This window comes from Cuculus canorus, chromosome 26 (assembly GCF_017976375.1).
Source record: "Cuculus canorus isolate bCucCan1 chromosome 26, bCucCan1.pri, whole genome shotgun sequence".
Classification (NCBI taxonomy): Eukaryota; Metazoa; Chordata; class Aves; order Cuculiformes; family Cuculidae; genus Cuculus; species Cuculus canorus.
Window position 1 is genome coordinate 5,047,357 of NC_071426.1, and position 68,015 is coordinate 5,115,371.

The 68,015-nt window shown below is 48.0% G+C and overlaps 6 protein-coding genes across 6 annotated transcripts; 5 read left to right on the forward strand and 1 right to left on the reverse strand.

Annotated features, from left to right (window-relative positions):
- Positions 1 to 2,677: 2,677 nt before the first annotated feature.
- LOC128854673 (olfactory receptor 49-like) lies at positions 2,678 to 5,057 on the reverse strand. Its single transcript, XM_054088970.1, has one exon. It carries the CDS (start codon positions 3,932 to 3,934, stop codon positions 2,918 to 2,920), a length of 1,017 nt encoding a protein of 338 aa, XP_053944945.1. The 5' UTR covers positions 3,935 to 5,057; the 3' UTR covers positions 2,678 to 2,917.
- Positions 5,058 to 10,843: 5,786 nt separating this feature from the next.
- Positions 10,844 to 11,935, forward strand: LOC128854646 (olfactory receptor 49-like). The gene has a single exon (XM_054088778.1). The coding sequence runs from the start codon at positions 10,919 to 10,921 to the stop codon at positions 11,933 to 11,935; it is 1,017 nt and encodes a 338-aa protein (XP_053944753.1). The 5' UTR covers positions 10,844 to 10,918.
- Positions 11,936 to 22,481: 10,546 nt separating this feature from the next.
- Positions 22,482 to 23,462, forward strand: LOC128854647 (olfactory receptor 49-like). The gene has a single exon (XM_054088779.1). It carries the CDS (start codon positions 22,482 to 22,484, stop codon positions 23,460 to 23,462), a length of 981 nt encoding a protein of 326 aa, XP_053944754.1.
- Positions 23,463 to 32,348: 8,886 nt separating this feature from the next.
- Positions 32,349 to 35,830, forward strand: LOC128849217 (olfactory receptor 49-like). Its single transcript, XM_054049776.1, has one exon. The coding sequence runs from the start codon at positions 33,921 to 33,923 to the stop codon at positions 34,899 to 34,901; it is 981 nt and encodes a 326-aa protein (XP_053905751.1). The 5' UTR covers positions 32,349 to 33,920; the 3' UTR covers positions 34,902 to 35,830.
- Positions 35,831 to 48,850: 13,020 nt separating this feature from the next.
- On the forward strand, positions 48,851 to 50,051 carry LOC128854670 (olfactory receptor 49-like). The gene has a single exon (XM_054088965.1). It carries the CDS (start codon positions 48,851 to 48,853, stop codon positions 49,829 to 49,831), a length of 981 nt encoding a protein of 326 aa, XP_053944940.1. The 3' UTR covers positions 49,832 to 50,051.
- Positions 50,052 to 59,633: 9,582 nt separating this feature from the next.
- LOC128854676 (olfactory receptor 6X1-like) lies at positions 59,634 to 60,605 on the forward strand. The gene has a single exon (XM_054088989.1). The coding sequence runs from the start codon at positions 59,634 to 59,636 to the stop codon at positions 60,603 to 60,605; it is 972 nt and encodes a 323-aa protein (XP_053944964.1).
- Positions 60,606 to 68,015: the final 7,410 nt, after the last annotated feature.

Below are 68,015 nucleotides of genomic sequence, written 5' to 3' on the forward strand. Positions count from 1 at the left end.
GGACTTTTTGCGGATTAATTTGATAACGGCCATGAAAACCATGTTGTGCAAGAAACAGAGCTCAAAGTGCAGAAGGGAAGGTAAGGAAGAAGAAAAGGAAATCACCTTAAAAGGAACTAACAAACCTGAAAAGAGCTTAAACCTACTCTTGAGAAATTGCCACATCAACAATATCGACCTGCAGAAGAATATAAAAAGAACTAAGAGTTTAGACGTAGGTGTGTGTCATTGGTGGAGCGGAGACTCCCCGGCACACCCAGAGCTGTTTGCTTCTGTGCTTTCCCATAAAAAGATAATAAAGCAATCTTTTGCCAAAACTACGAATGATTGAGTATCTATAACAAAAATGGGGGCTCATCCAGGAGATCGGCTTGGGTTGCTGGAGACGTTCCTTTGTTCAGGGGGTGCCCCACTCACCGTGGCCTGGTGAAGGAACGATTCTGGTAGATACCTTGCCGATATCAACCCTGAATAGAGGAAAGCTGGAAGCAAAGTTTGAACTCCCTACAAAATCGCTGCAGCCAAATTTGTACCCATAATTCTTGTGCATGAATTCAGGACAGGAACGTCGGACTGTAAGTACCGTTGAGTTGGGTGAACAGCCAAAGTGTGCGTGCTTGAGACACAACAGGGTTATGAAGCGAGTGTGGACCTCTTCTAGGTGCATTTCCAGTCTCCCACGAGGGACCTGGTCACCGAAGGAAGGAAGTGAGTGAAAAAGGGTGAAAGGAGTCACACTTGGCAGAGATGGGGCAAAGGAAAGGTAAATTCCCTAGGCCTGGGAAGGGCCCACAGAGAGGTCCTCGGAAACAGATAGGGAGCAAGTTACCAGAAATACCCTCAGACAGTCCGCTGGGGTTAATGTTCAAACACTGGGATGAACGGCCATCCCGGAAGGAGAAGAGTGAGGAGAAAATGGTCCATTACTGTATGGAAGTTTGGACCAGGGAGGAAATAACACCTGACCAACTCCCCCGTATGCTTTTGCTCATCAATTCCCTCCTGTCTTTTCACATGGGCAAATTCATTTGCCAAATGCATCATCTGTCTCTTGAAGGGGAATTGGATGATATTTTGCTTGAAAATTACTTTTAGCACATTCTCATGGGCACTGGACATAGAAGCAGAAGTTGTTCGTCGTTGTAGCATTGTCCAATTCCAAACAAATAACATAGCAGAGAAAACAGAGCTAACAAAGCTAACTAAAACTAACATCAAAAGGACAATAACGGGGTGACACAACTTATTTAGAATGTCAGTAGTGGTAGGGGACCATCCAAACAGCACGTCCCACCAATGATGGTTCGCATCTTTTTTTACCCTTTTTAGGACCCTATTTCTTTCCTCCGTGTCATGGTGGACTGTTATCAGGGTCTTTCTCCCATTTTGTTGGACCTCCTTCCAAATTTCGATCAAATCCTGAAGTTGCATTAGTTGTTTCACCGATGTAAGATTCATTCCAATAGGTATAGGTGATAATTTCTGAAACATTGCTTAATTGGATTTTATCAGCTGATGGCATATGACTGGTGCTAAATAAGAAAAGTCACACCCAACGAAATTACGAATACAGAAATTAGAGTGATTCTTACTATCCATAATTATCTCATCTATTACTATAGAGGTACAAGCAGTTCTCAAACACACACAACCCTGGCCCATATATACCAGTACGGTCCTCTGATGAGCATCTGGATGGATCTCACAGTGACAAGTGCATTGCTCAGTGTCGAGGCAGATGTCTTGAGCATCGATTGCATTACTTTCGCAAATGAATCCTTGTTCTTGTCTAATGCAAGACTCTAAATTTACAGTTTACCATCTCTCGTTCACCATTCGTGCCCATGTTCTATGTTCAGAAGGACAGAGCGCAGTTTTATCCTGGTTTAATCCTAATGTAATAATGAGGTGGATTACATATATTGAAGCATTAGGTATGGTCAACATAAAGGCTGTGGCCGTATTAGTGATGGGGTCATAGGTAGAATTTACCAGAGTTCACCAGCATTGAAGCTCCCTCTCCCAGTCAGTGGCATTGTCCCAAATAATTTTCTGGATTTCGGTGGGGAAAGGACCTTCACCGCCTTCTCTTATAATCAAGGCGGCCGCTGATTGCATCCATAATTGTGCCTATAGACAACTGAGAGCCAAAGAAGTGTTATCTTGGATCACACCGAGTGAATTTACTACTTATTCATGGTCCCGTTCCTCCACCTTTTCCCACTTCAGTAACACTTTGATAACGTTCACTGATTAGTTCCTAAAGCGAATAGACAAGACTGCAAAGGGTGTCTTAATTTTGTTAAATCACTACTTGCAGTGGCCAATTTGTTCATTAGTATTTCTGAGTCAATTCCATGTAGGACCCCCAATCCTGTCTCTAACACTCCAGTTAGTTCCCTTTGTGTTCTGCCCCAAAGGGCATTTGTTTTCACAGCCAGGTTGTCCAACCCTCGAAGGATGTTTTTAGGAAATGAGAGCATGATGGTTGAATTTCAGAAATATTAGTTTGCATTAGCGGTTCAACACTTGTAAGAGACCATTCTGGGTTGAACAGCATTTGCTGTTGGCCTGTATATGTATTTTCATGCATAATCAGACTTAATAGATTTAAACCCTTTCGATGAGAATATTTCCCATGGCTCCAGTGTACCCAATAAAAGCTTGAGACCAAAGTCACTCCGTGTTGTCTCCCGACCAGACAAAATCCAGTCTCTACGTAGAGCTGTGCAGGGTGGATCCCTCCTGCAGCTGAGCTCAGGCACTCACTCTGCTCAGTAAGTGCCCCTCAATACCAGCCCCGTTCCGGACGAAGGTAGAGACCACCCCGGTGGACAGACAAGTGCATTGCTCAGTGTCGAGGCAGATTTGGAGGCCCATACACAGGCACTGATATTATTGGAAGTATGACAGCAGATCAGTGGAATCGCTGTCCAGAAATGCATCGCAATAAGTGGAAAAGCTGCATTGTTGCATGGGCGATGGCTTTGTTCAGGGCCTGTATCACAGTCTTGTTTCTAAGACTGTAGATGAAGGGATTTAAGAATGGGTACAGAACAGTGTTCAGCAAAGCTACAGTTCTGTTGGTCTCTAAGGGAACGTCTCCTGAAGGACATGCATAGAGAGCAATGCAGCTCCCATACGCGATAGCTAAGGTGGTGAGATGGGAAGAACATGTGGTAAAAGCTTTATTCCTCCCAGAGGCTGCTGGAAGATGCAGAATACAAAAAAGGATGCGCACGTAGAACGCCAGAGTTAAACATAAGGAACCCAGGATGACAAATGACAAGAAAACAGAGTCTGTTTTCCAAAGCAGACTGGTGTCAGAGCAGGACAGTTTGAATAAGGGGGAGTTGTCACAGAAGAAATGGTGGATCTTGTTTGAGCCACAGAAAGTCAACTGATAGAGGAGAACCAGGCGGTAACTGAAGAGTGTGAGGCTTATGACCCAAGCTGCAACAACTAAGTAGATGCAGAGCTGAGGCTTCATGATGGCAGCATAATGCAAAGGTTGGCAGATGGCAACATAGCGATCAAAGGACATGACAACAAGCAGAACAAACTCTGTACAGCCCAGGGCAAAATAGAAATAGGATTGAGCAAAGCAGGTGCCTAGTGAAATCGTTCTCCTTCCAAAACCCAGGATCACAAACAACTTGATACTTGTGGAGGATGTGAACCAGATTTCCAGGAAGGACAAATTGCTGATGAAAAAGTACATGGGGGTTTGCAGGTGGTGATCCACACACACAAGGAAGATGATGGTTGCATTCCCGATCACTGTTGTCAGGTACATGAGCAGAATGACCAGAGAGAGAAATAGCTGCAGTCTTTGGGTGAGCCCTGAGAAGCCGTCTAGGACGAACTCAGTAACTGCAGTTCCATTCCCTGGACCCATGCTGTACTTCAGTTCAACCTGCCGAGACAGGAACATGGCAAAACCACAAGTGTGACAATGTCACAGTCTGCATGAGAGGTTTGAGCCTTTCTTCTCTGCTACTTTCCTTTCTTTCAGTCTCCCTACGTAACACAGACAGAGATGGTCCTGCAGGCATTTCTCACTCCCTGTTTTTTTTCTGTTCCCCATTTCAGGTAGAGAATTTGTTGTCTTCATTCTACTTTTCTCAGACACCCGTAAAGGGTTCTTTCTCCAGAACAGAGGACTTTAAAGAGGCTGACAGCTATTCCACCTCATTCCTAGGAAATTCCAAATTCACTCAGACCTATTCCAAACATCTCTCGCACCCACGTGCCCAACTCATCTCTTCTACTGCACAAATGCTCACCTATCAAACAATCCCAATATGAACGCTGAAAGCATTCATCCCACTTTTCAGTACTTGCCTTTTTGGACCAGGAATCCCTGTGTATTTCAAACCCAGCAATACTAAGTGTCTCTTCCGTAATCCCCTGCTTTCTCCCACAGCTTCTTGCTCTCCGTTACTTCAGAAAGGGGGACAAGAAGGTGGAATAGGAACCAAGCACAAGTTGTCTTCTTCAGTACTGTAAATCATGACAGCAGTTTATGACTCCACGTGGTCTGTCTCTCAGTCTCAGCTGATATCTGTCTGCACGGCAACACAGCTCTTTCCAAACAGTTGCTCATTGCTCTCACTGTCGAGTGTCCCGACCTGAATGCAGAGAAGAAAACTGCACCTGGGAGGTATTTGTAACCTGTCTTTTGCTTTCCAATTACAGACTGGGAGGACCTCACCTCTGGAGTTTTCTCTTGCCCCTGCTGACTCTGAAGGGAGTCTGGGGAAAACAGGTTCTCAAAGGCGCCCGCAGTGAGGTAGATGAAACTCACCGTTCCAGCCCCAAATCTCTGCTTCATTAAGTCATTATGTTTATAGAACCAATACACATATCTCACAGAAGGAAGCACAAGAAAAATACGTGCAATAAAGACTGGTGTTTTCCCTTCATCTTTGCAGTCGGTTTTAGAGACAGAAAGGAAGAGAGCAGATGACTCCAAAGTCAGGACGATTCAAAATGCGAGGGGAGGAGAGGAGGAGGTGGTGGGTGGGAAGCAGTGAGACAGAGCACTTAATTCCTTAGTCCCCTGGGTGGTTCAGGGACTGTCCCATCCCATCATCCACAGAGAGGGAGGAGACCCATGGGTGATGGACACATCTGCATTCCCAGGGCTGGGTCAGGACTTTGCCTTTCTGTTTCACACAGCAAACCCCGGCTTTTCTCAGCACTACAGCTGCCTGCACAGCGCCTTTGTCTGCCTGCAGCCATGGCCTCCAGTCCCCTGCTCCGAGGAGTCCCTGCGCAACCTTTGTCAGTAATTGTCCTTCCTTGGGCCAATTAAGACTCCAAGACACGTTGGGGTTTGCTTCTGACGTATTGTCCTTGAGAGGTCTCTTCTCTCTCCTCTCAGCACTGAGGTTCACAGCGTTAAATACACCACGAGGCTCCCAAAAGCACAGAAAACCCCAATGAGCTTTGTCTCTACTGCAATTTTCTTCACATCTTCGGAACTTGTACAATTAATTAGAAAAGTTTGAAGAGTCCAGGTGAAAAAAGAGATTTGTGTCAACATTTAATATGAACCAATGAGGTTCACCTTCCAGAAGAGACAACTTACACGAAATGTTTTTGACAGACAAAGAGGAAATGATAAATATAAGCACAATTGAAGACGTGGTGTGTTTCCTCAGGCTGGGGGACATCACTGGAATGTGGGGAAGATCCAAGACGCAGAGTACAAGACAGGTGCAGCTGCTGTCCAGAGTCTGCTTTGAGGAAGGTGTATTTTCACAGGTCTCGCTTGTGGCCCATCCATCGTGGCACTGAACACCTCCAGGGATAGAGCGTCCACGACTTCTCTGGGCAACCTGTGCCAGTGCCACCCCACTCTCACAGGAAAACATTTCTTCCTCAGATCTCATTCCAATCTTCCCTCTTGTAGCTGAAAACCAGACGCCATCATCCTGCTTTGGATGCAGCCCAGGATATGTTTGGCTTTCTGGGCTGCAAGTGCACATTGTCAGCTCATGTTCATCTTTTCATTCACCAGCACCCTAAGTTCTTCTCCGTGGGGCTGCAGCCAATCACACAGAATCACAGAATCACCAGGTTGGAAAGGACCCACTGGATCATTGAGTCCAACCATTCCTAACACTCCCTAAACCATGTCCCTCAGCACTTCATCCACCCGTTCCTTAAACACCTCCAGGGAAGGCAACTAAACCCCCTCCCTGGGCAGCCTCTGCCAGTGCCCAATGACTCTTTCTGTGAAGAAATTTTTTCTGATATCCAACCTGAACCTCCCCTGGCGGAGCTTCAGGCCATTCCCTCTTGTCCTGTCCCTTGTCACTTGGGAGAAGAGCCCAGCTCCCTCCTCTCCACAACCTCCTTTCAGGTAGTTGTAGAGAGTAATAAGGTCTCCCCTCAGCCTCCTCTTCTCCAGGCTAAACAACCCCAGCTCTCTCAGCCGCTCCTCATAAGACTTGTTCTCCAGCCCCTCACCAGCTTCGTTGCTCTTCTCTGGACACGCTCCAGAGCCTCAACATCCTTCTTGTGGTGAGGGGCCCAGAACTGAACACAGTATTCAAGGTGCGGTCTCACCAGTGCTGAGTACAGAGGGAGAATCCCCTCCCTGGACCTGCTGGTGACCCTATTTCTGATCCAAGCCAAGATGTCGTTGGCCTTCTTGGCCCCCTGGGCACACTGCTGGCTCATGGTCAGTCGGCTGTCAACCATCACCCCCAGGTCCTTCTCCTCCGTGCAGCTCTCCAGCCACTCTTCCCCCAGTCTGTAGCTGCACAGGGTTGTTGTGCCCCAAGTGCAGGACCCGGCATTTGGCCTTGTTGAACCTCATCCCATTGATCTCAGCCCATCGATCCAGCCTGTTCAAATCCAGCCCTTTGCAGAGCCTCCCTACCCTCCAGCAGATCGACACTTCCTCCCAGCTTAGTGTCATCTGCAAACTTGCTGAGGGTGCACTCTATGCCTTCATCCAGGTCGTTGATAAAGACATTGAACAGAGCTGGACCCAGTACTGAGCCCTGAGGAACTCCACTTGTGACTGCCCTCCAGCTGGAGTTAACTCCATTGACCACCACTCTCTGGGCCATCCAACCAGTTTTCAACCCAGGAGAGTGTGCGCCTGTCCAGGCCAGAGGCTGACAGTTTCTGTCCACCAGCCTGCACTGTGCTTGGGATTGCCCCAACCCAGGGGTAGGACGTTGCAGTTGGTCTTGTTGAAGCTTATGAGATTCAGAGAGGCCCACTTCTCCAGCTTATCCAGGTACCTCTGGGTGACATCCCATCCTTCAGGTGTGTCAACTGCACCACTCAGCCCGGGATCATCTGCAAACTTGCTGTCTATCTTGATGAAAACAGCCCTGGCCCCAGTACAGACCCTTGAGAGACAATACTTGTCACCCATCTCCACGTGGACATTGAGCCATCGACCGCTACCCTCTCAATGTGACCAACCAAACAATTCCTTATCCACCGAACAGTCCACCCATCAGATTTGTATTTCTCCAGGCTGAGGTATCATGTGGGCAGAGGATGATGAGGAATTTAACCCGGCAGCCTTGTCATCCTGAGTAGAATATAGATTATTTCATTGTTGGACCATGGCCACAGCCCGAATTGCAGTGTGGTCAGAGCAGCCCAACCGCTGGGCAGGCACTAAAATCCCATCCGATACCAGGAATCATCTCTGCTGGGAATCTGTCCCCTTGGATTCTCAGTGGTGCAGGGACTGGCATCTATGTTGGGAATTTCCAGTGAAGAAAGGGAAAATTTAGATGAGATCTTAGGAAGCAATGTTTTCTCGTCAGGTGGTGAGGCCCTGGCCCAGGTTGCCCAGGGAAGGAAGTGGTGGCTGCCCCATCCCTGGAGGGGTTCAAGGACAGGTTGCGTGGGGCTTTGAGCAACCTCCAGTGGGAGGTGTCCCTGCCCATGGCCAGGAGTTGGAACTGGGTGGGCTTTGCTATCCCTTCTGACCCAAACTATTCTATGATTCTAAAGGATGGATACCACCCTCCTGCCAAGAAGGGGTGGTGACGGATCTGAAAGGAGACTGCTGGCTATGCCTTGAGAGGAAACCTATGGACAAGCTTCCTCATGCTGTAGGGGCTGGGAACGGGCAGTGCCAGCAGAGCCTGGAAATGGGCAACTCAAATCTGAAGAGCATCCAGGTGGAAAGGGGACTGTATGGAACATTCCACAGATCTATTCCCGGGCCTAAAGGCAATCAGCATTCCTCCAGATATTTCCAAACCTGCACCACATCCCCTCGCACAGCAGGGGGTTCCCCACAGCCCTGACGGACCCTGCTGCAATGAGCCATCACCCATGGATCAGCTCCCAGACTGATTTCTCCCGCCCTGTGGATCCCGGGATAGCATGGATATTCCCGAGTTAAGCCTGGAATTCTGGAGGATTTTGAGCACTGTCTTTGTTTGCCAATGGAATTGATCTCTAAACTGGGCTGGGATGCAGTCACAGGGACATGGGCACCTCTGTGCAAGCTCCATCTGCATCTCCCAAGGTTCTCTGGTCTCCAGCAGGTCCCTTGCACGTGGTTGGAGAGCAGACACATCTCACAATCTATGGGCAGTTTTAAATCAACTGAAAAAAAAGTCTTTCAATAAAATGACTGAGTTTTCATCCATGATTGCAAAATTACAATTTTTCAGCATGGGCATTAATAGCAGGAGAAAAAAATACAAATCTTCCTCAGTCCTTGCATTGCCAGTGCTGTCTTGTACTCTGCGTCTTTGATCTTCCCCACATTCCAGTGATGTCCCCCAGCCTGAGGAAACACACCACCTCTTCAATTGTGCTTATATTTATCATTTCCTCTGTCTCTGTCAAAAACATTTCGTGTATAGTTGTCTCTCCTGGAAGGTGAACCTCCTTGGAGCCCATGGACTGCTAACGGAGCCTGTTGGATCTTTTTGGGGAGTCTTATCATGTTTCACTTGTGTGTGTTCAAAACTAACAACACGCCATCCCCCCGCTGCTGTGTCTTTTGGCAGCCAGTTCTCTGAGGAAATCAGATGTGGATTTCTGGAGAAGGGCTTTAAATTCCAACGGAGATGTCTGATGGAAGGAAGAGGGATGCAAGTGCCAGGTGGCCAAAGTGGTGGGGTTGGAGGGGAGGAGCAAGGCTGTCCATGCAGGGTCAGACTCGAGGCACTGCTTTTCCACGCTGCCCAGACCTCCTACGGAGACATGCTGAGCCATTATCAATTAGAAAATGCTGCCATCATAATGCCCTTACCTGAACATAATGAAAAATAATCCTGAAAAATGAAAATAAACTTCCTTTTATTAAATGTTGACACAAATCTCTTCTTCACCTGGACTCTTCAAACTTTTCTAATTAATTGTACAAGTTCTGAAGATGTGAAGAAAATTGCAGTAGAGACAAAGCTCATTGGGGTTTTCTGTGCTTTTGGGAGCCTCGTGGTGTATTTAACGCTGTGAACCTCAGTGCTGAGAGGAGAGAGAAGAGACCTCTCAAGGACAATACGTCAGAAGCAAACCCCAACGTGTCTCGGAGTCTTAATTGGCCCAAGGAAGGACAATTACTGACAAAGGTTGCGCAGGGACTCCTCGGAGCAGGGGACTGGAGGCCATGGCTGCAGGCAGACAAAGGCGCTGTGCAGGCAGCTGTAGTGCTGAGAAAAGCCGGGGTTTGCTGTGTGAAACAGAAAGGCAAAGTCCTGACCCAGCCCTGGGAATGCAGATGTGTCCATCACCCATGGGTCTCCTCCCTCTCTGTGGATGATGGGATGGGACAGTCCCTGAACCACCCAGGGGACTAAGGAATTAAGTGCTCTGTCTCACTGCTTCCAACCCACCACCTCCTCCTCTCCTCCCCTCGCATTTTGAATCGTCCTGACTTTGGAGTCATCTGCTCTCTTCCTTTCTGTCTCTAAAACCGACTGCAAAGATGAAGGGAAAACACCAGTCTTTATTGCACGTATTTTTCTTGTGCTTCCTTCTGTGAGATATGTCTATTGGTTCTATAAACATAATGACTTAATGAAGCAGAGATTTGGGGCTGGAACGGTGAGTTTCATCTACCTCACTGCGGGCGCCTTTGAGAACCTGTTTTCCCCAGACTCCCTTCAGAGTCAGCAGGGGCAAGAGAAAACTCCAGAGGTGAGGTCCTCCCAGTCTGTAATTGGAAAGCAAAAGACAGGTTACAAATACCTCCCAGGTGCAGTTTTCTTCTCTGCATTCAGGTCGGGACACTCGACAGTGAGAGCAATGAGCAACTGTTTGGAAAGAGCTGTGTTGCAGTGCAGACAGATGTCAGCTAAGACTGAGAGACAGACCACGTGGAATCATAAACTGCTGTCATGATTTACAGTACTGAAGAAGACAACTTGTGCTTGGTTCCTATTCCACCTTCTTGTCCCCCTTTCTGAAGTGACGGAGAGCAAGAAGCTGTGGGAGAAAGCAGGGGATTACGGAAGAGACACTTAGTATTGCTGGGTTTGAAATACACAGGGATTCCTGGTCCAAAAAGGCAAGTACTGAAAAGTGGGATGAATGCTTTCAGCGTTCATATTGGGATTGTTTGATAGGTGAGCATTTGTGCAGTAGAAGAGATGAGTTGGGCACGTGGGTGCGACAGATGTTTGGAATAGGTCTGAGTGAATTTGGAATTTCCTAGGAATGAGGTGGAATAGCTGTCAGCCTCTTTAAAGTCCTCTGTTCTGGAGAAAGAACCCTTTACGGGTGTCTGAGAAAAGTAGAATGGAGACAACAAATTCTCTACCTGAAATGGGGAACAGAAAAAAAAACAGGGAGTGAGGAATGCCTGCAGGACCATCTCTGTCTGTGTTACGTAGGGAGACTGAAAGAAAGGAAAGTAGCAGAGAAGAAAGGCTCAAACCTCTCATGCAGACTGTGACATTGTCACACTTGTGGTTTTGCCATGTTCCTGTCTCGGCAGGTTGAACTGAAGTACAGCATGGGTCCAGGGAATGGAACTGCAGTTACTGAGTTCGTCCTAGACGGCTTCTCAGGGCTCACCCAAAGACTGCAGCTATTTCTCTCTCTGGTCATTCTGCTCATGTACCTGACAACAGTGATCGGGAATGCAACCATCATCTTCCTTGTGTGTGTGGATCACCACCTGCAAACCCCCATGTACTTTTTCATCAGCAATTTTGCCTTCCTGGAAATCTGGTTCACATCCTCCACAAGTATCAAGTTGTTTGTGATCCTGGGTTTTGGAAGGAGAACGATTTCACTAGGCACCTGCTTTGCTCAATCCTATTTCTATTTTGCCCTGGGCTGTACAGAGTTTGTTCTGCTTGTTGTCATGTCCTTTGATCGCTATGTTGCCATCTGCCAACCTTTGCATTATGCTGCCATCATGAAGCCTCAGCTCTGCATCTACTTAGTTGTTGCAGCTTGGGTCATAAGCCTCACACTCTTCAGTTACCGCCTGGTTCTCCTCTATCAGTTGACTTTCTGTGGCTCAAACAAGATCCACCATTTCTTCTGTGACAACTCCCCCTTATTCAAACTGTCCTGCTCTGACACCAGTCTGCTTTGGAAAACAGACTCTGTTTTCTTGTCATTTGTCATCCTGGGTTCCTTATGTTTAACTCTGGCGTTCTACATGCGCATCCTTTTTAGTATTCTGCATCTTCCAGCAGCCTCTGGGAGGAATAAAGCTTTTACCACATGTTCTTCCCATCTCACCACCTTAGCTATCGCCTATGGGAGCTGCATTGCTCTCTATGCATGTCCTTCAGGAGATGTTCACTTAGAGACCAACAGAACTGTAGCTTTGCTGAACACTGTTCTGTACCCATTCTTAAATCCCTTCATCTACAGTCTTAGAAACAAGACTGTGATACAGGCCCTGAACAAAGCCATCGCCCATGAAACAATGCAGCTTTTCCCCTCATTGCGATGCATTTCTGGACAGCGATTCCACTGATCTGCTGTCATACTTCCAATAATATCAGTGCCTCCAAATACAGCTGCCTCAGCTTTATGCTCTTGTCGGATCTGTGGTGAGGGCATACGATCTGGGGATTATGTGTATGTAAAGTCTTTTGCAGAGAGGACTCTGCGAAGGACCATTCCAGGTGCTCCTTATCTCCTTCACAGCAATCAAAATCAAGGAGCAGAGCCCATGGATCCATCGCACCCGACTGAAAAAGGCACATAAATCTCCATGAAGGATCACGCGAGTCCAACCAGGAAAATTATTTTGATGTTAATTTTAGTTAGTTTTGTTAGCTTTGTTCTCTCTGCTATGTTATTTGTTTGGAATTGGACAATGCTACAACAACGAACAACTTTGACTTCTATGTCATTCATGAGAATGTGTTAAAAGTAATTTTCAAGCAAAATATCCTCCAATTCCCCTTCAAGAGACAGATGATGCATTTGGCAAATGAATTTGCCCATGTTAAAAGACAGGAGGGAATTGATGAGCAAAAGCAGATGGGGGAGTTGGGAATGCTCACTGGAACTCGTGCTGTTCGTTGGTAAAGGCCTTGAAAGCAGATCAGGGGAGCTGGCTTGCAGAAGTTCACTGGTAACAGGGCATGGGAATGTGGGCCCCAGCAGAACGCTGACTGCATCTTCTTCAGTGGTCTCAGAAGGGGACTGCACCTGCGCACACTTCGAGGAGAAAAAATTCATCCTGAGGAAGGCTGTTGATTTCATCCCCGAGAGCTCGGCCCATGACCACCCGGAGGCACTACGCGGGTGCAAGACTGGAGCAAACCTTCCAGAACTAATTATAATACGAAGTGGGGAAAAGTTATGAATATGTAGTAGGCACTTATAACTGTGCATGTCTTTACTCTGTCAGTAGCTGTTTGTTAAGTTACGCGGTGTGCAAGCGAGGAGGAGAATCCCCTTGCACCCCAGTGCTGGGAATAAACATATTTGCTTTATAACTCATTTTTGGGTTATAGGGTCTGAAATCCACAGAACACTCAATGTCTTACAGTGAGGGGCCCAAAACTGAACACAGTATTCAAGGTGCGGCCTCACCAGTGCACAGTACAGGAAGAGATTCCCGTCCCTGGACCTCCTGGCCACACTGTTTCAGATAAAAGCCGAGATGCTATTGGCTTTCTTGGCTACCTCGACACACTGCTGGCTCATGTTCAGTCAGCTGTTGACCAACACCCCCAGGTCTCTCCCTGCCAGGCAGCTTTCCAGCCATTCTTCCCCAAACCTGCAGCACTGCACGGGATTTTTGTGTCCCAGCACAGGATTCTCCGCTTGGCCTTGTTGAACTTCATGCCATTGGCCTCAGCCCATCAATCCATCCTGTTCAGGTCCCTCTGTAGAGCCTCCCTACCCTCAAGCATATTAATACTTCCTCCCAGTTTAGTGTCGTCCACAAACTTGCTAAGGGCACACTTGATGCCCTCATCCAGGTCACTGCCATTGAACAGGACTGGACCCAGCACTGAGCCCTGGCGAACACCAGTTGTGACGGGCCTCCACCTGGAGTTAACTCCATTGACCACCACTCTTTGGGCCTGCCATCCAGCCAGTTTTTAACCCAGCAGACGGTATGCCTGTCCAGGCCAGGGATAGCGTTTCTCAAGGAAGATACTATGAGAAACTGTGTCAAAGGTTTTACTAATCCAGGTACACTACACCCACAGCCATCCAGCCACCATCCTCATCCATCAAGTGGGTCACCTTGTCATAGAAGGTGATCAGGTTAGTTGGGCAGGACCTGCGTTTTGTAAACCCACGCTGAGTGGGCCTGATCACCAGGTTGTCCTGTAGATGCTGTGAGATGGCACCAAACATGACCTACTCCATGACCTTGCCCGGCACTGAGGGCAGACTGACAGGCCTGTAGTTTCCTGGATCCTCTCTCCAGCCCTTCTTGTAAAGGGATCTAACATCTGTCAGCCTCCAGTCCAATGGAAATTCCCCACTCAGCCAGGACTGCTGGTAGATGATGGAAACAAGTTTTCACCCAGCTCCCTTAATACTCTTTGGTGAATCCCATCCAGCCCCATTGACTTCCAAAGATCTAATTGGCTGAGCAGGTCTCCAACCATTTCCTCTTGGATCAAGGAAGCTTTGTTCTGCACTTTCTCCCTGTATATTGGTTTGTGAGGCTGAGTATCCAGGAAGTATCTCCCCATACTATTAAAGACTGGGGCAAAGAAGGCATGAAGCACCTCAGCCTTCTCCTCATCCTTTGTCACTGTGGAGATTCTGCTTGGTCCTTCTTTTGCTATTAATATATTTGTACAAGGATTTTTGATTATCTTTCACAGAATGGCCCAATCTAAGTTCTAATTGGTCTTCAGCCTTTCTGAGTTTATCTCTACAAGATCTCATTTCATGTTCGTAGTCCTCACGCGTTCCCTGCCCCTTCTTCCAGAGTCTGTATATTTTCCTCTTTTTCCCAGTTTCCATCCAAAGCTCTTTACCCAGCCAGGCTCGTTTTCTTCCCTGCTGGCTCATTTTCCAGCACACGGGGATGGCTTGCTCCTGTGCCATCAGAAATTCCTTCTTAAAGAACATCCAGCTCTCGTGAGCTCCTTTGCCCTTAAGGACTGTCTTCCATTGAACTTGATTGAGCAGCCTTCTGAACAGACCAAAGTCTGCCCTCCAGAAGTCCGATGTGGCCGTTCCACCACCCCTCTGCCTTGCTTCTCCTAGAACTGACAATTCTATCATCTCATGATCGCTATGTCTCAGGCGTCCTCCACCTGTCACATCTCCCACAATTCCTTCTCTGTTCACAAACAGCAGGTCCAGCACGGCACCTTCCCTTGTCAGCTCGCTCATCAATTGTGTCTGGAAGTCTTGCACACACTCCAGAAACCTCCTAGACTGTTTCCTCTTTGCTTTTTCTTCGTGCAGACATCTGCTAAGTTGAATACTCCCACAAGGACAAGGGATCCTGAAACTTCTCCCAGTTGCTTGATACTCATCAGCCTCCTTATCCTGGCTGGGTGGTCTATAGCAGACTCCCACACGAAATCTCTCTTACTAGGTGCACCTCTGATTTTCACCCATAGACATTCAACCCTCTCATCACCACCAATGAGTTCAAGGCTGTCAAAACTCTCTCTAACAAAGAGGGTTACCCCACCATCTCTCCCTTCTCACCCATCCCACCAGAAGAGTCTGTAGCCATCCACAGCAGCACTCCAGTTCTGTGAGTCATCCCACCACATTTCCATGACAGCAATTACATCATAGTCCTCCTTACAATATCCGGCGCCTCTTGTTTATTGCCCATGCTGTGTGCATTGGTGTAGATGCACTTCAGTTGGGCTGAAGTCAATCCCACTGCGCTCCTAAGGAGAACAATCTTAATTCCTAAGCAACTGCCCACTGAATTATTTGACCCTTTTGTGGAGCCATTTGAGGTACTATTCCTCACTTCCTGTGTGTCTTCCCTTTCCACTTCTCCGAGACCAAGACTGAGACCAAGATCGAGACCAAGACCGCTAAGGCCACGAGCATCGCCTGAAGTTTCAGTTCAGGTACTGGAGACAGTTTATAAAAAAAGGGACAAGGTTAGTTGCCATGCGGGGCATAGTTTCTTGTTGGACTTTTCCTATCATTATCGCCCCCATGAGAAAAGACCACGATGGACGGGAGGATCGAAGGTCATCTTCGGGTGAGCGTCAGGCGCCTCACGATTGTGTAACACGCTACGGGAGAGAGAGACGGAGCCATATTTGTCCACCCCTTCCGGTCCCAGTCAGGTCATCCATCATCCTGACAGCCACCAAAGGACTGTGCTGAACTCACGGGTGGTGTATTTCTGTTTTGATTGCATCGCTTGGGATTTTGTCAGATTGTTATACAGTTAATTGTTCTCAGGTTCTTATTTTCTATCAAATTGTTTAATAGTTCACTAAACTTGTCTTGGAATTGCATTAACTATATAATCCTTATTGTCGACTGTGTGGTTTGGCATACAGCTCAAATTTGTTTAACGCAGGAGCCGGGCAGCCCCACACTCCGGGCAGCCGAGTGAAAAACTCCCCACACCAATCAACACCTCCAGGTCCTTTTCCAGCCACTCTTCCCCAAGCCTGGAGCATTGCGTGGGGTTGTTGTGACCCAAATGCAGGACTCTGTACTTGGCGTTCTTAAACCTCATGCAATTGCCCATGGCCTTTTACCCGACTGCTCTATAACTCTTCTATGGCCCAACTCGTCCTTGAACCAACCCTTCTATAACCAAATCCTTCCAAAATACAAATGAACTCTCACACTTCTATGACTCGCCTCTTCCATGGCTCATATTCTATCACCCTTTTATGACCTGAAGCTTCTATGAGCAGAGACTTCTTTGACCCTTCTCTGCTGTGAGACTTCTATGAGCCACCACTTCTATGAACCTTCTAAAACTGAACTCCTCTATGACCTGACTGCTTTGCAACTGCATGGAGCTGTGTGTGAGACACTTGGCATCTCACGTAACTCTACAGACCTGTCTTTGGAATTACATGGAATAACAGCTCCAAATTTCATTCAGCAATGTGATAATGTTCACAACACCATCATTGTAGGCAAAGCCAGATCTGCCTCTCCATGGCATGGGCATGAGGGCTTGGTCTTTCTGCTTCATCAAGCAAACCCAGGCTTTTCTCAGCATCACAGCAGCACCTTTGCCTGCAATCATGGCCTCCAACTCACTGCTCCAAGGAGTCCCTGAGGAGGCTTTGTCGGGAACAATCCTCGCTGAGACCAATTAATAGTTCAGGGCACTCTGAGTTCTACTCTTGACTTGTTGAGAGGTTTCTTCAGTCTCCTCTAAGGAGCTGAGGTTTGTCTCAGCAGTGAATGTACCCTGGGTCTCATCAAAATCCAGAAAGCCTTAACGACCTCTTTCTCTCCTGAAGTTTCCTCCAGGCCTTCAAGCCTTGCTCCTCACCTCCCCAGTGCCACCACTGCTCCCATTGCCCCCCTGGCATTTGCATCCCTTTCCCTTCCACCATACTTCCCTGCACTCCAGAGCTGAGGGTTCCAGCTCCATTGCACCATCTCCCCCTCTTCTCCTTACAGATCTGGCTGCACGCAGGCACAGGGGAATAAGAACACGTGGGTATGAACTGGAGAGGGGCAGATTTAGACTGGACAGTAGGAAGAATTTCTTCACTATGAGAGTGGTGAGACACTGGAACATGTTGCCCAGGGCGGTTGTGGATGCCCCATCCCTGGAGGGGTTCAAGGCCGGGTTGGATGGGGCATTGGGCAGCCTGAGCCAGTGGGATGTCCCTGCCCATGGCAGGGGGTTGGAACTGGATGGGATGATCTTTAAGGTCCCTTCCAGCCCAAACTATTCTATGATTCTATGAAGAAAAGCAAAGCTGATAAAGTTTCATAATCAATCAACCCCCTCCTCACCCACAGGCTCAGCACAAGCTGTCTCTGATGAGGGGCTGCCTTCTACAAGGGACAGTCTGATGAGAAATGTTGAGATAGACACAAAAAAAGGCAGAGATCAACAGAATTAAAGCCTTGGCTGAAGAGACACTCAGAGTGCTGAGAGACGGGCAAGCGCTGAACTCCATGGAGCTCAAAGCAGCAGCTGCGGAGGGGAGAGTTCTCCCAATGAACAGAGTGAGGGGAGGAGAAAATCATAGAAGGATGCAGTGGGCCTTTGTCTGGAGAGTCTGAGTCTGCAAAGACGACATCAGAAATGGCCACTGGATCAGGATGAACACTCTAGAAGACTGCTTTGCGACCGTGGATTCCTCTCTGTCTCACAGATGAAGACGTCCCACAATTTACAACACTCACAGTCATGCGTTCCCTGTGCTGCTTTTACAGCAGTTTCTGGCGATGTGGAGGATGAAGACCCTGATGTGTTTGCTTTCAGTCATCCAAAGCCTTCTCATCAGCAGTCCCTGTTGTGTCTGGAACAGCGATATCCATGGATCTTTTGCATTTCCATTGGCAGTGATTCAAGCAAGCTCAGTCCCCTCTGAGCTGAGGGAAGGCCGTGCCCTCTGTAACCCCCTGCTCCCCAGTCTCTGCCAGCACTGCTGGGGGCACTATGCAGCTCTGTAGGTGCAGCTGCTGTCCAGAGTCTGCTTTGAGGAAGGTGTATTTTCACAGGTCTCGCTTGTGGCCCATCCATCGTGGCACTGAACACCTCCAGGGATAGAGCGTCCACGACTTCTCTGGGCAACCTGTGCCAGTGCCACCCCACTCTCACAGGAAAACATTTCTTCCTCAGATCTCATTCCAATCTTCCCTCTTGCAGCTGAAAACCAGACCCCATCATCCTATCCCTGCACTCCCTGATCAAGAGCCCCTCCCCAGCTTTCCTGGAGCCTCTTTCAGCTCTGGAAGCTGCTCTGAGGTCTCCCCGGAGCCTTCTCTCCTCCAGGCCGAACAACCGCAACTCCCTCAGCCTGTCCTGGAATGGGAGGTGCTCCAGCCCTCAGATCATCTTTGTGGCCTCCTCTGGATTTGCTCCAGCAGATCCATTTCCTTCCTGTTCTGAGGACACCAGAGCCGGATGCAGGACTCCGGGTGGAGGGTCTCATTGGAGTGGGAGAATAATCTCCCTTGCCCTCCCGGTCCCACTGCTTTGGATGCAGCCCAGGATATGTTTGGCTTTCTGGGCTGCAAGTGCACATTGTCAGCTCATGTTCATCTTCTCATTCACCAGCACCCTAAGTTCTTCTCCGTGGGGCTGCAGCCAATCACGTTGTCCACCAGCCTGCACTGTGCTTGGGATTGCCCCAACCCAGGGGTAGGACGTTGCAGTTGGTCTTGTTGAACCTTATGAGATTCAGAGAGGCCCACTTCTCCAGCTTGTCCAGGTACCTCTGGGTGACATCCCATCCTTCAGGTGTGTCAACTGCACCACTCAGCCCGGGATCATCTGCAATCTTGCTGTCTGTCTTGATGAAAACAGCCCTGGCCCCAGTACAGACCCTTGAGAGACAATACTTGTCACCCATCTCCACGTGGACATTGAGCCATCGACCGCTACCCTCTCAATGTGACCAACCAAACAATTCCTTATCCACCGAACAGTCCACCCATCAGATTTGTATTTCTCCAGGCTGAGGTATCATGTGGGCAGAGGATGATGAGGAATTTAACCCGGCAGCCTTGTCATCCTCAGTAGAATATAGATTATTTCATTGCTGGACCATGGCCACAGCCCGAATTGCAGTGTGGTCAGAGCAGCCCAACCGCTGGGCAGGCACTAAAATCCCATCCGATACCAGGAATCCTCTCTGCTGGGAATCTGTCCCCTTGGATTCTCAGTGGTGCAGGGACTGGCATCTATGTTGGGAATTTCCAGTGAAGAAAGGGAAAATTTAGATGAGATCTTAGGAAGCAATGTTTTCTCGTGAGGTGGTGAGGCCCTGGCCCAGGTTGCCCAGGGAAGGAAGTGGTGGCTGCCCCATCCCTGGAGGTGTTCAAGGACAGGTTGCGTGGGGCTTTGAGCAACCTCCAGTGGGAGGTGTCCCTGCCCATGGCCAGGAGTTGGAACTGGGTGGGCTTTGCCATCCCTTCTGACCCAAACTATTCTATGATTCTAAAGGATGGATACCACCCTCCTGCCAAGAAGGGGTGGTGACGGATCTGAAAGGAGGCTGCTGGCTATGCCTTGAGAGGAAACCTATGGACAAGCTTCCTCATGCTGTAGGGGCTGGGAACGGGCAGTGCCAGCAGAGCCTGGAAATGGGCAATTCAAATCTGAAGAGCATCCAGGTGGAAAGGGGAGTCTATGGAACATTCCACAGATCTATTCCCAGGCCTAAAGGCAATCAGCATTCCTCCAGATATTTCCAAACCTGCACCACATCCCTTCGCATTGCAGGGGGTTCCCCACAGCCCTGACAGACCCTGCTGCAATGAGCCATCACCCATGGATCAGCTCCCAGACTGATTTCTCCCGCCCTGCAGATCCCGGGATAGCATGGATATTCCTGAGTTAAGCCTGGAATTCTGGAGGATTTTGTGCGCTGTCTTTGTTTGCCAATGGAAGTGATCTCTAAAGTGGGCTGGGATGCAGTCACAGGGACATGGGCACCTCTGTGCAAGCTCCATCTGCATCTCCCAAGGTTCTCTGGTCTCCAGCAGGTCCCTTGCACGTGGTTGGAGAGCAGACACATCTCACAATCTATGGGCAGTTTTAAATCAACTGAAAAAAAAGTCTTTCAATAAAATGACTGAGTTTTCATCCATGATTGCAAAATTACAATTTTTCAGCATGGGCATTAATAGCAGGAGAAAAAAATACAAATCTTCCTCAGTCCTTGCATTGCCAGTGCTGTCTTGTACTCTGCGTCTTTGATCTTCCCCACATTCCAGTGATGTCCCCCAGCCTGAGGAAACACACCACCTCTTCAATTGTGCTTATATTTATCATTTCCTCTTTGTCTGTCAAAAACATTTCGTGTATACTTGTCTCTCCTGGAAGGTGAACCTCCTTGGAGCCCATGGACTGCTAACGGAGCCTGTTGGATCTTTTTGGGGAGTCTTATCAGGTTTCACTTTTGTGTGTTCAAAACTAACAACACGCCATCCCCCCGCTGCTGTGTCTTTTGGCAGCCAGTTCTCTGAGGAAATCACATGTGGATTCCTGGAGAAGGGCTTTAAATTCCAACGGAGATGTCTGATGGAAGGAAGAGGGATGCAAGTGCCAGGTGGCCAAAACGGTGGGGTGGGAGGGGAGGAGCAAGGCTGTCCATGCAGGGTCAGACTCGAGGCACTGCTTTTCCACGCTGCCCAGACCTCCTACGGAGACATGCTGAGCCATTATCAATTAGAAAATGCTGCCATCAAAATGCCCTTACCTGAAAATAATGAAAAATAATCCTGAAAAATGAAAATAAACTTCCTTTTATTAAATGTTGACACAAATCTCTTTTTCACCTGGACTCTTCAAATTTTTCTAATTAATTGTACAAGTTCTGAAGATGTGAAGAAAATTGCAGTAGAGACAAAGCTCATTGGGGTTTTCTGTGCTTTTGGGAGCCTCGTGGTGTATTTAACGCTGTGAACCTCAGTGCTGAGAGGAGAGAGAAGAGACCTCTCAAGGACAATACGTCAGAAGCAAACCCCAACGTGTCTTGGAGTCTTAATTGGCCCAAGGAAGGACAATTACTGACAAAGGTTGCGCAGGGACTCCTCGGAGCAGGGGACTGGAGGCCATGGCTGCAGGCAGACAAAGGCGCTGTGCAGGCAGCTGTAGTGCTGAGAAAAGCCGGGGTTTGCTGTATGAAACAGAAAGGCAAAGTCCTGACCCAGCCCTGGGAATGCAGATGTGTCCATCACCCATGGGTCTCCTCCCTCTCTGTGGATGATGGGATGGGACAGTCCCTGAACCACCCAGGGGACTAAGGAATTAAGTGCTCTGTCTCACTGCTTCCAACCCACCACCTCCTCCTCTCCTCCCCTCGCATTTTGAATCGTCCTGACTTTGGAGTCATCTGCTCTCTTCCTTTCTGTCTCTAAAACCAACTGCAAAGATGAAGGGAAAACACCAGTCTTTATTGCACGTATTTTTCTTGTGCTTCCTTCTGTGAGATATGTCTATTGGTTCTATAAACATAATGACTTAATGAAGCAGAGATTTGGGGCTGGAACGGTGAGTTTCATCTACCTCACTGCGGGCGCCTTTGAGAACCTGTTTTCCCCAGACTCCCTTCAGAGTCAGCAGGGGCAAGAGAAAACTCCAGAGGTGAGGTCCTCCCAGTCTGTAATTGGAAAGCAAAAGACAGGTTACAAATACCTCCCAGGTGCAGTTTTCTTCTCTGCATTCAGGTTGGGACACTCGACAGTGAGAGCAATGAGCAACTGTTTGGAAAGAGCTGTGTTGCAGTGCAGACAGATGTCAGCTGAGACTGAGAGACAGACCACGTGGAATCATAAACTGCTGTCATGATTTACAGTACTGAAGAAGACAACTTGTGCTTGGTTCCTATTCCACCTTCTTGTCCCCCTTTCTGAAGTGACGGAGAGCAAGAAGCTGTGGGAGAAAGCAGGGGATTACGGAAGAGACACTTAGTATTGCTGGGTTTGAAATACACAGGGATTCCTGGTCCAAAAAGGCAAGTACTGAAAAGTGGGATGAATGCTTTCAGCGTTCATATTGGGATTGTTTGATAGGTGAGCATTTGTGCAGTAGAAGAGATGAGTTGGGCACGTGGGTGCGACAGATGTTTGGAATAGGTCTGAGTGAATTTGGAATTTCCTAGGAATGAGGTGGAATAGCTGTCAGCCTCTTTAAAGTCCTCTGTTCTGGAGAAAGAACCCTTTACGGGTGTCTGAGAAAAGTAGAATGGAGACAACAAATTCTCTACCTGAAATGGGGAACAGAAAAAAAAACAGGGAGTGAGAAATGCCTGCAGGACCATCTCTGTCTGTGTTACGTAGGGAGACTGAAAGAAAGGAAAGTAGCAGAGAAGAAAGGCTCAAACCTCTCATGCAGACTGTGACATTGTCACACTTGTGTTTTTGCCATGTTCCTGTCTCGGCAGGTTGAACTGAAGTACAGCATGGGTCCAGGGAATGGAACTGCAGTTACTGAGTTCGTCCTAGACGGCTTCTCAGGGCTCACCCAAAGACTGCAGCTATTTCTCTCTCTGGTCATTCTGCTCATGTACCTGACAACAGTGATCGGGAATGCAACCATCATCTTCCTTGTGTGTGTGGATCACCACCTGCAAACCCCCATGTACTTTTTCATCAGCAATTTTGCCTTCCTGGAAATCTGGTTCACATCCTCCACAAGTATCAAGTTGTTTGTGATCCTGGGTTTTGGAAGGAGAACGATTTCACTAGGCACCTGCTTTGCTCAATCCTATTTCTATTTTGCCCTGGGCTGTACAGAGTTTGTTCTGCTTGTTGTCATGTCCTTTGATCGCTATGTTGCTATCTGCCAACCTTTGCATTATGCTGCCATCATGAAGCCTCAGCTCTGCATCTACTTAGTTGTTGCAGCTTGGGTCATAAGCCTCACATTCTTCAGTTACCGTCTGGTTCTCCTCTATCAGTTGACTTTCTGTGGCTCAAACAAGATCCACCATTTCTTCTGTGACAACTCCCCCTTATTCAAACTCTCCTCCTCTGACACCAGTCTGCTTTGGAAAATAGACTCTGTTTTTGTGTCATTTGTCATCCTGGGTTCCTTATGTTTAACTCTGGCATCCTACACACGCATCCTTTTTTGTATTCTGTATCTTCCAGCAGCCTCTGGGAGGAAGAAAGCTTTTACCACATGTTCTTCCCATCTCACCACCTTAGCTATCGCCTATGGGAGCTGCATTGCTCTCTATGCATGTCCTTCAGGAGATGTTCACTTAGAGACCAACAGAACTGTAGCTTTGCTGAACACTGTTCTGTACCCATTCTTAAATCCCTTCATCTACAGTCTTAGAAACAAGACTGTGATACAGGCCCTGAACAAAGCCATCGCCCATGCAACAATGCAGCTTTTCCACTTATTGCGATGCATTTCTGGACAGCGATTCCACTGATCTGCTGTCATACTTCCAATAATATCAGTGCCTGTGTATGGGCCTCCAAATCTGCCTCGACACTGAGCAATGCACTCGTCACTGTGAGATCCATCCAGATGCTCATCAGAGGACCGTACTGGTATATATGGGCCAGGGTTGTGTGTGTTTGAGAACTGCTTGTACCTCTATGGTAATAGATGAGATAATTATGGATAGTAAGAATCACTCTAATTTCTGTATTTGTAATTTTGTTGGGTGTGACTTTTCTTATTTAGCACCAGTCATATGCCATCAGCTGATAAAATCCAATCAAGCAATGTTTCAGAAATTATCACCTGTATCTATTGGAATGAATCTTACATCGGTGAAACAACTAATGCAACTACAGGATTTGATCAAAATTTGGAAGGAGGTCCAACAAAATGGGAGAAAGACCCTGATAACAGTCCACCATGACACGGAGGAAAGAAATAGGGTCCTAAAAATGTTAAAAGAAGATGCGAACCATCATTGGTGGGACGTGCTGTTTGGATGGTCCCCTACCACTACTGGCATTCTAAATAAGTTGTGTCACCCCGTTATTGTCCTTTTGATGTTAGTTTTAGTTAGCTTTGTTAGCTTTGTTTTCTCTGCTATGTTATTTACTTGGAATTGGACAATGCTACGACAACGAACAACTTCTGCTTCTATGTCCAGTGCCCATGAGAATGTGTTAAAAGTAATTTTCAAGCAAAATATCATCCAATTCCCCTTCAAGAGACAGATGATGCATTTGGCAAATGAATTTGCCCATGTGAAAAGACAGGAGGGAATTGATGAGCAAAAGCATTCGGGGGAGTTGGGAATGCTCACTGGAACTCGTGCTGTTCGTTGGTAAAGGCCTTGAAAGCAGATAAGCAGATGCGATTATCTTTCACAGAATGGGCCAATCTAAATTCTAATTGGTCTTTAGCCTTTCTGATTTTGTGACTACAAGATCTCATTTCATGTTTGTAGTCCTCATGTGTTGCCTGCCCCTTCTTCCACAGTTTGAAACTTCTCCCAGTTGCTTGATACTCACCAGCCTCCTTATCCTGGCTGGGTGGTCTACAGCAGACTCCCACCACGAAATCTGTCTTACTAGGTGGACCTATGATTTTCACCCACAGACATTCAACCCTCTCATCACTACCAATGAGTTCAAGGCTGTCAAAACTCTCTCTAACAAAGAGGGTTACCCCACCACCTCTCCCTTCTCGCCCATCCCGCCTGAAGAGTCTGTATCCATCCACAGCAGCACTCCAGTCATGTGAGTCATCCCACCACATTTCCATGACAGCAATTACATCACAGTCCTCCTTACAATATCCAGCGCCTCTTGTTTATTGCCCATGCTGTGTGCATTGGTGTAGATGCACTTCAGTTGGGCTGAAGTCAATCCCACTACACTCCTAAGGAGAACAATCTTAATTCCTAAGCAACTGCCCACTGAATTATTTGAACCTTTTGTGGAGCCATTTGAGGTGCTATTCCTCACTTCCTGTGAGGTGGCAGACCAAGGGTCCTTGCCAGCACACCATCCCCCAGAAACTGTAGTGCCATTCCCAGGCTTTTTGATCAAGCCTGATTATCTCCCCTCCCCTTCTCGTCTAGATTAAAGCTCTAGTAATGAGCCCTGTTATCTTCTTGGTGAGTAGTCTTCCGCCCGTAGGGGACAGGTGTATCCCATCTTTAGACAGCAAATCTGGTGATTTACCTGTCAACCCATGATCAAAGAACCCAGAGTTCTGCTCCTCTCACCAGTTTTGGAGCCAGTTATTTATTTCCCAGCACCTCCTAATCTGGCAGTGCTGTGACCACAGGCAGGGACGGGCAATGGGCACTTGTGTGACACAGCTGCCTCCAGAACAGCCTTTGCATAAAGAAAGGGAATCTTCTCGGTGCGGTGCCTGAAGACTTAGGTCTTATTCTGGAGTTTCCTTAAAGAACATCCCCAAGGACATTGCTTGCAGGTGGCAATACCGGTGTACAGATAACAGTGTGGGTGTGTAGCATTGGGGCCCATTCAAGAATGGTTTTGGTTGGGAAAGACCTTGAAGATCATCAAACCCAACCACCGATCCAGCCCTGCTAAGTCTGCCTCTAGACTATGTGCCCAAGCACAACATCTACTCATCATTTAAACACCACCAGGAATGTAGCGATGTGTCCAAAACTGAACAAGGTGCAGCCTCACCAGTGCTGAGCACAGGGGTGTTATAGATACTCAATCAATTGTAATTTCTGCAAAAGATTGCTTTATTCTGTTTATATGGGAAAGCATAGAAGCAAACAGCGCTGGGTGCGCCGGGGAGTCTCCACTCCACCAATAACGCACACCAAAGTCTAAGCTCTTAGTTCCTTTTATATTCTTCTGCAGGTCGATATTGTAGATGTGGCAATTTCTCAAGAGCAGGTTTAAGAGGTTTTTACGCTTGTTTGTTCCTTTTAAGGCGATTTTCTTTTCTTCTTCTTTACCTTCACTTCTGCACTTTGAGCTCAATTTCTTGCACAACATATGTTTCATGGTCGTTATCAAGTTAACCCGCAAGATGTCCTGCTATTGTTCCATGCCTCCTTAGCAGGTCCTGACCTTTACTCAGGTATCGAATCATCCCAGAAGGCCTTTTTTCCCTGTCGTCTGTAACGCTATTTTGCAGGTCGTGCACCAACAGGCATTACACTGCGTTTTCTGGCACGAATTCCATCTATACTCTTCACAATGGCCATAATCATTATCGCCCCCATGAGAAAAGACCACGATGGACGGGAGGATCGAAGGTCATCCTCGGGTGAGCGTCAGGCGCCTCACGATCGTGTAACACGCTACGGGAGAGAGAGACGGAGCCATATTTGTCCACCCCTTCCGGTCCCAATCAGGTCGTCTACCATCCTGACAACCACCAAAGGACTGTGCTGAACTCACGGGTGGTGGTTTTCTGTTTTGATTGCATCGCTTGGGATTTTGTCGGATTGTTATACAGTTAATTGTTCTCAGGTTCTTATTTTCTATTAAATTCTTTAATAGTTCACTAAACTTGTCTTAGGATTGCATTAACTATATAATCCTTATTGTCGACTGTGTGGTTTGGCATACAGCTCAAATTTGTTTAACGCCATCAGGTGAGACCATAGTAGCAAATTGCATATTAGTTATAACGTGTTGAATCAATCGTATAAAACATGGAATAGCACATGGCAAAACCAACAATGTGGCTAATTCACATAACAAATAAAATAAGATTTGGTTTTCCCATGGGCTTCCGGGAAGCCAGGAAAACAGGTCAATGTCTCAGCCTTTCCAAGTTTGGACGGGGACGTGTGCTAACTACCGTATTTCGGCTGTAATTTGTTTAACTACTTCGCCATTATTGATCCTTGATCAATTGTCAAATTGATTCCCCAAGAAATAATTAAATCTCTCCCTAATAAATTAAAGTCTGCCTCCGCAACTAATAATAAGTTCACGACAGATTTTGATTTCTGATTCCATCAATACATTCTTCATGATGGGAACTTTAAAAGGTTCCCCCTTTGCTCCCACCACCACGGCTTTTTCCTTACTCAACTGACATCCTTTTGGTAATTTTGGAATGGTAGATTTCTCGACTCCGATGTCTACTAGGAAGATGACTTCTTCCCCCTGGGGACCTCTCCATCATTTTATCAAGGGCTCTGATGAAGATGTTGTCCCCAGGATGTAGAGCCCCTGACGCCCTTAATCCTCCTGAAACATTTTCTCGTCCTGCATTTTCTTTTTGCATTTTCGTTTAAGATGACCTTCCTTTCCACAATAATAACATTCGAAGCCTTCTCTTATGGGGGTCCTATAATTTTGTGGCTTTTCTCCTCTGAAGAGGCTCCCTGAAGGTTTAATCTTAGGCCTGTGGTGTTGTGTATTCCTTTGTGTTTCTCTAACAGTGGCCACGAATATCTTTGCCTTTGTTTTTTCCTTTTCTTCATCACGTCGTACATAAACCTTTTGAGCCTCCCGAAGGAGGTCCTGTAGACCCCTATCTTGCCACCCGTCTAGCTTCTCCAACATTTTCCAAATATCCTCCCAGGATCTAGCCACAAACTGAGTTTTTAATAGAGCCTCCCCGACTGGGCAGTTGTGATCTACTCCAGAATACATTTGGAGGCTCTTCCTTAATCTTTCCAACAAGTCAGTGGGAGATTCATCTCTCCCCTGATGTTCCCCAAAGGCCTTAACTATATTTTGTCCCCTGGGAACCGCCTCCCTAATGCCTTGAATACTCATTTCCCTTAAATCCGACATGTTTTGCCTATCATGTACGTTTTGATGATTCCAATTGGGGTTTTGATTCGGCCATTTCTGCTCCCCTGGCAGACCCTGATGATATCGTCTTTCCCAATTTTGCATACCTGCTTGCCTTATCATTTCCCTCTCCTCCGTAGTAAACAATATACTTAAAATTGACTGAATTTCATCCGATGTCTAGGTATTGGGTCCCAAAAATTGGTCTAATTTTTCAGAGACCCCCTCTTCACACTGGCCACACTATTCCTTGTTCCGGCCAAGATGCTACTGGCCCTCTTGGCCACCTGGGCACATTGCTGGATCAAGTTCAGCCCCAGTCTCAGGGCACTGAGACACGCACTCCTGAACTTGTATGTACAGAAGACCCTTTATTATAAAAGCAGCTGCTTTTATACAACTCTGCTAAGTTGCAAAAAATATGGCCTTCTCTGAGTGGTTACAAACAACTGTCCCCGCGCTCAAACTTCCAAACAACTGGTCAATGGGTAACTGATCCCTCGCTGTTCACGAGCAGTCCCAACTCCTTCGTTGGGCATCAGAAGGCTACAATTGTCTCTCCTGTTCTTCTGTTTACGGTACTTGTCGTAGGTACTTTGTCGGCAATGTTCCTCTCTTGTCTGCTTCTTCAAGGTCCCTCCAGGACCTTCAGCTCTGCCAATTCTATGTGTGCTGCCCATGCAGCGGAGACGCTTGGCTGCAGGAGCCGGGCAGCCCCACGCTCCGGGCAGCCGAGTGGAAAACTCCCCACACCAATCAACACCTCCAGGTCCTTTTCCAGCCACTCTTCCCCAAGCCTGGAGCATTGCGTGGGGTTGTTGTGACCCAAATGCAGGACTCTGTACTTGGCATTGTTAAACCTCATGCAATTGCCCATGGCCTTTTACCCGACTGCTCTATAACTCTTCTATGGTCCGACTCGTCCTTGAACCAACCCTTCTATAACCAAATCCTTCCAAAATACAAATGAACTCTCACACTTCTATGACTCGCCTCTTCCATGGCTCATATTCTATCACCCTTTTATGACCTGAAGCTTCTATGAGCAGAGACTTCTTTCACCCTACTCTGCTGTGAGACTTCTATGAGCCACCGCTTCTATGAACCTTCTAAAACTGAACTCCTCTATGACCTGACTGCTTTGCAACTGCATGGAGCTGTGTGTGAGACACTTGGCATCTCACGTAACTCTACAGACCTGTCTTTGGAATTACATGGAATAACAGCTCCAAATTTCATTCAGCAATGTGATAATGTTCACAACACCATCATTGTAGGCAAAGCCAGATCTGCCTCTCCATGGCATGGGCATGAGGGCTTGGTCTTTCTGCTTCATCAAGCAAACCCAGGCTTTTCTCAGCATCACAGCAGCACCTTTGCCTGCAATCATGGCCTCCAACTCGCTGCTCCAAGGAGTCCCTGAGGAGGCTTTGTGGGGAACAATTCTCGCTGAGACCAATTAATAATTCAGGGCACTCTGAGTTCTACTCTTGACTTGTTGAGAGGTTTCTTCAGTCTCCTCTAAGGAGCTGAGGTTTGTCTCAGCAGTGAATATACCCTGGGTCTCATTAAAATCCAGAAAGCCTTAACGACCTCTTTCTCTCCTGAAGTTTCCTCCAGGCCTTCAAGCCTGGTAGAGCTCATTGGAATCATTTCCCAGTGCAGTTAAGGAGGAACAGTTCAAAGTGCAATTCATAAAAATGTGTTTGAGCTTAAATTCTATATTTTGTCCCTTTTTAGCTCAGGGAAGAGGTAACAGAATCATTCTACAACTGGCACTGGTGCAAAGCGTCTCCTCAGGAGTTCTGGGCAGCATGGAGACGCAGTCCCATGAGGTCTGACCCTGCATGGACAGCCTTGCTCCTCACCTCCCCAGTGCCAACATTGCTCCCATTGCCCTCCTGGCATTTGCATCCCTTTCCCTTCCACCATACTTCCCTGCACTCCAGAGCTGAGGGTTCCATCGTGGCAATGAACACCTCCAGGGATAGAGCGTCCACGACTTCTCTGGGCAACCTGTGCCAGTGCCACCCCACTCTCACAGGAAAACATTTCTTCCTCAGATCTCATTCCAATCTTCCCTCTTGCAGCTGAAAACCAGACCCCATCATCCTATCCCTGCACTCCCTGATCAAGAGCCCCTCCCCAGCTTTCCTGGAGCCTCTTTCAGCTCTGGAAGCTGCTCTGAGGTCTCCCCGGAGCCTTCTCTCCTCCAGGCCGAACAACCGCAACTCCCTCAGCCTGTCCTGGAATGGGAGGTGCTCCAGCCCTCAGATCATCTTTGTGGCCTCCTCTGGATTTGCTCCAGCAGATCCATTTCCTTCCTGTTCTGAGGACACCAGAGCCGGATGCAGGACTCCGGGTGGAGGGTCTCATTGGAGTGGGAGAATAATCTCCCTTGCCCTCCCGGTCCCACTGCTTTGGATGCAGCCCAGGATATGTTTGGCTTTCTGGGCTGCAAGTGCACATTGTCAGCTCATGTTCATCTTCTCATTCACCAGCACCCTAAGTTCTTCTCCGTGGGGCTGCAGCCAATCACGTTGTCCACCAGCCTGCACTGTGCTTGGGATTGCCCCAACCCAGGGGTAGGTCGTTGCAGTTGGTCTTGTTGAAGCTTATGAGATTCAGAGAGGCCCACTTCTCCAGCTTGTCCAGGTACCTCTGGGTGACATCCCATCCTTCAGGTGTGTCAACTGCACCACTCAGCCCAGGATCATCTGCAATCTTGCTGTCTGTCTTGATGAAAACAGCCCTGGCCCCAGTACAGACCCTTGAGAGACAATACATCTCACCCATCTCCACGTGGACATTGAGCCATCGACCGCTACCCTCTCAATGTGACCAACCAAACAATTCCTTATCCACTGAACAGTCCACCCATCAGATTTGTATTTCTCCAGGCTGAGGTATCATGTGGGCAGAGGATGATGAGGGATTTAACCCGGCAGCCTTGTCATCCTGAGTAGAATATAGATTATTTCATTGTTGGACCATGGCCACAGCCCGAATTGCAGTGTGGTCAGAGCAGCCCAACCGCTGGGCAGGCACTAAAATCCCATCCGATACCAGGAATCATCTCTGCTGGGAATCTGTCCCCTTGGATTCTCAGTGGTGCAGGGACTGGCATCTATGTTGGGAATTTCCAGTGAAGAAAGGGAAAATTTAGATGAGATCTTAGGAAGCAATGTTTTCTCGTGAGGTGGTGAGGCCCTGGCCCAGGTTGCCCAGGGAAGGAAGTGGTGGCTGCCCCATCCCTGGAGGTGTTCAAGGACAGGTTGCGTGGGGCTTTGGGCAACCTCCAGTGGGAGGTGTCCCTGCCCATGGCCAGGAGTTGGAACTGGGTGGGCTTTGCCATCCCTTCTGACCCAAACTATTCAATGATTCTAAAGGATGGGTACCACACTCCTGCCAAGAAGGGGTGGTGACGGATCTGAAAGGAGGCTGCTGGCTATGCCTTGAGAGGAAACCTATGGACAAGCTTCCTCATGCTGTAGGGGCTGGGAACGGGCAGTGCCAGCAGAGCCTGGAAATGGGCAATTCAAATCTGAAGAGCATCCAGGTGGAAAGGGGAGTCTATGGAACATTCCACAGATCTATTCCCAGGCCTAAAGGCAATCAGCATTCCTCCAGATATTTCCAAACCTGCACCACATCCCCTCGCACAGCAGGGGGTTCCCCACAGCCCTGACAGACCCTGCTGCAATGAGCCATCACCCATGGATCAGCTCCCAGACTGATTTCTCCCGCCCTGCAGATCCCGGGATAGCATGGATATTCCCAAGTTAAGCCTGGAATTCTGGAGGACTTTGAGCACTGTCTTTGTTTGCCAATGGAAGTGATTTCTAAACTGGGCTGGGATGCAGTCACAGGGACATGGGCACCTCTGTGCAAGCTCCATCTGCATCTCCCAAGGTTCTCTGATCTCCAGCAGGTCCCTTGCACGTGGTTGGAGAGCAGACACATCTCAAAATCTACGGGCAGCTTTAAATCAACGGAAAAAAATCTTTCAATCAAATGACTGCGTTTTCACCCATGATTGCAAAATTACAATTTTTCAGCATGGGCATTAATAGCAGGAGAAAAAAATACAAATCTTCCTCAGTCCTTGCATTGCCAGTGCTGTCTTGTACTCTGCGTCTTTGATCTTCCCCACATTCCAGTGATGTCCCCCAGCCTGAGGAAACACACCACGTCTTCAATTGTGCTTATATTTATCATTTCCTCTGTCTCTGTCAAAAACATTTCGTGTATAGTTGTCTCTCCTGGAAGGTGAACCTCCTTGGAGCCCATGGACTGCTAACGGAGCCTGTTGGATCTTTTCGGGGAGTCTTATCAGGTTTCACTTGTGTGTGTTCAAAACTAACAACACGCCATCCCCCCGCTGCTGTGTCTTTTGGCAGCCAGTTCTCTGAGGAAATCAGATGTGGATTCCTGGAGAAGGGCTTTAAATTCCAACGGAGATGTCTGATAGAAGGAAGAGGGATGCAAGTGCCAGGTGGCCAAAGTGGTGGGGTTGGGAGGGGAGGAGCAAGGCTGTCCATGCAGGGTCAGACTCGAGGCACTGCTTTTCCACGCTGCCCAGACCTCCTACGGAGACATGCTGAGCCATTATCAATTAGAAAATTCTGCCATCATAATGCCCTTACCTGAACATAATGAAAAATAATCCTGAAAAATGAAAATAAACTTCCTTTTATTAAATGTTGACACAAATCTCTTTTTCACCTGGACTCTTCAAACTTTTCTAATTAATTGTACAAGTTCTGAAGATGTGAAGAAAATTGCAGTAGAGACAAAGCTCATTGGGGTTTTCTGTGCTTTTGGGAGCCTCGTGGTGTATTTAACGCTGTGAACCTCAGTGCTGAGAGGAGAGAGAAGAGACCTCTCAAGGACAATATGTCAGAAGCAAACCCCAACGTGTCTCGGAGTCTTAATTGGCCCAAGGAAGGACAATTACTGACAAAGGTTGCGCAGGGACTCCTCGGAGCAGGGGACCGGAGGCCATGGCTGCAGGCAGACAAAGGCGCTGTGCAGGCAGCTGTAGTGCTGAGAAAAGCCGGGGTTTGCTGTATGAAACAGAAAGGCAAAGTCCTGACCCAGCCCTGGGAATGCAGATGTGTCCATCACCCATGGGTCTCCTCCCTCTCTGTGGATGATGGGATGGGACAGTCCCTGAACCACCCAGGGGACTAAGGAATTAAGTGCTCTGTCTCACTGCTTCCAACCCACCACCTCCTGCTCTCCTCCCCTCGCATTTTGAATCGTCCTGACTTTGGAGTCATCTGCTCTCTTCCTTTCTGTCTCTAAAACCGACTGCAAAGATGAAGGGAAAACACCAGTCTTTATTGCACGTATTTTTCTTGTGCTTCCTTCTGTGAGATATGTCTATTGGTTCTATAAACATAATGACTTAATGAAGCAGAGATTTGGGGCTGGAACGGTGAGTTTCATCTACCTCACTGCGGGCGCCTTTGAGAACCTGTTTTCCCCAGACTCCCTTCAGAGTCAGCAGGGGCAAGAGAAAACTCCAGAGCTGAGGTCCTCCCAGTCTGTAATTGGAAAGCAAAAGACAGGTTACAAATACCTCCCAGGTGCAGTTTTCTTCTCTGCATTCAGGTCGGGACACTCGACAGTGAGAGCAATGAGCAACTGTTTGGAAAGAGCTGTGTTGCCGTGCAGACAGATGTCAGCTAAGACTGAGAGACAGACCACGTGGAATCATAAACTGCTGTCATGATTTACAGTACTGAAGAAGACAACTTGTGCTTGGTTCCTATTCCACCTTCTTGTCCCCCTTTCTGAAGTGACGGAGAGCAAGAAGCTGTGGGAGAAAGCAGGGGATTACGGAAGAGACACTTAGTATTGCTGGGTTTGAAATACACAGGGATTCCTGGTCCAAAAAGGCAAGTACTGAAAAGTGGATGAATGCTTTCAGCGTTCATATTGGGATTGTTTGATAGGTGAGCATTTGTGCAGTAGAAGAGATGAGTTGGGCACGTGGGTGCGACAGATGTTTGGAATAGGTCTGAGTGAATTTGGAATTTCCTAGGAATGAGGTGGAATAGCTATCAGCCTCTTTAAAGTCCTCTGTTCTGGAGAAAGAACCCTTTACGGGTGTCTGAGAAAAGCAGAATGAAGACAACAAATTCTCTACCTGAAATGGGGGACTGAAGTACAGCATGGGTCCAGGGAATGGAACTGCAGTTACTGAGTTCATCCTAGATGGCTTCTCAGGGCTCACCCAAAGACTGCAGCTATTTCTCTCTCTGGTCATTCTGCTCATGTACCTGACAACAGTGATCGGGAATGCAACCATCATCTTCCTTGTGTGTGTGGATCACCACCTGCAAACCCCTATGTACTTTTTCATCAGCAATTTGGCCTTCCTGGAAATCTGGTTCACATCCTCCACAAGTATCAATTTGTTTGTGATCCTGGGTTTTGGAAGGAGAACGATTTCACTAGGCACCTGCTTTGCTCAATCCTATTTCTGTTTTGCCCTGGGCTGTACAGAGTTTGTTCTGCTTGTTGTCATGTCCTTTGATCGCTATGTTGCTATCTGCCAACCTTTGCATTATGCTGCCATCATGAAGCCTCAGCTCTGCATCTACTTAGTTGTTGCAGCTTGGGTCATAAGCCTCACACTCTTCAGTTACCGCCTGGTTCTCCTCTATCAGTTGACTTTCTGTGGCTCAAACAAGATCCACCATTTCTTCTGTGACAACTCCCCCTTATTCAAACTGTCCTGCTCTGACACCAGTCTGCTTTGGAAAACAGACTCTGTTTTAGCATCATTTGTCGTCCTGGGTTCTTTATGTTTAACTCTGGCATCCTACACGCGCATCCTTTATTGTATTCTGCATCTTCCAGCAGCCTCTGGGAGGAAGAAAGCTTTTACCACATGTTCTTCCCATCTCACCACCTTAGCTATCGTATATGGGAGCTGCATTGCTCTCTATGCATGTCCTTCAGGAGACGTTCCCTTAGAGACCAACAGAATTGTAGCTTTGCTGAACACTATTCTGTACCCATTCTTAAATCCCTTCATCTACAGTCTTAGAAACAAGACTGTGATACAGGCCCTGAACAAAGCCATCGCCTATGCAACAATGCAGCTTTTCCACTTATTGCGATGCATTTCTGGACAGCGATTCCACTGATCTGCTGTCATACTTCCAATAATATCAGTGCCTGTGTATGGGCCTCCAAATCTGCCTCGACATTGAGCAATGCACTCGTCTGTCCACCGGGGTGGTCTCTACCTTCGTCCGGAATGGGGCTCGTATTGAGGGGCACTTACTGAGCAGAGTGAGTGTCTGAGCTCAGCTGCAGGAGGGATCCACCCTGCACAGCTCTACGTAGAGACTGGATTTTGTCTAGTCGGGAGACAAAACGGAATGTATGAGATTGGTCGATATATAATAAGGAATACAGGCCAACAGCAAATGCTGTTCAACCCAGAATGGTCTCTTACAAGTGTTGAACCGCTAATGCAAACTAATATTTCTGAAATTCAACCATCATGCTCTCGTTTCCTAAAAACATCCTTCGAGGGTTGGACAACCTGGCTGTGAAAACAAATGCCCTTTGGGGCAGAACACAAAGGGAACTAACTGGAGTGTTAGAGACAGGATTGGGGGTCCTACATGGAATTGACTCAGAAATACTAATGAACAAATTGGCCACTGCCAGTAGTGATTTAACAAAAATAAGACACCCTTTGCAGTCTTCTCTATTAGCTTTAGGAACTAATCAGTGAACGTTATCAAAGTGTTACTGAAGTGGGAAAAGGTGGAGGAACGGGACCATGAATAAGTAGTAAATTCACTCGGTGTGATCCAAGATAACACTTCTTTGGCTCTCAGTTGTCTACAGGCACAATTATGGATGCAATCAGCGGCCGCCTTGATTATAAGAGAAGGTGGTGAAGGTCCTTTCCCCACCGAAATCCAGAAAATTATTTGGGACAATGCCACTGACTGGGAGAGGGAGCTTTAATGCTGGTGAACTCTGGTAAATTTTACCTATGACCCCATCACTAATACGGCCACAGCCTTTATGTTGACCATACCTAATGCTTCAATATATGTAATCCACCTCATTATCACATTAGGATTAAACCAGGATAAAACTGCGCTCTGTCCTTCTGAACATAGAACATGGGCACGAATGGTGAACGAGAGATGGTAAACTGTAAATTTAGAGTCTTGCATTAGACAAGAATAGGGATTCATTTGCGAAAGTAATGCAATCGATGCTCAAGACATCTGCCTCGACACTGAACAATGCACTCGTCACTGTGAGATCCATCCAGATGCTCATCAGAGGACCGTACTGGTATATATGGGCCAGGGTTGTGTGTGTTTGAGAACTGCTTGTACCTCTATGGTAATAGAGGAGATAATTATGGATAGTAAGAATCACTCTAATTTCTGTATTCGTAATTTCGTTGGGTGTGACTTTTCTTATTTAGCACCAGTCATATGCCATCAGCTGATAAAATCCAATTAAGCAATGTTTCAGAAATTATCGCCTATACCTATTGGAATGAATCTTACATCGGTGAAACAACTAATGCAACTTCAGGATTTGATCGAAATTTGGAAGGAGGTCCAACAAAATGGGAGAAAGACCCTGATAACAGTCCACCATGACACGGAGGAAAGAAATAGGGTCCTAAAAAGGGTAAAAGAAGATGCGAACCATCATTGGTGGGACGTGCTGTTTGGATGGTCCCCTGCCACTACTGGCATTCTAAATAAGTTGTGTCACCCCGTTATTGTCCTTTTGATGTTAGTTTTAGTTAGCTTTGGTAGCTTTGTTTTCTCTGCTATGTTATTTGTTTGGAATTGGACAATGCTACAACGACTAACAACTTCTGCTTCTATGTCCAGTGCCCATGAGAATGTGTTAAAAGTAATTTTCAAGCAAAATATCCTCCAATTCCCCTTCAAGAGACAGATGATGCATTTGGCAAATGAATTTGCCCATGTGAAAAGACAGGAGGGAATTGATGAGCAAAAGCATTCGGGGGAGTTGGGAATGCTCACTGGAACTCGTGCTGTTTGTTGGTAAAGGCCTTGAAAGCAGATAAGCAGATGAGATTATCTTTCACAGAATGGGCCAATCTAAGTTCTAATTGGTCTTTAGCCTTTCTGATTTTATGTCTACAAGATCTCATTTCATGTTTGTAGTCCTCACGTGTTGCCTGCCCCTTCTTCCACAGTTTGAAACTTCTCCCAGTTGCTTGATACTCACCAGCCTCCTTATCCTGGCTGGGTGGTCTATAGCAGACTCCCACCACGAAATCTGTCTTACTAGGTGCACCTCTGATTTTCACCCATAGACATTCAACCCTCTCGTCACCACCAATGAGTTCAAGGCTGTCAAAACTCTCTTTAACAAAGAGCGTTACCCCACCACCTCTCCCTTCTCGCCCATCCCGCCTGAAGAGTCTGTATCCATCCACAGCAGCACTCCAGTCATGTGAGTCATCCCACCACATTTCCATGACAGCAATTGCATCATAGTCCTCCTTACAATATCCAGCGCCTCTTGTTTATTGCCCATGCTGTGTGCATTGGTGTAGATGCACTTCAGTTGGGCTGAAGTCAATCCCACTACGCTCCTAAGGAGAACAATCTTAATTCCTAAGCAACTGCCCACTGAATTATTTGAACCTTTTGTGGAGCCATTTGAGGTGCTATTCCTCACTTCCTGTGAGGTGGCAGACCAAGGGTCCCTGCCAGCACACCATCCCCAAGAAACTGTAGTGCCATTCCCAGGCTTTTTGATCAAGCCTGATTATCTCCCCTCCCCTTCTCGTCTAGATTAAAGTTCTAGTAATGAGCCCTGTTATCTTCTTGGTGAGAAGTCTTCCGCCCGTAGGGGACAGGTGTATCCCATCTTTAGACAGCAAATCTGGTGATTTACCTGTCAACCCATGATCAAAGAACCCAGAGTTCTGCTCCTCTCACCAGTTTTGGAGCCAGTTATTTATTTCCCAGCACCTCCTAATCTGGCAGTGCTGTGACCACAGGCAGGGACGGGCAATGGGCACTCGTGTGACACAGCTGCCTCCAGGACAGCCTTTGCATAAAGAAAGGGAATCTTCTTGGTGCGGTGCCTGAAGACTTAGGTCTTATTCTGGAGTTTCCTTCAAGAACATCCCCAAGGACATTGCTTGCAGATGGCAATACCAGTGTACAGATAACAGTGTGGGTGTGTAGCATTGGGGCCCATTCAAGAATGGTTTTGGTTGGGAAAGACCTTGAGGATCATCAAACCCAACCACCGACCCAGCCCTGCTAAGTCTGCCTCTAGACTATGTGCCCAAGCACAACATCTACTCATCATTTAAACACCACCAGGAGTGTAGCGATGTGTCCAAAACTGAACAAGGTGCAGCCTCACCAGTGCTGAGCACAGGGGTGTTATAGATACTCAACCAATTGTAGTTTCGGCAAAAGATTGCTTTATTCTGTTTATATGGGAAAGCATAGAAGCAAACAGCGCTGGGTGTGCCAGGGAGTCTCCACTCCACCAAGCAAGTCTAAGCTCTGAGTTCCTTTTATATTCTTCTGCAGGTCGATATTGTTGATGTGGCAATTTCTCAAGAGAAGGTTTAAGAGGTTTTTACGCTTGTTTGTTCCTTTTAAGGCAATTTTCTTTTCTTCTTCTTTACCTTCACTTCTGCACTTGGAGCTCAATTTCTTGCACAACATATGTTTCATGGTCGTTATCAAGTTAACCCGCAAGATGTCCTGCTATTGTTCCATGCCTCCTTAGCAGGTCCTGACCTTTACTCAGGTATCGAATCATCCCAGAAGGCCTTTTTTCCCTATCGTCTGTAACGCTATTTTGCAGGTCGTGCACCAACAGGCATTACACTGCGTTTTCTGGCACGAATTCCATCTATACTCTTCACAATGGCCATAATCATTATTGCCCCCATGAGAAAAGACCACGATGGACGGGAGGATCGAAGGTCATCCTCGGGTGAGTGTCAGGCACCTTACGATCGTGTAACACGCTACGGGAGAGAAAGACGGAACCATATTTGTCCACCCCTTCCGGTCCCAATCAGGTCGTCTACCATCCTGACAACCACCAAAGGACTGTGCTGAACTCACGGGTGGTGGTTTTCTGTTTTGATTGCATCGCTTGGAATTTTGTCGGATTGTTATACAGTTAATTGTTCTCAAGTTCTTATTTTATATTAAATTCTTTAATAGTTCACTAAACTTGTCTTGGGATTGCATTAACTATATAATCCTTATTGTCGACTGTGTGGTTTGGCATACAGCTCAAATTTGTTTAACGCCATCAGGTGAGACCATAGTAGCAAATTGCATATTAGTTATAACGTGTTGAAGCAATCGTATAAAACATGGAATAGCACATGGCAAAACCAACAATGTGGCTAATTCACATAACAAATAAAATAAGATTTGGTTTTCCCATGGGCTTCCGGGAAGCCAGGAAAACAGGTCAATGTCTCAGCCTTTCCAAGTCTGGACGGGGACGTGTGCTAACTACCGTATTTCGGCTGTAATTTGTTTAACTACTTTGCCATTATTGATCCTTGATCAATTGTCAAATTGATTCCCCAAGAAATAATTAAATCTCTCCCTAATAAATTAAAGTCTGCCTCCTCAACTAATAATAAGTTCACGACACAGATTTTGATTTCTGATTCTATCAATACATTCTTCATGATGGGAACTTTAAAAGGTTCCCCCTTTGCTCCCACCACCACGGCATTTTCCTTACTCAATTGACATCCTTTTGGTAATTTTGGAATGGTAGATTTCTCGGCTCCGATGTCTACTAGGAAGATGACTTCTTCCCCCTGGGGACCTCTCCATCATTTTATCAAGGGCTCTGATGAAGATGTTGTCCCTAGGATGTAGAGCCCCTGACGCCCTTAATCCTCCTGAAACATTTTCTCGTCCTGCATTTTCTTTTTGCATTTTCGTTTAAGATGACCTTCCTTTCCACAATAATAACATTCGGGGCCTTCTCCTTTGGGGGCCCTATAATTTCGTGGCTTTTCTCCTCTGAAGAGGCTCCCTGAAGGTTTAATCTTAGGCCTGTGGTGTTGTGTATTCCTTTGTGTTTCTCTAACAGTGGCCACGAAAATCTTTGCCTTTGCTTTTTCCTTTTCTTCATCACGTCATACATAAACCTTCTGAGCCTCCCGAAGGAGGTCCTGTAGACCCCTATCTTGCCACCCATCTAGCTTCTCCAACTTTTTCCAAATATCCTCCCAGGATCTAGCCACAAACTGAGTTTTTAATAGAGCCTCCCCAATTGGGCAGTTGTGATCTACTCCAGAATACATTTGGAGACTCTTCCTTAATCTTTCCAACAAGTCAGTGGGAGATTCATCTCTCCCCTGATGTTCCCCAAAGGCCTTCACTATATTTTGTGCCCTGGGAACCGCCTCCCTAATGCCTTGAATCATCATTTCCCCTAAATCCAACATGTTTTGCCTATCATGTACCTTTTGATGATTCCAATTGGGGTTTTGATTCGGCCATTTCTGCTTCCCTGGCAGACCCTGATGATGTCATCTTTCCCAATTTTGCATACCTGCTTGCCTTATCATTTCCCTCTCCTCCGTAGTAAACAATATACTTAAAACTGACTGAATTTCATCCCATGTAGAGGTATTGGGTCCCAAAAATTGGTCTAATTTTTCAGAGACCCCCAAGGGGTCGTCTAACAGTTGCCCTATTTCCTTTTTAAATGTTCTTACATCCCCTGTATTGAGGGGAACTGCTACAAATCCTATTCTCTCAACATTTCCTTCCAGAGGAACTTCGCGTAAAGGGTGGAGTTCCTTTGGTGGTTCCTCCTCTTTTCTGGTCCTACTTCTAGTTCGCAAAGCAGGTGGTGACTGTGGGGGGCGCTGTAGGACCTCCATTATCCGGAGTGGGGAGTTCCACCCTCTCTTCCCCTTGGTTTCATAAGGGAGTTGTAAATTATCTGAAACCTCCCAATCTTGTGTGTCCTTCTTTTTCTCTCTTAAGGGGTACAATGACATCCTCGTTGAGGACCCTTGCCATAAAGCAGCATAGTCACTTTCCTCCTGGCTGAATGGTTCCTTCCCATTTACATATAGATTCAAAGCCTGACAAATCCAATCATCAAAAGACCCGAAAATTGGCCAAAACAAATGGTCAGGCGTTATTTCCTCCCTGGTCCAAACTTCCATGCAGTAATGGACCATTTTCTTCTCACTCTTCTCCTTCCGGGATGGCCGTTCATCCCAGTGTTTGAACATTAACCCCAGCGGACTGTCTGAGGGTATTTCTGGTAACTTGCTCCCTATCTGTTTCCGAGGACCTCTCTGTGGGCCCTTCCAGGCCTAGGGAATTTACCTTTCCTTTGCCCCATCTCCGCCGTGTGACTCCTTTCACCCTTTTTCACTCACTTCCTTCCTTCGGTGACCAGGTCCCTCGTGGGAGACTGGAAATGCACCTAGAAGAGGTCCACACTCGCTTCATAACCCTGTTGTGTCTCAAGCACGCACACTTTGGCTGTTCACCCAACTCAACGGTACTTACAGTCCGACGTTCCTGTCCTGAATTCGTGCACAAGAATTATGGGTACAAATTTGGCTGCAGCGATTTTGTAGGGAGCTCAAACTTTGCTTCTAGCTTTCCTCTATTCAGGGTTGATATCAGCAAGGTATCTACCAGAATCGTTCCTTCACCAGGCCACGGTTAGTGGGGCACCCCCTGAACAAAGGAACATCTCCGGCAACCCAAGCTGATATCCCAGATGAGCCCCCATTTTTGTTATAGATACTCAATCATTCGTAGTTTTGGCAAAAGATTGCTTTATTCTGTTTATATGGGAAAGCACAGAAGCAAACAGCGCTGGGTGTGCCGGGGAGTCTCCGCTCCACCAATGACGCACACCTACGTCTAAACTCTTAGTTCCTTTTATATTCTTCTGCAGGTCGATATTGTCGATGTGGCAATTTCTCAAGAGTAGGTTTAAGCTCTTTTCAGGTTTGTTAGTTCCTTTTAAGGCGATTTCCTTTTCTTCTTCCTTACCTTCCCTTCTGAACTTTGAGCTCTGTTTCTGGCACAACATGGTTTTCATGGTCGTTATCAAGTTAATCCGCAAAAAGTCCTGCTATTGTGCCATGCATCCCTAGGAGATCCTGACCTTTACTCAGGCTCCGAATCATCCCAGCAGGCATTTTCCCTATCGTCTGTAACACTATTTTGCAGGTCGTGCACCAACAGGCATTACACTGCGTTTTCTGGCACGGATTCCATCTATACTCTTCACACTGGCCACACTATTCCTTGTTCCGGCCAAGATGCTACATCAGGGGAGAGATGCCAGTCTGAAGGCACTGAGACGCGCACTCCTGAACTTGTATGTACAGAAGACCCTTTATTATAAAAGCAGCTGCTTTTAGACAACTCTGCTAAATTGCAAAAAATATGGCCTTCTCTGATTGGTTACAAACAACTGTCCCCGCGCTCAAACTTCCAAACAACTGATCAATGGGTAACTGATCCCTCGCTGTTCACGAGCAGTCCCAACTCCTTCGTTGGGCATCAGAAGGCTACAATTGTCTCTTCTGTTCTTCTGTTTACGGTACTTGTCGTAGGTACTCTCTCGGTAATGTTCCTCTCTTGTCTGCTTCTTCAAGGTCCCTCCAGGACCTTCAGCTCTGCCAATTCTATGTGTGCTGCCCATGCAGCGGAGGCGCTTGGCTGCAGGAGCCGGGCAGCCCCACGCTCCGGGAAGCCGAGTGGAAAACTCCCCACACCAATCAACACCTCCAGGTCCTTTTCCAGCCACTCTTCCCCAAGCCTGGAGCATTGCGTGGGGTTGTTGTGACCCAAATGCAGGACTCTGTACTTGGCGTTCTTAAACCTCATGCAATTGCCCACGGCCTTTTACCCGACTGCTCTATAACTCTTCTATGGTCCGACTCGTCCTTGAACCAACCCTTCTATAACCAAATCCTTCCAAAATACAAATGAACTCTCACACTTCTATGACTCGCCTCTTCCATGACTCATATTCTATCACCCTTTTATGACCTGAAGCTTCTATGAGCAGAGATTTCTTTGACCCTACTCTGCTGTGAGACTTCTATGAGCCACCGCTTCTATGAACCTTCTAAAACTGAACTCCTCTATGACCTGACTGCTTTGCAACTGCATGGAGCTGTGTGTGAGACACTTGGCATCTCACGTAACTCTACAGACCTGTCTTTGGAATTACATGGAATAACAGCTCCAAATTTCATTCAGCAATGTGATAATGTTCACAACACCATCATTGTAGGCAAAGCCAGATCTGCCTCTCCATGGCATGGGCATGAGGGCTTGGTCTTTCTGCTTCATCAAGCAAACCCAGGCTTTTCTCAGCATCACAGCAGCACCTTTGCCTGCAATCATGGCCTCCAACTCGCTGCTCTAAGGAGTCCCTGAGGAGGCTTTGTCACAAGCAATCCTCGCTGAGACCAATTAATAATTCAGGGCACTCTGAGTTCTACTCTTGACTTGTTGAGAGGTTTCTTCAGTCTCCTCTAAGGAGCTGAGGTTTGTCTCAGCAGTGAATGTACCCTGGGTCTCATTAAAATCCAGAAAGCCTTAACGACCTCTTTCTCTCCTGTAGTTTCCTCCAGGCCTTCAAGCCTTGCTCCTCACCTTCCCAGAGCCACCATTGCTCCCATTGCCCCCCTGGCATTTGCATCCCTTTCCCTTCCACCATACTTCCCTGCACTCCAGAGCTGAGGGTTCCAGCTCCATTGCACCATCTCCCCCTCTTCTCCTTACAGACCTGGCTGCACGCAGGCACAGGGGAATAAGAACACAGGGGTATGAACTGGAGAGGGGCAGATTTAGACTGGACATTAGGAAGAGTTTCTTCACTATGAGAGTGGTGAGACACTGGAACATGTTGCCCAGGACGGTTGTGGATGCCCCATCCCTGGAGGGGTTCAAGGCCAGGTTGGATGGGGCATTGGGCAGCCTGAGCCAGTGGGATGTCCCTGCCCATGGCAGGGGGTTGGAACTGGATGGGATGATCTTTAAGGTCCCTTCCAACCCAAACTATTCTATGATTCTATGAAGAAAAGCAAAGCTGATAAAGTTTCATAATCAATAAACCCCCTCCTCACCCACAGGCTCAGCACAAGTGTCTCTGATGAGGGGCTGCCTTCTACAAGGGACAGTCTGATGAGAAATGTTGAGATAGACACAAAAAAAGGCAGAGATCAACAGAATTAAAGCCTTGGCTGAAGAGACACTCAGAGTGCTGAGAGACAGGCAAGCGCTGAACTCCATGGAGCTCAAAGCAGCAGCTGCGGAGGGGAGAGTTCTCCCAATGAACAGAGTGAGGGGAGGAGAAAATCATAGAAGGATGCAGTGGGCCTTTGTCTGGAGAGTCTGAGTGTGCAAAGATGACATCAGAAATGGCCACTGGATCAGGATGAACACTCTAGAAGACTGCTTTGCGACCGTGGATTCCTCTCTGTCTCACAGATGAAGACGTCCCACAATTTACAACACTCAGTCATGCGTTCCCTGTGCTGCTTTTATAGCAGTTTCTGGCGATGTGGAGGATGAAGACCCTGATGTGTTTGCTTTCAGTCATCCAAAGCCTTCTCATCAGCTGTCCCCGTTGTGTCTGGAACAGCGATATCCATGGATCTTTTGCATTTCCATTGGCAGTGATTCAAGCAAGCTCAGTCCCCTCTGAGCTGAGGGAAGGCCGTGCCCTCTGTAACCCCCTGCTCCCCAGTCTCTGCCAGCACTGCTGGGGGCACTATGCAGCTCTGTAGGTGCAGCTGCTGTCCAGAGTCTGCTTTGAGGAAGGTGTATTTTCACAGGTCTCACTTGTGGCCCATCCATCGTGGCACTGAACACCTCCAGGGATAGAGCGTCCACGACTTCTCTGGGCAACCTGTGCCAGTGCCACCCCACTCTCACAGGAAAACATTTCTTCCTCAGATCTCATTCCAATCTTCCCTCTTGCAGCTGAAAACCAGACCCCATCATCCTATCCCTGCACTCCCTGATCAAGAGCCCCTCTCCAGCTTTCCTGAAGGCTCTTTCAGCTCTGGAAGCTGCTCTGAGGTCTCCCTGGAGCCTTCTCTCCTCCAGGCCGAACAACCGCAACTCCCTCAGCCTGTCCTGGTATGGGAGGTGCTCCAGCCCTCAGATCATCTTTGTGGCCTCCTCTGGATTTGCTCCAGCAGATCCATTTCCTTCCTGTTCTGAGGACACCAGAGCCGGATGCAGGACTCCGGGTGGAGGGTCTCATTGGAGTGGGAGAATAATCTCCCTTGCCCTCCTGGTCCCACGGCTTTGGATGCAGCCCAGGATATGTTTGGCTTTCTGGGCTGCAAGTGCACATTGTCAGCTCATGTTCATCTTCTCATTCACCAGCACCCTAAGTTCTTCTCCGTGGGGCTGCAGCCAATCACGTTGTCCACCAGCCTGCACTGTGCTTGGGATTGCCCCGACCCAGGGGTAGGACGTTGCAGTTGGTCTTGTTGAAGCTTATGAGATTCAGAGAGGCCCACTTCTCCAGCTTGTCCAGGTACCTCTGGGTGACATCCCATCCTTCAGGTGTGTCAACTGCACCACTCAGCCCGGGATCATCTACAATCTTGCTGTCTATCTTGATGAAAACAGCACTGGCCCCAGTACAGACCCTTGAGAGACAATACTTGTCACCCATCTCCACGTGGACATTGAGCCATTGACCGCTACCCTCTCAATGTGACCAACCAAACAATTCCTTATCCACTGAACAGTCCACCCATCAGATTTGTATTTCTCCAGGCTGAGGTATCATGTGGGCAGAGGATGATGAGGAATTTAACCCGGCAGCCTTGTCATCCTGAGTAGAATACAGATTATTTCATTGCTGGACCATGGCCACAGCCCGAATTGCAGTGTGGTCAGAGCAGCCCAACCGCTGGGCAGGCACTAAAATCCCATCCGATACCAGGAATCATCTCTGCTGGGAATCTGTCCCCTTGGATTCTCAGTGGTGCAGGGACTGGCATCTATGTTGGGAATCTCCAGTGAAGAAAGGGAAAATTTAGATGAGATCTTAGGAAGCAATGTTTTCTCGTGAGGTGGTGAGGCCCTGGCCCAGGTTGCCCAGGGAAGGAAGTGGTGGCTGCCCCATCCCTGGAGGTGTTCAAGGACAGGTTGCGTGGGGCTTTGGGCAACCTCCAGTGGGAGGTGTCCCTGCCCATGGCCAGGAGTTGGAACTGGGTGGGCTTTGCCATCCCTTCTGACCCAAACTATTCTATGATTCTAAAGGATGGGTACCACCCTCCTGCCAAGAAGGGGTGGTGACGGATCTGAAAGGAGGCTGCTGGCTATGCCTTGAGAGGAAACCTATGGACAAGCTTCCTCATGCTGTAGGGGCTGGGAACGGGCAGTGCCAGCAGAGCCTGGAAATGGGCAATTCAAACCTGAAGAGCATCCAGGTGGAAAGGGGAGTCTATGGAACATTCCACAGATCTATTCCCAGGCCTAAAGGCAATCAGCATTCCTCCAGATATTTCCAAACCTGCACCACATCCCTTCGCATTGCAGGGGGTTCCCCACAGCCCTGACAGACCCTGCTGCAATGAGCCATCACCCATGGATCAGCTAACAGGCTGATTTATCCCGCCCTGCGGATCCCGGGGTAGCATGGATATTCCCAAGTTAAGCCTGGAATTCTGGAGGACTTTGAGCACTGTCTTTGTTTGCCAATGGAAGTGATTTCTAAAGTGGGCTGGGATGCAGTCACAGGGACATGGGCACCTCTGTGCAAGCTCCATCTGCATCTCCCAAGGTTCTCTGGTCTCCAGCAGGTCCCTTGCACGTGGTTGGAGAGCAGACACATCTCAAAATCTATGGGCAGCTTTTAATCAACTGAAAAAAATCTTTCAATCAAATGACTGAGTTTTCACCCATGATTGCAAAATTACAATTTTTCAGCATGGGCATTAATAGCAGGAGAAAAAAATACAAATCTTCCTCAGTCCTTGCATTGCCAGTGCTGTCTTGTACTCTGCGTCTTTGATCTTCCCCACATTCCAGTGATGTCCCCCAGCCTGAGGAAACACACCACGTCTTCAATTGTGCTTATATTTATCATTTCCTCTGTCTCTGTCAAAAACATTTCGTGTGTAGTTGTCTCTCCTGGAAGGTGAACCTCCTTGGAGCCCATGGACTGCTAACGGAGCCTGTTGGATCTTTTTGGGGAGTCTTATCATGTTTCACTTTTGTGTGTTCAAAACTAACAACACGCCATCCCCCCGCTGCTGTGTCTTTTGGCAGCCAGTTCTCTGAGGAAATCAGATGTGGATTCCTGGAGAAGGGCTTTAAATTCCAACGGAGATGTCTGATGGAAGGAAGAGGGATGCAAGTGCCAGGTGGCCAAAGTGGTGGGGTTGGAGGGGAGGAGCAAGGCTGTCCATGCAGGGTCAGACTCGAGGCACTGCTTTTCCACGCTGCCCAGACCTCCTACGGAGACATGCTGAGCCATTATCAGTTAGAAAATGCTGCCATCATAATGCCCTTACCTGAACATAATGAAAAATAATCCTGAAAAATGAAAATAAACTTCCTTTTATTAAATGTTGACACAAATCTCTTTTTTCACCTGGACTCTTCAAACTTTTCTAATTAATTGTACAAGTTCTGAAGATGTGAAGAAAATTGCAGTAGAGACAAAGCTCATTGGGGTTTTCTGTGCTTTTGGGAGCCTCGTGGTGTATTTAACGCTGTGAACCTCAGTGCTGAGAGGAGAGAGAAGAGACCTCTCAAGGACAATACGTCAGAAGCAAACCCCAACGTGTCTCGGAGTCTTAATTGGCCCAAGGAAGGACAATTACTGACAAAGGTTGCGCAGGGACTCCTCGGAGCAGGGGACCGGAGGCCATGGCTGCAGGCAGACAAAGGCGCTGTGCAGGCAGCTGTAGTGCTGAGAAAAGCCGGGGTTTGCTGTATGAAACAGAAAGGCAAAGTCCTGACCCAGCCCTGGGAATGCAGATGTGTCCATCACCCATGGGTCTCCTCCCTCTCTGTGGATGATGGGATGGGACAGTCCCTGAACCACCCAGGGGATTAAGGAATTAAGTGCTCTGTCTCACTGCTTCCAACCCACCACCTCCTCCTCTCCTCCCCTCGCATTTTGAATCGTCCTGACTTTGGAGTCATCTGCTCTCTTCCTTTCTGTCTCTAAAACCGACTGCAAAGATGAAGGGAAAACACCAGTCTTTATTGCACGTATTTTTCTTGTGCTTCCTTCTGTGAGATATGTCTATTGGTTCTATAAACATAATGACTTAATGAAGCAGAGATTTGGGGCTGGAACGGTGAGTTTCATCTACCTCACTGCGGGCGCCTTTGAGAACCTGTTTTCCCCAGACTCCCTTCAGAGTCAGCAGGGGCAAGAGAAAACTCCAGAGGTGAGGTCCTCCCAGTCTGTAATTGGAAAGCAAAAGACAGGTTACAAATACCTCCCAGGTGCAGTTTTCTTCTCTGCATTCACGTCGGGACACTCGACAGTGAGAGCAATGAGCAACTGTTTGGAAAGAGCTGTGTTGCAGTGCAGACAGATGTCAGCTGAGACTGAGAGACAGACCACGTGGAATCATAAACTGCTGTCATGATTTACAGTACTGAAGAAGACAACTTGTGCTTGGTTCCTATTCCACCTTCTTGTCCCCCTTTCTGAAGTGACGGAGAGCAAGAAGCTGTGGGAGAAAGCAGGGGATTACAGAAGAGACACTTAGTATTGCTGGGTTTGAAATACACAGGGATTCCTGGTCCAAAAAGGCAAGTACTGAAAAGTGGGATGAATGCTTTCAGCGTTCATATTGGGATTGTTTGATAGGTGAGCATTTGTGCAGTAGAAGAGATGAGTTGGGCACGTGGGTGCGACAGATGTTTGGAATAGGTCTGAGTGAATTTGGAATTTCCTAGGAATGAGGTGGAATAGCTGTCAGCCTCTTTAAAAGTCCTCTGTTCTGGAGAAAGAACCCTTTACGGGTGTCTGAGAAAAGTAGAATGAAGACAACAAAATCTCTACCTGAAATGGGGGACTGAAGTACAGCATGGGTCCAGGGAATGGAACTGCAGTTACTGAGTTCATCCTAGACGGCTTCTCAGGGCTCACCCAAAGACTGCAGCTATTTCTCTCTCTGGTCATTCTGCTCATGTACCTGACAACAGTGATCGGGAATGCAACCATCATCTTCCTTGTGTGTGTGGATCACCACCTGCAAACCCCTATGTACTTTTTCATCAGCAATTTGGCCTTCCTGGAAATCTGGTTCACATCCTCCACAAGTATCAATTTGTTTGTGATCCTGGGTTTTGGAAGGAGAACGATTTCACTAGGCACCTGCTTTGCTCAATCCTATTTCTGTTTTGCCCTGGGCTGTACAGAGTTTGTTCTGCTTGTTGTCATGTCCTTTGATCGCTATGTTGCTATCTGCCAACCTTTGCATTATGCTGCCATCATGAAGCCTCAGCTCTGCATCTACTTAGTTGTTGCAGCTTGGGTCATAAGCCTCACACTCTTCAGTTACCGCCTGGTTCTCCTCTATCAGTTGACTTTCTGTGGCTCAAACAAGATCCACCATTTCTTCTGTGACAACTCCCCCTTATTCAAACTGTCCTGCTCTGACACCAGTCTGCTTTGGAAAACAGACTCTGTTTTAGCATCATTTGTCGTCCTGGGTTCTTTATGTTTAACTCTGGCATCCTACATGCGCATCCTTTATTGTATACTGAACCTTCCAGCAGCCTCTGGGAGGAAGAAAGCTTTTACCACATGTTCTTCCCATCTCACCACCTTAGCTATCGTATATGGGAGCTGCATTGCTCTCTATGCATGTCCTTCAGGAGATGTTCCCTTAGAGACCAACAGAATTGTAGCTTTGCTGAACACTGTTCTGTACCCATTCTTAAATCCCTTCATCTACAGTCTTAGAAACAAGACTGTGATACAGGCCCTGAACAAAGCCATCGCCCATGCAACAATGCAGCTTTTCCACTTATTGCGATGCATTTCTGGACAGCGATTCCACTGATCTGCTGTCATACTTCCAATAATATCAGTGCCTGTGTATGGGCCTCCAAATCTGCCTCGACACTGAGCAATGCACTTGTCTGTCCACCGGGGTGGTCTCTACCTTCGTCCGGAACGGGGCTGGTATTGAGGGGCACTTACTGAGCAGAGTGAGTGCCTGAGCTCAGCTGCAGGAGGGATCCACCCTGCACAGCTCTACGTAGAGACTGGATTTTGTCTAGTCGGGAGACAAAACGGAATGTATGAGATTGGTCGATATATAATAAGGAATACAGGCCAACAGCAAATGCTGTTCAACCCAGAATGGTCTCTTACAAGTGTTGAACCGCTAATGCAAACTAATATTCCTGAAATTCAACCATCATGCTCTCATTTCCTAAAAAACATCCTTCGAGGGTTGGACAACCTGGCTGTGAAAACAAATGCCCTTTGGGGCAGAACACAAAGGGAACTAACTGGAGTGTTAGAGGCAGGATTGGGGGTCCTACATGGAATTGACTCAGAAATACTAATGAACAAATTGGCCACTGCCAGTAGTGATTTAACAAAAATAAGACACCCTTTGCAGTCCTCTCTATTAGCTTTAGGAACTAATCAGTGAACGTTATCAAAGTGTTACTGAAGTGGGAAAAGGTGGAGGAACGGGACCATGAATAAGTAGTAAATTCACTCGGTGTGATCCAAGATAACACTTCTTTGGCTCTCAGTTGTCTACAGGCACAATTATGGATGCAATCAGCGGCCGTCTTGATTATAAGAGAAGGCGGTGAAGGTCCTTTCCCCACCGAAATCCAGAAAATTATTTGGGACAATGCCACTGACTGGGAGAGGGAGCTTCAATGCTGGTGAACTCTGGTAAATTTTACCTATGACCCCATCAATAATACGGCCACAGCCTTTATGTTGACCAAACCTAATGCTTCAATATATGTAATCCACCTCATTATTACATTAGGATTAAACCAGGATAAAACTGCGCTCTGTCCTTCTGAACATAGAACATGGGCACGAATGCTGAACGAGAGATGGTAAACTGTAAATTTAGAGTCTTGCATTAGACAAGAACAAGGATTCATTTGCGAAAGTAATGCAATCGATGCTCAAGACATCTGCCTCGACACTGAGCAATGCACTTGTCACTGTGAGATCCATCCAGATGCTCATCAGAGGACCGTACTGGTATATATGGGCCAGGGTTGTGTGTGTTTGAGAACTGCTTGTACCTCTATGGTAATAGATGAGATAATTATGGATAGTAAGAATCACTCTAATTTCTGTATTCGTAATTTCGTTGGGTGTGACTTTTCTTATTTAGCACCAGTCATATGCCATCAGCTGATAAAATCCAATTAAGCAATGTTTCAGAAATTATCGCCTATACCTATTGGAATGAATCTTACATCGGTGAAACAACTAATGCAACTTCAGGATTTGATCGAAATTTGGAAGGAGGTCCAACAAAATGGGAGAAAGACCCTGATAACAGTCCACCACGACACGGAGGAAAGAAATAGGGTCCTAAAAAGGGTAAAAAAAGATGCGAACCATCATTGGTGGGACGTGCTGTTTGGATGGTCCCCTGCCACTACTGGCATTCTAAATAAGTTGTGTCACCCCGTTATTGTCCTTTTGATGTTAGTTTTAGTTAGCTTTGTTAGCTTTGTTTTCTCTGCTATGTTATTTGTTTGGAATTGGACAATGCTACAACGACTAACAACTTCTGCTTCTATGTCCAGTGCCCATGAGAATGTGTTGAAAGTAATTTTCAAGCAAAATATCCTCCAATTCCCCTTCAAGAGACAGATGATGCATTTGGCAAATGAATTTGCCCATGTGAAAAGACAGGAGGGAATTGATGAGCAAAAGCATTCGGGGGAGTTGGGAATGCTCACTGGAACTCGTGCTGTTCGTTGGTAAAGGCCTTGAAAGCAGATAAGCAGATGAGATTATCTTTCACAGAATGGGCCAATCTAAGTTCTAATTGGTCTTTAGCCTTTCTGATTTTATGTCTACAAGATCTCATTTCATGTTTGAAGTCCTCACGTGTTGCCTGCCCCTTCTTCCACAGTTTGAAACTTCTCCCAGTTGCTTGATACTCATCAGCCTCCTTATCCTGGCTGGGTGGTCTATAGCAGACTCCCACCACGAAATCTCTCTTACTAGGTGGACTTCTGATTTTCACCCACAGACATTCAACCCTATCATCACCACCAATGAGTTCAAGGCTGTCAAAACTCTCTCTAACAAAGAGGGTTACCCCACCACCTCTCCCTTCTCGCCCGTCCCGCCTGAAGAGTCTGTAGCCATCCACAGCAGCACTCCAGTCATGTGAGTCATCCCACCACATTTCCATGACAGCAATTACATCACAGTCCTCCTTACAATATCCAGCGCCTCTTGTTTATTGCCCATGCTGTGTGCATTGGTGTAGATGCACTTCAGTTGGGCTGAAGTCAATCCCACTACACTCCTCAGGAGAACAATCTTAATTCCTAAGCAACTGCCCACTGAATTATTTGACCCTTTTGTGGATCCATTTGAGGTGCTATTCCTCACTTCCTATGAGGTGGCAGACCAAGGGTCCTTGCCAGCACACCATCCCCCAGAAACTGTAGTGCCATTCCCAGGCTTTTTGATCAAGCCTGATTATCTCCCCTCCCCTTCTCATCTAGATTAAAGCTCTAGTAATGAGCCCTGTTATCTTCTTGGTGAGTAGTCTTCCGCCCGTAGGGGACAGGTGTATCCCATCTTTAGACAGCAAATCTGGTGATTTACCTGTCAACCCATGATCAAAGAACCCAGAGTTCTGCTCCTCTCACCAGTTTTGGAGCCAGTTATTTATTTCCCAGCACCTCCTAATCTGGCAGTGCTGTGACCACAGGCAGGGACGGGCAATGGGCACTTGTGTGACACAGCTGCCTCCAGAACAGCCTTTGCATAAAGAAAGGGAATCTTCTCGGTGCGGTGCCTGAAGAACATCCCCAAGGACATTGCTTGCAGGTGGCAATACCAGTGTACAGATAACAGTGTGGGTGTGTAGCGTTGGGGTCCATTCAAGAATGGTTTTGGTTGGGAAAGACCTTGAAGATCATCAAACCCAACCACCAATCCAGCCCTGCTAAGTCTGCCTCTAGACTATGTGCCCAAGCACAACATCTACTCATCATTTAAACACCACCAGGAGTGTAGCGATGTGTCCAAAACTGAACAAGGTGCAGCCTCACCAGTGCTGAGTACAGGGGTGTTATAGATACTCAATCAATTGTAATTCCTGCAAAAGATTGCTTTATTCTGTTTATATGGGAAAGCACAGAAGCAAACAGCGCTGGGTGTGCCAGGGAGTCTCCACTCCACCAATGACGCACACCAAAGTCTAAGCTCTTAGTTCCTTCTATATTCTTCTGCAGGTCGATATTGTAGATGTGGCAATTTCTCAAGAGCAGGTTTAAGCCGTTTTTAGGCTCGTTCGTTCCTTTTAAGGCGATTTTCTTTTCTTCTTCTTTACCTTCACTTCTGCACTTTGAGCTCAATTTCTTGCACAACATATGTTTCATGGTCGTTATCAAGTTAACCCGCAAGATGTCCTGCTATTGTTCCATGCCTCCTTAGGAGGTCCTGACCTTTACTCAGGTATCGAATCATCCCAGAAGGCCTTTTTTCCCTATCGTCTCTAACGCTATTTTGCAGGTCGTGCACCAACAGGCATTACACTGCGTTTTCTGGCACGAATTCCATCTATACTCTTCACAATGGCCATAATCATTATCACCCCCATGAGAAAAGACCACGATGGACGGGAGGATCGAAGGTCATCCTCGGGTGAGCGTCAGGCGCCTCACGATCGTGTAACACGCTACGGGAGAGAAAGACGGAACCATATTTGTCCACCCCTTCCGGTCCCAATCAGGTCGTCTACCATCCTGACAACCACCAAAGGACTGTGCTGAACTCACGGGTGGTGTATTTCTGTTTTGATTGCATCGCTTGGGATTTTGTCAGATTGTTATACAGTTAATTGTTCTCAGGTTCTTATTTTCTATTAAATTCTTTAATAGTTCACTAAACTTGTCTTGGGATTGCATTAACTATATAATCCTTATTGTCGACTGTGTGGTTTGGCATACAGCTCAAATTTGTTTAACGCCATCAGGTGAGACCATAGTAGCAAATTGCATATTAGTTATAACGTGTTGAAGCAATCGTATAAAACATGGAATAGCGAATGGCAAAACCAACAATGTGGCTAATTCACATAACAAATAAAATAAGATTTGGTTTTCCCATGGGCTTCCGGGAAGCCAGGAAAACAGGTCAATGTCCCAGCCTTTCCAAGTTTGGACGGGGACGTGTGCTAACTACCGTATTTCGGCTGTAATTTGTTTAACTACTTTGCCATTATTGATCCTTGATCAATTGTCAAATTGATTCCCCAAGAAATAATTAAATCTCTCCCTAATAAATTAAAGTCTGCCTCCTCAAGTAATAATAAGTTCACGACACAGATTTTGATTTCTGATTCTATCAATACATTCTTCATGATGGGAACTTTAAAAGGTTCCCCCTTTGCTCCCACCACCACGGCATTTTCCTTACTCAATTGACATCCTTTTGGTAATTTTGGAATGGTAGATTTCTCGGCTCCGATGTCTACTAGGAAGATGACTTCTTCCCCCTGGGGACCTATCCATCATTTTATCAAGGGCACTGATGATGGTGTTGTCCCCAGGATGTAGAGCCCCTGACGCCCTTAATCCTCCTGAAACATTTTCTCGTCCTGCATTTTCTTTTTGCATTTTCGTTTAAGATGACCTTCCTTTCCACAATAATAACATTCGGGGCCTTCTCCTTTGGGGGCCCTATAATTTCGTGGCTTTTCTCCTCTGAAGAGGCTCCCTGAAGGTTTAATATTAGGCCTGTGGTGTTGTGTATTCCTTTGTGTTTCTCTAACAGTGGCCACGAATATCTTTGCCTTTGCTTTTTCTTTTTCTTCATCACGTCATACATAAACCTTTTGAGCCTCCCGAAGGAGGTCCTGTAGACCCCTATCTTGCCACCCGTCTAGCTTCTCCAACTTTTTCCAAATATCCTCCCAGGATCTAGCCACAAACTGAGTTTTTAATAGAGCCTCCCCGATTGGGCAGTTGCGATCTACTCCAGAATACATTTGGAGACTCTTCCTTAATCTTTCCAACAAGTCAGTGGGAGATTCATCTCTCCCCTGATGTTCCCCAAAGGCCTTCACTATATTTTGTGCCCTGGGAACCGCCTCCCTAATGCCTTGAATCATCATTTCCCCTAAATCCAACATGTTTTGCCTATCATGTACCTTTTGATGATTCCAATTGGGGTTTTGATTCGGCCATTTCTGCTTCCCTGGCAGACCCTGATGATGTCATCTTTTCCAATTTTGCATACCTGCTTGCCTTATCATTTCCCTCTCCTCCGTAGTAAACAATATACTTAAAACTGACTAAATTTCATCCCATGTAGAGGTATTGGGTCCCAAAAATCGGTCTAATTTTTCAGAGACCCCCCCTCTTCACACTGGCCACACTATTCCTTGTTCCGGCCAAGATGCTACTGGCCCTCTTGGCCACCTGGGCACATTGCTGGATCAAGTTCAGCCCCAATCTGAGGGCACTGAGACGCGCACTCCTGAACTTGTATGTACAGAAGACCCTTTATTATAAAAGCAGCTGCTTTTAGACAACTCTGCTAAATTGCAAAAAATATGGCCTTCTCTGAGTGGTTACAAACAACTGTCCCCGCACTCAAACTTCCAAACAACTGGTCAATGGGTAACTGATCCCTCGCTGTTCACGAGCAGTCCCAACTCCTTCGTTGGGCATCAGAAGGCTACAATTGTCTCTCCTGTTCTTCTCTTTACGGTACTTGTTGTAGGTTCTTTCTCAGCAATGTTCCTCTCTTGTCTGCTTCTTCAAGGTCCCTCCAGGACCTTCAGCTCTGCCAATTCTATGTGTGCTGCCCATGCAGCGGAGGCGCTTGGCTGCAGGAGCCGGGCAGCCCCACGCTCCGGGCAGCCGAGTGAAAAACTCCCCACACCAATCAACACCTCCAGGTCCTTTTCCAGCCACTCTTCCCCAAGCCTGGAGCATTGCGTGGGGTTGTTGTGACCCAAATGCAGGACTCTGTACTTGGCGTTGTTAAACCTCATGCAATTGCCCATGGCCTTTTACCCGACTGCTCTATAACTCTTCTAGGGTCTGACTCGTCCTTGAACCAACCCTTCTATAACCAAATCCTTCCAAAATACAAATGAACTCTCACACTTCTATGACTCGCCTCTTCCATGGCTCATATTCTATCACCCTTTTATGACCTGAAGCTTCTATGAGCAGAGACTTCTTTGACCCTACTCTGCTGTGAGACTTCTATGAGCCACCACTTCTATGAACCTTCTAAAACTGAACTCCTCTATGACCTGACTGCTTTGCAACTGCATGGAGCTGTGTGTGAGACACTTGGCATCTCACGTAACTCTACAGACCTGTCTTTGGAATTACATGGAATAACAGCTCCAAATTTCATTCAGCAATGTGATAATGTTCACAACACCACCATTGTAGGCAAAGCCAGATCTGCCTCTCCATGGCATGGGCATGAGGGCTTGGTCTTTCTGCTTCATCAAGCAAACCCAGGCTTTTCTCAGCATCACAGCAGCACCTTTGCCTGCAATCATGGCCTCCAACTCGCTGCTCCAAGGAGTCCCTGAGGAGGCTTTGTCAGGAACAATCCTCGCTGAGACCAATTAATAATTCAGGGCACTCTGGGTTCTACTCTTGACTTGTTGAGAGGTTTCTTCAGTCTCCTCTAAGGAGCTGAGGTTTGTCTCAGCAGTGAATATACCCTGGGTCTCATCAAAATCCAGAAAGCCTTAACGACCTCTTTCTCTCCTGAAGTTTCCCCCAGACCTTCAAGCCTGGTAGAGCTCATTGGAATCATTTCCCAGTGCAGTTAAAGAGGAACAGTTCAAAGTGCAATTCATAAAAATGTGTTTGAGCTTAAATTTTATATTTTGTCCCTTTTTAGCTCAGGGAAGAGGTGACAGAATCATTCTACAACTGGCACTGGTGCAAAGCGTCTCCTCAGGAGGTCTGGGCAGCATGGAGACGCAGTGCCATGAGGTCTGACCCTGCATGGACAGCCTTGCTCCTCACCTCCCCAGTGCCACCATTGCTCCCATTGCCCCCCTGGCATTTGCATCCCTTTCCCTTCCACCATACTTCCCTGCACTCCAGAGCTGAGGGTTCCAGCTCCATTGCACCATCTCCCCCTCTTCTCCTTACAGACCTGGCTGCACGCAGGCACAGGGGAATAAGAACACAGGGGTATGAACTGGAGAGGGGCAGATTTAGGCTGGACAGTAGGAAGAATTTCTTCACTATGAGAGTGGTGAGACACTGGAACATGTTGCCCAGGGCGGTTGTGGATGCCCCATCCCTGGAGGGGTTCAAGGCCAGGTTGGATGGGGCATTGGGCAGCCTGAGCCAGTGGGATGTCCCTGCCCATGGCAGGGGGTTGGAACTGGATGGGATGATCTTTAAGGTCCCTTCCAGCCCAAACTATTCTATGATTCTATGAAGAAAAGCAAAGCTGATAAAGTTTCATAATCAATAAACCCCCTCCTCACCCACAGGCTCAGCACAAGTGTCTCTGATGAGGGGCTGCCTTCTACAAGGGACAGTCTGATGAGAAATGTTGAGATAGACACAAAAAAAGGCAGAGATCAACAGAATTAAAGCCTTGGCTGAAGAGACACTCAGAGTGCTGAGAGACGGGCAAGCGCTGAACTCCATGGAGATCAAAGCAGCAGCTGCGGAGGGGAGAGTTCTCCCAATGAACAGAAATCAGATGTGGATTTCTGGAGAAGGGCTTTAAATTCCAACGGAGATGTCTGATGTAAGGAAGAGGGATGCAAGTGCCAGTTGGCAAAAACGGTGGGGTTGGAGGGGAGGAGCAAGGCTGTCCATGCAGGGTCAGACTCGAGGCACTGCTTTTCCACGCTGCCCAGACCTCCTACGGAGACATGCTGAGCCATTATCAATTAGAAAATGCTGCCATCATAATGCCCTTACCTGAAAATAATGAAAAATAATCCTGAAAAAATGAAAATAAACTTCCTTTTATTAAATGTTGACACAAATCTCTTTTTCACCTGGACTCTTCAAACTTTTCTAATTAATTGTACAAGTTCTGAAGATGTGAAGAAAACTGCAGCAGAGACAAAGCTCATTGGGGTTTTCTGTGCTTTTGGGAGCCTCGTGGTGTATTTAACGCTGTGAACCTCAGTGCTGAGAGGAGAGAGAAGAGACCTCTCAAGGACAATACGTCAGAAGCAAACCCCAACGTGTCTCGGAGTCTTAATTGGCCCAAGGAAGGACAATTACTGACAAAGGTTGCGCAGGGACTCCTCGGAGCAGGGGACCGGAGGCCATGGCTGCAGGCAGACAAAGGCGCTGTGCAGGCAGCTGTAGTGCTGAGAAAAGCTGGGGTTTGCTGTATGAAACAGAAAGGCAAAGTCCTGACCCAGCCCTGGGAATGCAGATGTGTCCATCACCCATGGGTCTCCTCCCTCTCTGTGGATGATGGGATGGGACAGTCCCTGAACCACCCAGGGGACTAAGGAATTAAGTGCTCTGTCTCACTGCTTCCAACCCACCACCTCCTCCTCTCCTCCCCTCGCATTTTGAATCGTCCTGACTTTGGAGTCATCTGCTCTCTTGCTTTCTGTCTCTAAAACCGACTGCAAAGATGAAGGGAAAACACCAGTCTTTATTGCACGTATTTTTCTTGTGCTTCCTTCTGTGAGATATGTCTATTGGTTCTATAAACATAATGACTTAATGAAGCAGAGATTTGGGGCTGGAACGGTGAGTTTCATCTACCTCACTGCGGGCGCCTTTGAGAACCTGTTTTCCCCAGACTCCCTTCAGAGTCAGCAGGGGCAAGAGAAAACTCCAGAGGTGAGGTCCTCCCAGTCTGTAATTGGAAAGCAAAAGACAGGTTACAAATACCTCCCAGGTGCAGTTTTCTTCTCTGCATTCACGTCGGGACACTCGACAGTGAGAGCAATGAGCAACTGTTTGGAAAGAGCTGTGTTGCAGTGCAGACAGATGTCAGCTGAGACTGAGAGACAGACCACGTGGAATCATAAACTGCTGTCATGATTTACAGTACTGAAGAAGACAACTTGTGCTTGGTTCCTATTCCACCTTCTTGTCCCCCTTTCTGAAGTAACGGAGAGCAAGAAGCTGTGGGAGAAAGCAGGGGATTACGGAAGAGACACTTAGTATTGCTGGGTTTGAAATACACAGGGATTCCTGGTCCAAAAAGGCAAGTACTGAAAAGTGGGATGAATGCTTTCAGCGTTCATATTGGGATTGTTTGATAGGTGAGCATTTGTGCAGTAGAAGAGATGAGTTGGGCACGTGGGTGCGACAGATGTTTGGAATAGGTCTGAATGAATTTGGAATTTCCTAGGAATGAGGTGGAATAGCTGTCAGCCTCTTTAAAGTCCTCTGTTCTGGAGAAAGAACCCTTTACGGGTGTCTGAGAAAAGCAGAATGAAGACAACAAATTCTCTACCTGAAATGGAGAACAGAAAAAAAAAAACAGGGAGTGAGAAATTCCTGAAGGACCATCTCTGTCTGTGTTACATAGGGAGACTGAAAGAAAGGAAAGTAGCAGAGAAGAAAGGCTCAAACCTCTCATGCAGACTGTGACATTGTCACACTTGTGGTTTTGCCATGTTCCTGTCTCGGCAGGTTGAACTGAAGTACAGCATGGGTCCAGGAAATGGAACTGCAGTTACTGAGTTCGTCCTAGATGGCTTCTCAGGGCTCACCCAAAGACTGCAGCTATTTCTCTCTCTGGTCATTCTGCTCATGTACCTGACAACAGTGATTGGGAATGCAACCATCATCTTCCTTGTGTGTGTGGATCACCACCTGCAAACCCCTATGTACTTTTTCATCAGCAATTTGTCCTTCCTGGAAATCTGGTTCACATCCTCCACAAGTATCAAGTTGTTTGTGATCCTGGGTTTTGGAAGGAGAACGATTTCACTAGGCACCTGCTTTGCTCAATCCTATTTCTATTTTGCCCTGGGCTGTACAGAGTTTGTTCTGCTTGTTGTCATGTCCTTTGATCGCTATGTTGCTATCTGCCAACCTTTGCATTATGCTGCCATCATGAAGCCTCAGCTCTGCATCTACTTAGTTGTTGCAGCTTGGGTCATAAGCTTCACAGTCCTCAGTTACCGCCTGGTTCTCCTCTATCAGTTGACTTTTTGTGGCTCAAACAAGATCCACCATTTCTTCTGTGACAACTCCCCCTTATTCAAACTGTCCTGCTCTGACACCAGTCTGCTTTGGAAAACAGACTCTGTTTTCTTGTCACTTGTCATGCTGGGTTCCTTATGTTTAACTCTGGCGTTCTACGTGCGCATCCTTTTTTGTATTCTGCATCTTCCAGCAGCCTCTGGGAGGAATAAAGCTTTTACCACATGTTCTTCCCATCTCACCACCTTAGCTATCGCGTATGGGAGCTGCATTGCTCTCTATGCATGTCCTTCAGGAGGTGTTCAGTTAAGGACCAACAGAATTGTAGCTTTGCTGAACACTGTTCTGTACCCATTCTTAAATCCCTTCATCTACAGTCTTAGAAACAAGACTGTGATACAGGCCCTGAACAAAGCCATCGCCCATGCAACAATGCAGCTTTTCCCCTCATTGCGATGCATTTCTGGACAGTGATTCCACTGATCTGCTGTCATACTTCCAATAATATCAGTGCCTCCAAATACAGCTGCCTCAGCTTTATGTTCTTGTCGGATTGTGTTAGGATAAATGATAAAAATCATTTAAAAAAGTAGAGACTGGATTTTGTGGTTTGAGCTAAGGCATAACCAGTTTTCTCATTTCAGCTTAGTCTCATTTGAGTAACTTCATTTCCTGGAAGTTCACTGCATTTGTTTCAGACAGGGTTTGTCTCTGGCAGTGATCACACAAGGCACTGGGATGCACAAAGGCCATTGCTTGTGCTTCTTCCTCCAGAAACCAAGGCCATCCTCAGGCTGGTAGAGCCATAAGTGAGATCATAAAAAAGGGTGGCACCTGCAGGGAGGGACGGACAGGACAGGAGACCCCAAAATGACCAATAGAGGATTCCATCCTATATACTCCATACTCGAGATAAAACTGAGAGTTCACTAGGGTCACGTTCTCTTCTTTGATGGCAGACTTCTGGTGAGGACCTCGACTGTCTCTTTGCCCCTGATCCCACACCCATGTATTCCTGAATCCAGTTCCTGAGTCCTCCCTCCCAGTACTCACCCTTTTCCCATTCCTTCTCTGCAGCATCTGTGGTGAGGGCATACGACCTGGGGATTATGTGTATGTAAAGTCTTTTGCAGAGAGGACTCTGGGAAGGAACATTCCAGGTGCTCCTTATCTCCTTCACAGCAATCAAAATCAAGGAGCAGAGCTCATGGATCCATCGCACCCGAGTGAAAAAGGCACATAAATCTCCATGAAGGATCACGCGAGTCCAACCAGGAAAATTATTTTGATGTCAGTTTTAGTTAGTTTTGTTAGCTTTGTTTTCTCTGCTATGTTATTTGTTTGGAATTGGACAATGCTACAACAACGAACAACTTTGACTTCTATGTCATTCATGAGAATGTGTTAAAAGTAATTTTCAAGCAAAATATCCTCCAATTCCCCTTCAAGAGACAGATGATGCATTTGGCAAATGAATTTGCCCATGTTAAAAGACAGGAGGGAATTGATGAGCAAAAGCAGATGGGGGAGTCGGGAATGATCACTGGAACTCGTGCTGTTCGTTGGTAAAGGCCTTGAAAGCAGATCAGGGGAGCTGGCTTGCAGAAGTTCACTGCTAACAGGGCATGGGAATGTGGGCCCCAGCAGAACGCTGACTGCATCTTCTTCAGTGGTCTCAGAAGGGGACCGCACCTGCGCACACTTCGAGGAGAAAAAATTCATCCTGAGGAAGGCTGTTGATTTCATCCCCGAGAGCTCGGCCCATGACCACCCGGAGGCACTACGCGGGTGCAAGACTGGAGCAAACCTTCCAGAACTAATTATAATACGAAGTGGGGAAAAGTTAGGAATATGTAGTAGGCACTTATAACTGTGCATGTCTTTACTCTGTCAGTAGCTGTTTGTTAAGTTACGCGGTGTGCAAGCGAGGAGGAGAATCCCCTTGCACCCCAGTGCTGGGAATAAACATATTTGCTTTAGAACTCATTTTTGGGTTATAGGGTTTGAAATCCACAGAACACTCAATGTCTTACAGTGAGGGGCCCAAAACTGAACACAGTATTCAAGGTGCGGCCTCACCAGTGCACAGTACAGGAAGAGATTCCCATCCCTCGACCTCCTGGCCACACTGTTTCGGATAAAAGCCGAGATGCTATTGGCTTTCTTGGCTACCTCGACACACTGCTGGCTCATGTTCAGTCAGCTGTTGACCAACACCCCCAGGTCTCTCCCTGCCAGGCAGCTTTCCAGCCATTCTTCCCCAAACCTGCAGCACTGCACGGGATTTTTGTGTCCCAGCACAGGATTCTGTGCTTGGCCTTGTTGAACTTCATGCCATTGGCCTCAGCCCATCAATCCATCCTGTTCAGGTCCCCCTGTAGAGCCTCCCTACCCTCAAGCATATTAATACTTCCTCCCAGTTTAGTGTCATCCACAAACTTGCTAAGGGCACACTTGATGCCCTCATCCAGGTCACTGCCATTGAACAGGACTGGACCCAGCACTGAGCCCTGGCGAACACCAGTTGTGACGGGCCTCCACCTGGAGTTAACTCCATTGACCACCACTCTTTGGGCCTGCCATCCAGCCAGTTTTTAACCCAGCAGACGGTATGCCTGTCCAGGCCAGGGATAGCGTTTCTCAAGGAAGATACTATGAGAAACTCTGTCAAAGGCTTTACTAATCCAGGTACACTACATCCACAGCCATCCAGCCACCATCCTCATCCATCAAGCGGGTCGCCTTGTCATAGAAGGTGATCAGGTTAGTTGGGCAGGACCTGCGTTTCGTAAACCCACGCTGAGTGGGCCTGATCACCAGGTTGTCCTGTAGATGCTGTGAGATGGCACCAAACATGACCTACTCCATGACCTTCCCCGGCACTGAGGGCAGACTGACAGGCCTGTAGTTTCCTGGATCCTCTCTCCAGCCCTTCTGGTAAAGGAATGTAACATCTGTCAGCCTCCAGTCCAATGGAAATTCCCCAGTCAGCCAGGACTGCTGGTAGATGATGGAAAGAAATTTTCACCCAGCTCCCTTAATGCTCTTCGGTGAATCCCATCCAGCCCCATTGACTTCCAAATATCTCATTGGCTGAGCAGGTCTCCAACCATTTCCTCTTGGCTCAAGGAAGCTTTGTTCTGCACTTTCTCCCTGTGTATTGGTTTGTGAGGCTGAGTATCCAGGAAACATCTCCCCATACTATTAAAGACTGGGGCAAAGAAGGCATGAAGCACCTCCCAGACTGATTTCTCCCGCCCTGCGGATCCCAGGATAGCATGGATATTCCAGAGATCAGTCTGGAATTGTGCAGGCACCCACAATGACATAATGGGAATGGCTTGGTGTCACTTGAGGCCGTGGGTCTCATTGCTCTGAGCCCTCTGCTCAGGGTCCCCAGCTCTCTGGTGCCCCTGTGTCCCCATCCACCCATGTCATGGGGGCGACTGACAGGCTCAGCCCCTCCACAGGGGTCACTGATGGGATTGGCCCTTCCACAGGGGTTGCTGATGGAATCGGTCTCTCTGCAGGGGTCACTGCCCATTCCCACCCCCCCAGCCTGGTACAGCCATGCTGTCACAGGTCCCTGGTGGTTCAGTCCCTCCGCAGGGGCTGTTCCCAGCCCAGGACAAGCACTGCCCAGCCGGGCGGAGGTGGGTCTGCCAGTCACGGAGACTGCAAGGCTCATCTCTGGTTGTTCGGACTCCTGCTGTCTGTACTCCCTTCCCACAGGCAGGTTGCCCCAGCCGATGTCAGGCGGTGGGGAGAAACCAGAGCAGAGCTGTTGGTATCTGGGTAGAGAGAAGGACTGGATACAAGCAGAGGGCATTGGATCTGAACAAAACCACATTCTCCTCCTGCCCACTCTGCCCTCAGCACTCACTGCATGCCCATTGCGTGGCTGCAGCAGGATTTCCCGTGGGAGGAGGCTCCCATGGTATGGGCTGGGGCTTTGGGGGCCCATGGCTGTGCCTCTCAGCAGGCTGGGGACACCCAGAGTGGGTCATAGCTGCCAGGAAAGACAGCAGGAGAAGGGGTAGAGAGACGCACACAGAGACTGTGCCAAAGAAAGAAAAGGTTTACTTGCTTTCTCTTCACTAAAGAGTTAAGAATCCCGGAGGTTCTGGGTTGCTCCTCTGTGTTGGAGCCTGCAGAGCTGCTGGAGGAGGCAAGGGGGTGCGTGAGAGTGCTCCCCTGGGAGGTGGTGAGGCCGGAGCCAGCTGCAGGGGTTTGTCCTTGCCTCATTCAGCCTCGGAGGTGCTGGGCTACTCCCGTGGGTTGGGGCTGTCAGGGCTGCTGGAGGAGGACAGGAGGGGTGTTGGAGTGTCCCCTTGAAAGATGGCAGGGCCAGGGCTCGCTGCAGGGCTGTCGGTCTCATCCCCAGCAGCACAGAAGCACGGCAGCTTCCGCACCTTCTCGCCACACCACTCCAGCAGCAGGGCTGTGTGGTTTTTGAGGCTGCGCTCCACAGGACACATTTTTTCCCACTTCCTTGGCCACCAACCACTGCTGCTCATGGGTTGCCTCCAGCTCTCAGCACGGTCAGGGCAGCGCGGGATCGAGGAGATCCTGGTGTTGTTGGAAAAGCGCTGCCCAGGCCTCAGGCGGAAGCCCACCCATGGCAGCCCCAGCCCCTGTCCCAGCAGCCCCCTGCTCTTCCAGGAATGGCACTCCCTGCGGAGGGGATGCCAGGGGCAACAGGGGCTGCTGTCAGCCGGGTGATGGGAAGCTCGGCCTGCCCGGCTGCTGGCTACTGCGGTCTGGGCTGGGCTAGTGATGAGCAGCTCTAGGGAGCCACCACCTCCCAGCCCCCAGCTGCCCAGCATGTCCTGGGAGGAGGTGGGGGCTCCCCAGGAGAGCAGCTCGGGGCTGGAGCCTGGTGAGGTGACCATGGTCCGACTACTGCAGCCCAATGGGTGAGGGCTGGGCAAGGTCGGGGCCGGTGAGCACAACTGGCTCGATGTCAAGTTCCCGTTTCCTCGCTGGGTACAGCAGCAGCAGGAGTCCCACGAGCCCAGGGCATGGCAGGGCTGGAATGCCAGGGCTGCTGGGGGCTGGGAGCTGCCCCAGCACAGCCTCACTCTTCGGCTGTGCTCTACTTAACCTTTTCCCTGTTTTGGGAAGCTTGTTGGCAAGGATGCTCTGTTCTACCAACGCTTCTGTGTTTCCCCTCCATGTAGGCAAGAGTCTGACAGAGAAGAATCCAGAGCTCCAACCCAGATGGGATTCTGAGACCTCCTCATTTTGTTCTTTGCTCAACAGCTGCAACATGAACAGTTCCCAGCACGCTTTGTCATGGCATTGCCAGGACGATTGTGTGAGCAAAGGGACCCAGAATCAGGGGGATTGGCATGGCCTCACTGTCCCTGGGGAGAGGGTTCCTGTGGTCCCTGAGCAGGGACTTCAGTGCCCCAGCAGCTCCAGCCTTCCTGGCCACCAGTGAGCCTGATGCCATGTAGGGCCAACAGGCGGTGCCCATGAGCCCTGCCCTCCTCCCGCTGCCCTCAGGACCCTCTGCTCTCATCCTCTGCTCTGCAGAAACCACAACCCCTGCTTCACACTTTCCTGTGGGCGGCTCTTGCAAGGAGCTGTTGGTGCTGCTCAGCCAAGCAGGACCATCAAGGTGCTCAGCGTGACACATCTCCCCTGCCTTCCTTCCTCCTATAGGTGTCTGGAGAATACTTCCAGCCTTCCCAGCTGACAGATAGTCTCCTTGAGGCCATCAAGGACTTCACTGCAGATGACTTCAGCATAAGGCAGAGGGAAAGAAGGATGTTGAGGATCTGTAGCATGTCCAGAGAAGAGCAACGAAACTAGTGAGGGGGCTGGAGAACAAGGCTGAACATGAGCCAGCAGTGTGCCCAGGGGGCCAAGAAGGCCAACGGCATCTTGGCTTGGATCAGAAATGGGGTCACCAGCAGGTCCAGGGAGGGGATTCTCCCTCTGTACTCGGCACTGGGGAGACCGCACCTCGAATACTGTGTTCAGTTCTGGGCCCCTCACCACGAGAAGGATGTTGAGGCTCTGGAGCGTGTCCAGAGAAGAGCAACGAAGCTGGTGAGGGGCTGGAGAACAAGTCTTATGAGGAGCGGCTGAGAGAGCTGGGGTTGTTTAGCCTGGAGAAGAGGAGGCTGAGGGGAGACCTTATTACTCTCTACAACTACCTAAAAGGAGGTTGTGGAGAGGAGGGAGCTGGGCTCTTCTCCCAAGTGACAAGGGACAGGACAAGAGGGAATGGCCTGAAGCTCCGCCAGGGGAGGGTCAGGTTGGATATCAGAAAAAAAATTCTTCACAGAAAGAGTCATTGGGCACTGGCAGAGGCTGCCCAGGGAGGGGGTTGAGTCGCCTTCCCTGGAGGTGTTTAAGGAACGGGTGGATGAAGTGCTGAGGGACATGGTTTAGGGAGTGTTAGGAATGGTTGGACTCGATGATCCAGTGGGTCCTTTCCAACCTGGTGATTCTGTGATTCTATGAAAGAAACATCTTGGAGATGGGCCTGAGCGACCCTGCCTCTTGGCTGACAGATGTAAGCGCCCTGGGGCTGGATTGCCCTGCCCGGGAGCGCTGTCACACCTTGTTCTTCCTTCCTTCCCTAACTCAGCTGCCTGAGGCGCCTGGAGCCATTCCAAGGCTGCAGAGGGATGGGAAGGGAAGCAGCTGCAGCGGATGCTTGGGAAATGACTGCCCTCCAGTGGCAGCACCATCCTCACCTGTGTCCCCTCCGGGTGCCCAAGACACACACACACAGAATCACACCTCCCTGGGCAGCTGTTCCAGTGCCCAATGACTCTTACTGTGAAGAAGATTCCTCTGCCTGTATTCTTCTGCCAAAAAAAAACCCACACAGCGAGACTTAAACCATGAGCTTTAAGTGCATAAACTCTGAAGCATTGTGGCACTGAAAGAAAATCACAAGCTTCTCAGCTTTAAATGTATTCTGACTGCTCTCTTGTGATGCTCCATATTAGATCTTCCTGCTTGGAGGAATTCTGTGTCCGGTGCTCAGCCTGACGCTGATCAGAGAGAAACACAGAGAGAACAGACCCTGTGGAGCATCTACAGGAGGTCAAAGCAAGGAAGGTTCTGCTTGCAGGGGCTTGTGTCCAGGGAGAGGGATGCACCAGGGCATGGGTGATCCTGGAGGAGGGGTGCGATAGAGCTCACGGGCAGGGGAGCAAAGGGGCTTGGAAGGATTAGGGAGGGACTGGAGGGGATCTGGAGTCGTGAACAGGCACAGGGAGCAATGCGTGGCAAGGGATGAGAGACAGATTGAGAGACAAGTGCAGGGTGGTGCCAAAAGGCAAGAGCATTTCTTCCCCATGGTGGTGGTTGCTAGAGGAGGAAGCTCTTAGGATTCAAATCTGGCAAGGATGCCAAGGGCTTTTGATGGTTACATTAAGACAAACAAACAAACAAAGCAGCTCCCACCAATACTGGGGTACTGGGGAGCAGATGTGGCGGAATTGGCCTCTCTGATGCCAGGAGACCCTGACTGCTGATCCCCTACAACTTGAGAGTGATGGTGGTTGCCCAATGGTGACACTACCTGGAAGACATCACAATGACAAGAGCTTTACTTCCATAACCTGTGCTTGGCCCCGCCGCATTTCCCCAAAGGGCAGTGGAGGATGAATGGGGAAGGTGGCATTTCCTAATAGGAATCACAGCCAAAATGATGAAGATCTCAGTGCTGAAGGTGCTCAGCCTGGAAGGTAAGGCCTCCAGGAGCTCCTCCAGCTGTGTCACCACCTAGGGTACCAGCTTCCAAATTTGTGGGCTGCCTCGGGGACCCTGATTGGTCAAATCCAGTGAGATCCTTGGGTTACCAGAGCCCCTGAGGAGCACAGGTCCACATTCCTGGTGGGGCAAAGTCCATGGTGACTC

Bases quoted from the DNA above. Each gene is read 5' to 3' on its own strand.
- LOC128854673 (XM_054088970.1), bottom strand. From the start codon at position 3,934: ATGTTCCTGTCTCGGCAGGTTGAACTGAAGTACAGCATGGGTCCAGGG.
- LOC128854646 (XM_054088778.1), top strand. From the start codon at position 10,919: ATGTTCCTGTCTCGGCAGGTTGAACTGAAGTACAGCATGGGTCCAGGG.
- LOC128854647 (XM_054088779.1), top strand. From the start codon at position 22,482: ATGGGTCCAGGGAATGGAACTGCAGTTACTGAGTTCGTCCTAGACGGC.
- LOC128849217 (XM_054049776.1), top strand. From the start codon at position 33,921: ATGGGTCCAGGGAATGGAACTGCAGTTACTGAGTTCATCCTAGATGGC.
- LOC128854670 (XM_054088965.1), top strand. From the start codon at position 48,851: ATGGGTCCAGGGAATGGAACTGCAGTTACTGAGTTCATCCTAGACGGC.
- LOC128854676 (XM_054088989.1), top strand. From the start codon at position 59,634: ATGGGTCCAGGAAATGGAACTGCAGTTACTGAGTTCGTCCTAGATGGC.